The sequence below is a fragment of the Lactuca virosa genome, chromosome 5 (genome assembly GCF_052849685.1).
Source record: "Lactuca virosa cultivar CGN04683 chromosome 5, Lactuca_virosa_CGN04683_v6, whole genome shotgun sequence".
NCBI classification, from domain to species: Eukaryota; Viridiplantae; Streptophyta; class Magnoliopsida; order Asterales; family Asteraceae; genus Lactuca; species Lactuca virosa.
In genome coordinates, this window is record NC_136430.1 from 332,195,763 (window position 1) to 332,267,851 (window position 72,089).

Here is a 72,089-nt window from a genome sequence, read left to right on the forward strand (position 1 = left end):
TATTTTTTTAATTGAGTGGGTTGAGAAAGATAGGATTTCCGTGTGTTGTGGGTTGGAAAAGATGAAGAAAAATCAAAGAGAAAAGTTGATGTGGCAGTGGGTTCAGTGAGAACGACTCCCTCCTCCCTTATTGCAATCTAAGACCAACTCCCATGGTTAAACATTAAATTGATGTATTTTTAATATTAAAATGGTGATTGCATTTCAACCTAACAATGCAATAGTATTTTTTAATACCGAACTGTTTTGACCTTTATATTTGAAGTGTAAAATTATCCAACACATTAAGATGGTGTTTTTTAGTAGATGGTTGAAATAAAAAACGAATAACTGACACTATAAATACGTTTTTTAGATGATCATTGGAGTTGGTCTAATGAACTTTCCATAAAAAATTTTCACCAAAACTTTGGTCTTATTTGTGAATAAACCATGACTTTACTTTTTTGTATGAAAAAAAATGACAACTGTTTACATAAAATGACAAGAAACCGACAATCGTTTGTACATTTAGGATATTAGACAAAAAAATATTAGATTTTAACTGATAGTATACTATAAAAATCTTTATTGTGGATTTATTTACAATATAGTAATCGTTTTTTAACAATAAAAACAACAGAGCTTATTATAATCTCGTTGTATCTTTTTATATGACATATATATACTATCCTATTGTATTCTCTTTGTCTGATATATGATATTACATTATCGTAATGTATTTGTATGACAAACTGTATAAAATATATGATATTACATTGTCGTAATGTATTTGTATGACAAACTGTATAAAATACATGCTAAAGTCCAACATTATTGTCTCGTTGGCTTCCTGCCCCTTTTTGTAAATAATTGCATATTTTTTCCTTTTATGTTCCAAAATAAAAACACACCAATCATGGCTTCTTGGAAAATAAAACAAAAATTTTAGAACTTAAAGTTGGAGCAAATTGCAAGAAATAACAACTAAATTTAGAAAGATAGTGTATTTTTTCTATATTTACAATATATATATATATATATATATATATATATATATATATATATATATATATATATAGGCTTAGGTTATTGTATTCTAATTAATTATTGTGTGGATGTAGGGATGAATGTAGACCAATGATTTTAATTATTTTAAGTAATGATTTACCTATCTTTAAATTAGGAGTTACATGTTTAAATTCGGAAATACATGTTTAATTAATGAAAATTTCAGATTTTAAGGGATATTGATTCTCTTAATTTTGAATTCTGATTTTTTTAATTAATTCATTTTTAATTCTAAAATAATTTTTAATTTTACTCGATTTTATTCTTTTAGAATGCAATTCTGTTAGAACGATATTCTATGAAAATGCCAGAATATATTCTGATAGGTACATATTTTGATTGAAGTAACTTCTTGTAGAAAAACAACATTCTTGAACCTTCAGTTGAAATATAACATGATCCTTGTATATTCAACCATTGTAATGCAAATATAGATTCATACATATTCTTACTGAATAATAGTCTAAATAACATCATTAAATATATAATTACTGAACAAATATATTTGATTACTAAAATTAATTAATAGATAACACTAAAAATTTACCTTATTTAATTAACTCTAAAACTATATTGCCTAAATTAAAGGGATTAATTAAATATTTATTTAATTACTAAAATTAATTAATAGATAATATTAAAAATTTACCTTACTTAGGCTTTGAAATGATTGACTCACATTGATTCTTACATCCACACAATAATTAGTTAGAATACTTGAACCTAGCTCTCTCTCTCTCTCTCTCTCTCTCTCTCTATATATATATATATATATATATATATATATATATATATATATATATATATATATATATGTGTGTGTGTGTGTGTGTGTGTGTGTGTGTGTGTGTGAAGAGTTCACCACTTAGGAAGAGTTTGCGGACGTGAAGAGTTTACGGTCGTGAACTGGGTTTACGGTCTTTGAAGATGGGCCGTAAACGGGTTTACGGTCTTTGAAGATGGGTCGTAAACGGGTTTACGGTCTTTGAAGATGGGTCGTAAACTCAAGAACAAGAGTGCTGATTTCGAAGAGAAATGTGTTCCAGATGCCCCGAAATAACTCTAAACGGTGTTTCTCGATTTTTCCTCGAAGATTGGAGGCCTTCTAGGAGTTTACGGTCAAGAGTTTTAGAGAGAGAAAGAGAGTGTTTCCAGTCAAAGATGTTCAAATAAGGGTGGGGGTCTCATATTTATAGGGGTTTTGGGGTCGGTGGGTGGGGTCCACCCGACGCTGGCCGCAAACGAGTTTACGGCCGTAAACAGGTTTACGGCCGTGAACTCTAGTCAGGCCGTGAACATGATGATTTTCGAGGATAATTCGAGTTTCGCGCGGTTTTGGTTCTGACTTGCATATATAAGTTTAATTATATAATACCAGATGATTTTTCTAAATCAAAGGTTCGACGGAAGATTAATAAAATTCAAATTTCATTAACGGGAATTGCATAATGGAACAAAAAAAGTTTCGGGTTGCCACATCATCCCCCCGTTAGAGGAAATTTCATCCCGAAATTCAAGAATAGAGATACAATTATGGACTTGGAAAAAGATGAGGGTACTCCCGTTTCATTGAATCCTCACGCTCCCAAGTGAATTCAGGTCCCCGCTTGGCATTCCAGCGAACCTTCACTATCGGGATGCAACTTTGTTTTGTTCGTTTGATTTCCCGGCCCATGATTTCCACGGGTTCTTCCACGAAGTGCAGACTTTCGTCTAGTTCGATTTTATCGAGGGGAATGACAAGTGTCTCATCGGACAGACACTTCTTTAGGTTCGAGACGTGAAAGACAGGATGTACGTTGCTAAGTTCTCGAGGTAACTGGAGTTTGTATGCTACGGGACCGATCCTAGCGAGGATCTCGAATGGTCCGATGTATCTTGGATTCAGCTTTCCACGCTTTCCGAAGCGTATCATGCCCTTCCAGGGTGATACCTTCAAAAGAACACGGTCACCAACCTGGAACTCCAAGGGTTTTCGTCTCTTATCAGCGTAGCTCTTTTGTCTATCTCTTGAAGCTTTCAGTCGTTCTCGGATTTGTACGATCTTTTCAGTCGTCTCTCGGATGATCTCAGGACCAGTGAGAGTGCTGTCAGGGACTTGACCCTTGGCTAGCTGCGTGTCACCCACTTCACCCCAGTACAAAGGGGATCTGCACTTACGGCCATAGAGGGCTTCAAATGGCGCAGACTTGATGCTGGTATGGTAGCTGTTGTTGTAGGAAAATTCAACCAAGGGTAAATGGATGTCCCATGACATGCCGAAATCTATGACGCAGGCTCTCAACATATCTTCCAATGTTTGAATTGTTCTCTCACTCTAGCCATCTGTATGTGGATGATAAGTCGTGCTCATATCCAGCTTAGTTGCAAGAGCCTTCTGTAGCGATTGCCAAAATCTCGAGGTGAACCTGCTATCTCGGTCGGAGATAATGGATACAGGTAACCCATGAAGGCGGACAATCTCTCGAATGTAGATCCGTGTGAGTCTCTCCATCTTGAAGTTTTCTTTGATTGGCAGGAAGTGGGCGGATTTTGTCAACCGATCGACAATTACCCAGATGGCGTCGTGCCCACTCGGAGATCTGGGTAGCTTAGTGATAAAATCCATTGTTATCCTTTCCCACTTCCACTCAGGTATCTCTGGCTGCTGAAGTAGACCTAAGGGCTTTTGATATTCTACCTTCACCTTGGCGCAAGTCAAGCACTTGCCCACAAAGGTTGCAATTTCCGCTTTCATGTTTGGCCACCAGTATAGTTGTTTGAGATCCAGATACATCTTATTTGAACCTGGGTGAACGGAGTATTTCGTCTTGTGAGCCTCATGCATGACAACCTCTCTGTATCCGCCGAACTTTGGGGTCCAGATCCGGCTCATGAAATAGTACACTCCGTCTCCCTTGACCTCTAAGTTCTTATCCATTCCTCGCAATGCTTCATCCGCCACTTTCTCTGGTTTCAAGGCTTCCAGCTGAGCCTCTCTGATTTGCGCGGATAGATGGGAATGAATGGTCATTGTTAATGCTTTCACCTTTCGCCCTGAACACTCCTTTCGGCTGAGGGCATCTGCTACCACATTGGCATTGTCGGGATGGTAGCGAATGTCACACTCGTAGTCACTGAGTAGCTCAACCCATCGCCGTTGTCTCATGTTTAACTCCTTCTGATCAAAGATGTGTTGCAGGCTCTTATGGTCGGTGAAGATAGTGCACTTGGTTCCATAGAGATAGTGTCTCCAGATCTTTAATGCAAAGACCACTGCTCCCAACTCTAGATCGTGAGTTGTGTAATTGACCTCGTGTGTTTTCAGCTGCCTCGAGGCATAGGCGATAACCTTTCCTCGTTGCATGAGCACACAGCCTAGGCCCTGATTGGATGCATCACAGTAGACAACGAAGTCTTTCGTCCCTTCGGGCAAGGACAAGATAGGTGCACTGCATAGGGCCTGCTTCAATGTTTGAAACGCAGTGTCTTATTTGACTCCCCAACTAAAGGTTACACCTTTCTGTGTCAGGGTAGTTAAAGGCTTAGCGATTTTGGAGAAGTTCTGGATGAACCTGCGATAATAGCCTGCGAGACCCAAGAATTGCCGGATTTCTGTGGGTGTCTTTGGTGCAGACCAATTTTCAATCGCTATGATTTTGGAAGTGTCCACGTGTATGCCTTCCTCGCTAACCACGTGACCAAGGGAAGCTATCTTCCTGATCCAAAACTCACACTTTGAGAATTTTGCATATAGTTTCTCCGCCCTTAGTGTTTCAAGTATCTGCCTCAAGTGTTGTTTATGATCATCCTCGCTCCGCGAATAGACAAGTATGTCGTCAATGAACACGGTCACAAACTTGTCTAGGAAAGGGCGGCACACTCGATTCATCAGGTCCATGAATATTGTCGGTGCGTTGGTTAGACCAAAGGGCATTACTACAAACTCGTAGTGTCCGTAGCGAGTTCCGAATGCTGTCTTGGGCACATCATTCTCGTGAACTCGCAACTGATGGTACCCTGATCTCAGATCTATCTTCGAAAAGTAACTGGCTCCCTGAAGTTGATCGAAGAGGTCGTCGATTCTGGGTAGGGGATAACGGTTCTTGATGGTAAGCTTGTTCAACTCTCGGTAGTCGATGCACATCTGGAAGGATCCATATTTCTTCTTTACGAATAAAATCGGGGCTCCCCAGGGTGAGGAACTCGGTCTTATGAATCCTTTGCTGATCAGCTCATTGAGCTGGCTGGATAACTCTTGCATTTCTGCCGGCGCTAAGCGATAAGGAGATTTAGCTACGGGAGTGGCTCCGGGGATTAAGTCGATACGAAACTCGACTTGACGCTCGGGAGGAATTCCTGGAAGATCTTCGGGGAAGACATCAGGAAAGTTACAGACTTCGGGGATGCTCTCGAGGTCTTTAACTTTTTGTGTCTCGACGACAACATGAGCTAAGAATGCATGGCACTCCTTCCGTAGATACTTCTGGGCCTTGATGCATGAAACGATACGAAGGCTCGAACTGAGTTTATCACCGAAAATAGTGAGAGCTTCGCCAGAGGGAAGATTGAGACGGATAACCTTCTTGTAGCAAAGGATATCAGAACGATTGGGGCTCAACCAGTCCATGCCGAGAATGATATCGAAGCTCTTGATGGAAACGGGCATAAGGTCGATGGGAAAAGAATGACCGGCTAGGGTAAGAGTACAGCCTATGAATATATCGTTAGTGCTCTCATTCTTTCTGTTAGCCATCTCGACGGTAAATGTTTCGGTTAGAGGTTGGGATTTACATTTGATTAGATGCTTGAATGCATGACTAACAAAACTCCTCTCCGCACCAGAATCGAAAAGAATGCATGCATAAGAGTTGTCAAGGAGGAACTTACCCGAAACAACGGTAGGATCAACGACCGCTTCCTCCTGGCCCATCGCCAGAACCCTTCCTGTATTGCCACCAGTTGTTTCCTTTGGGCAGTTTCTCCTGAAGTGCCCAGCCTCTCCACATCCATAACAAGCTTGATCAGCACCCGTTCCCGGGGCCTGGTTGGTTGGTTGGGTTGGCACCTTGCAGTATCGAGCTGTGTGTCCCTTCCTTCCACAGCTGTTGCAACTCAACTCACGGCATGGCCCGTGATGATGAAAGTGATGGGTTTTTGAGCATTCTAACACTCCTATAGTGTACATGCAACCCTAGAAACCTTGGATCTATGTTTGACTAAGATACATGCAAATAATTATTTTTCCAAGGTTCTTATCCTAACTAGCATGGCATGGGGTACTTAAATCAAATAAAACTAGTAGAATTACTTACCTTGTAGTAGTAGTTGATTGCTTGGAGTTTGAGAGCCTAGCACCAATAATGTGGATGCCTCAAATGGAAGTCACAAATCACCACAAACTTGGAAACTTGAGAGAATAGTCACAAACTTCTTGAAATCGGCCCTCTTAGTTTTCACACATCAACTAGTGCAATTTCAAGAACCAAAGCCTCCTTTATATAGTGTGGTGGATTAGGGTTACATCCATGTAAACCCTAATACCCATGTCTTTTCATTTCCATGAGATCCATGGGTTAAAGCTCCATGGAGTATCCATGGACTTTCCATGCAAGCCTAGCCCATTCCAAATAAGCATTAGCCCACACTATATAAATACAAGAGCCCATATTTAATTAGTCATACTTTTGATCTCTAAATTAATCCTAGATTAATTATAGATCAATACTAATTAAATAATATGATTTTATATTAATATATTAGAACTTATAATATATTAATAAATCATAACTTATACTATTCTCAAAAGATTATCCATAAATTGTTCGGGTGAAGTGCAACCCAAATGGACCATGCCGGGTCGGGTCAAGTACATACCAAATATAGTTATGGACTTAGACACTATATCCAACAGTCTCCCACTTGGATAAGTCTAATAACTATAGTTGCAAGTATGACTTCAGGAACCGATCAGCAATCGTAGCTCTTTAAACTCTGTTGAACTATGAAGCGCCATTTTAGATAAGTGATCATATAATCCTCTGTTCTAGATATCAGCCGGACAAATACATGGAACATGGTCTTGCTTATTGTCCAACATTTGTTTCCCGATTTCCGATTTGTTTGACATAGAACTTAACTGAACACATCAATTTAGTTCTGACCGGGCCCGGTACATAGGTCAAAACAAAATCATCGAGGGGCCCAGATATCGCTTCTAATCCTAGAAGGAACAGATAAACTTCGACTCATATGTTTGCTCTACTACTTGTTGAATTACACACAAAAGCACGGTTTATAACATCGAGTTACCAATGCGTTTTCGTGCAATCAATGCATAACCAACTCATAGGCAACAAATCATATCTCTAGGTTTGAAGACTTATATGATATTACCGTCTCACGATCACTCGAGATAAATTCCATGAAGTGATACAAGTGAGCGTGGGTTGAATCCAATACTCAGAACTTATGAGCACTCATGAGTGTTGTAGCCCCGCTTTGTCTAACATCTTAGACCTCTACAAGCCAACCCATGACAGTCTTGATTCATATCTACTTCCAACATATGACCGACTGTGGAGAGTTTGAATAATATGATATAAACCATAACATAATTATTCTGGAAGTCAAAACATGCAAAAAGAAATAATAGTAAACGATTGACAAGAGATAGCAACACTTTACTCATAAATAACAGCTTTTATTTATCATCAAATGTCAATTAAATTTTACAAATTTCAAGATTATCTAACTACTAAAACTAATATCATCCTTCAGCCCTATGCTCCGAGCATGCTGGAGATGCTTAGCCCGAGTCAGTCCCTTCGTGAGGGGATCTGCTGGGTTCTCATCCGATGATACCCTCTTTGCCACGAGGATTCCTTCTTCTATTCGATGTCTAATGAAGTGATATTTTCTGTCAATGTGTCTGGATCTCCCATGATCTCTTGGTTCCTTGGCTAAGGCAACCGCACTATTGCTGTCACAGAAAATCTCCATTGGCTCCTTTATAGCTGGTACAACTCCAAGGTCTCCGATGAAGTTCTTTAGCCATATAGCCTCCTTTGCTGCCTCGCTTGCTGCTATATACTCTGATTCACAAGTGGAATCAGCCACTGTCTCCTGCTTGAAACTTTTCCAAGTAATTGCCCCTCCGTTTAGAGTAAAGACCCAGCCCGACTGAGAGCGGAAATTATCCCTGTCAGTCTGAAAGCTAGCATCACTGTACCCTACAACTCTCAAGTCCTCACTGCTACCGAGGGTAAGGACCCAGTCCTTAGTCCTTCGTAGGTACTTGAGGATATTCTTTACCGCAGTCCAGTGTGCCTTGCCAGGGTTCCCCTGATACCTGCTAACCATGCTAAAAGCAAAGGCTACATTAGGTCGAGTACACGTCATAGCATACATGATCGATCCTACAGCTGAAGCATAAGGTATTCGACTCATTTCTGCTATCTCAGCCTCAGTACTAGGGCTTTGTGTCTTACTCGATCTGGCGTTACTCTGGATGGGTAACTCTCCTTTCTTAGAGTTATGCATGTTGAACCTTTTCAACACTTTGTCCACATAGGTGCTTTGACTAAGTCCAATTAGTCTTTTACTCCTGTTTCTCAAAATCCTTATCCCTAGGATATAGGCAGCTTCTCCAAGGTTCTTCATAGCGAAACACTTCCCAAGCCAGGACTTTACTTCCTGCAGGGTTGGGATGTCATTTCCTATGAGTAGTATGTCATCCACATACAGTACCAAAAAGCTGACTATACTTCCACTAGCCTTGATATAGACACAAGATTCATCTTCACTCCTTGAAAAGCCAAATTCTTTGATTTTCTCATCAAAGCAAAGATTCCATCTGCGAGGTGCCTGTTTTAATCCATAAATGGATTTCTCGAGCTTACACACTCTACTGGGGTACTCTGTACTGACAAAACCCTCTGGCTGAACCATGTAAACATCTTCAGCCAACTTTCCATTAAGGAAAGCGGTTTTGACATCCATTTGCCATATTTCATAATCATGAAGTGCAACAATGGCTAACAGAACCCTAATAGACTTAATCTTGGCCACTGGTGAAAAGGTCTCATCATAATCAACTCCCGGAGTTTGAGAATAACCCTTTGCAACCAGTCGTGCCTTATAAGTGTGTACATTACCATCCATGTCGGTCTTCTTCTTGAAGATCCATTTGCACCCAACTATCTTACGATCAGGTACATTGTCAACCAAGTTCCAAACTTGATTGTCATACATGGACTGTATCTCGCTATCCATAGCCTCTTTCCATTTAGCAGCCTCAGGGCTTGTCATGGCTTCCGTGTAGCTGTTAGGCTCATCCAGATTTACCAGTGTGTTATCACTGATAAGTGTCTCACCTTCTGCAGTAATATGAAAACCATAATAATGCTCAGGTGCATTCCTAACTCTGGTGGAACGCCTCAGAGGTATAGATTCTTCAGTCGGCTCAACAGGAGTTTCCTCCTCAGGTTGAGGGCTAGGGTTTGAGGTTCCTTCACCACTTGACTCTTGAATTTCCTCAAGGTCAATTTGCCTCCCACTGTCTCCTTGGCTCATGAATTCTCTCTCTCGAAAGAATCCTCTTCTTGCTACAAAGACCACATTATCACTGGGTCTGTAGAAGATGTAACCAAAGGATTTCTGTGGGTAGCCGATGAAAATACACCTTTCGCTTCGGGGTTCGAGCTTATCGTGAGTCTCGCGTCTCACGAAAGCCTCGCAACCCCAAATCTTGATGTGGTCTAGATTGGGAACTTTTCCAGTCCACACCTCGTGAGGTGTTTTGGCAACCTTCTTTGTAGGGACTAGATTAAGGATATGGGCGGCAGTCTCTAAGCCATACCCCCAAAATGAGATTGGTAGCGAAGCTCGACTCATCATGGAACGAACCATGTCTAACAAGGTCCGATTGCGCCTCTCAGCTACACCATTCAACTGTGGTGTCCTAGGAGGTGTCAATTGTGAGACAATCCCACATTCCTTAAGATAGTCAAGGAACTCAGTACTAAGATACTCACCACCACGATCGGATCGAAGCATCTTAATGTTCCTGCCCAACTGATTCTCCACTTCTTTCTTAAACTCTTTGAATTTCTCAAAGGTTTCTGACTTATGCTTGATTAGGTAGACATATCCATATCTACTAAAATCATCAGTAAAAGTCACATAGAACCGATTAACATCTCTTGTGGCGGTTCTGAAGGGTCCACACACATCCGTGTGTATGAGGTCCAACATACCTTCACCCCTAGCACAAGTGCCAGTAAAAGGTGACTTTTTCATTTTACCAAGCAAACAAGATTCACAACTATCATCTGACTTTAGGTCAAATGACTCCAAGACTCCATCCTTTTGGAGTTGGCCTATGCGTTTCTTGCTTACATGTCCAAGACGACAATGCCATAAGGATGCTTTATCTAAGCTAGTGGAAGAGTTAATACACAATACATTATTTCCCAGATTATCTACAACAGATACAGTTTCATACACGCCATCACAAGGTAATGCTTTAAAATAAAGAACATTATTAAAGAAAGCATCAATACTACCATTATTATTATCAAAATAAAAGGTAAAACCTTGTTTATACAATGCATGAAAGGAAATAACATTTCTTGCCATTTCTGGCGAATAATAACATTTATTCAAATCTAATGTAAACCCACTATTTAGCACTAAGGAATGAACTCCTATCTTGGTGACAGGTGAAGCTTTCCTGTTTCCCATGATCAAGTTTATCTTTCCCTGCTCCATATTCTCACTTCTTTTTAGTCCCTGCAAATCACAACATATGTGAATACCACAACCTGTATCAAGGACCCAAGACTTAGAATGAGGTGAGTTATTAGACAATATAGTGTATATACCTGCATGGTTGGGTTTTACTTTCCCATCCTTCAAATCTTGCTGGTACTTTGGGCAGTTTCGCTTCCAGTGCGACTTTTCATGGAAATAAAAGCATTCAGCCTCATTAGGGTTAGCAGAAGGAGTGACAAAACGTTTCTTGGTTTTGCTTGAAGAGGAGCCTTCAAGGGTCTTACCCTTGGTACCCTTAGAAGGGTTCTTTCTCTTCTTCCCTTTGTCATGCCCGATTGCCAAGACATTGGCCGCAGTTGGAGTAGGAGTAGGAGTAGTAACAACCACCTTACCCTTTAGACCACTTTCGGCGGTCTTCAAGAGTCCTTGAAGTTTGCTGAGGGTGACTTCTTCCTTGTTCATGTGATATGTCATGCGGAATTGATCATAACACGATGGCAAGGAGTGCAAAATGATGTCTATTGCTAACTCCTCAGGGAAGTTCACATTCAGCTTCAGTAAACGGTCCACATACCTTTGCATTTTCTGCATGTGGCCCATGATGGGTTCACCATCCTTCATTCGGGTTGTTATCATGGAGGAGATTATTTCATATCGCTCTTGACGAGCACTTTGATGGTAGCGGTCCATCAAGTCCTGGTGCATCTCAAAAGGATAATAGTCCTCATAGGACTTTTGGAGCTCGGCTGTCATGGTGGCCATCATGATGCATGCCACTTTTGTAGCATCTCTTTCATGTACCTCATATTCAGCAAGCTCTTCAGGAGTAGCAGTTGGCTCGGGTACCTTCAGCTCCTTGTCGAGAACATATTCTTTGTTCTCATACCGAGTGACCATCCTGATGTTTCTGATCCAATCTGTAAAGTTGGACCCATCAAAGATGACTCTCCCACAAAGATTCATGAGAGAGAATGAGCTAGTAGGGTTTGAGCCAGAAGCATTGTTATTGGAAGACATCTGAAAAGTAGAGGGAATAGATTAGATTAGATATAGAGATAGTCCTTAACAAAACACCCAAATGTAATATTAAGGCTAGGACCCAACACAATATTTTATAACTTAGAAGAGGGATGCCGTAATCTAAGCTATAAGATATTTGAAGGTAGGTGAATGACGATTCACTAATTTCCACCATGAAAAACGAAATATTTAATTAGGTTTTAATTGGTTTAGAAACTCCTAGATTCTTTGAGATTCATTGAACTTTCTTCAATGGCATGTTTCAATCTCGAGTGTGCCCTTCAAGTTTTGTGACTGGGATGCCGAGGATCACAAAACAAGGTGTGAAGTAACCATGCAAATTACTTGGTACCCTTAATGTATTACCCCTCAATCGATGTGCCGGTTAACCACACACGCTCCATCGATACTATGATAAACATTAAGTCACCCTTTACCTACCTTGTTAAGTTCATGTTAGTGTGTCGGTTAACCACACACGCTCCACTAACGACTTAAACAAAGTGTAAAGTGTAATTTCATGGATTAGCACCTTATTCACATTTTCCTAAAATAACTAAGATTGGGAATTCAATAAAGTTTAGTTACTTTAGTATTATCATTATACTTTTAATGAGAATTTATAAGTCCTTGTCCTACCCGTTCGGCTAACGACCCTCCACCGATCAAGGAAGCGGTGGGTGAGAGTGGACACCCATTAAGTTGTCGTTTTATAGGCAACAACCTTATACCCCCCTTATAGATCGGCTTCGTGAATGAGGCGTACTAGCGGTAAGACGACTTGATCTTATACATATATAAATATTATTAAACTTATAATATTATAAAGTATAAGGGTTGAATTTTAACTTTTAAAATTCTAGGGGTTGGAACTAAAGTTTTTAATATGACTTTACATGTTCCAAAACTTGAGGGCAAGTTTTGTAAACTTTCAAAACTTTTCATTTCTCATAACTTATGAGTTAATGGTTATTAAAAATGAAGACTCTTCATTTTTTTGTAACCTATGAGTTCTTTTAATGGTTATTTATAAATGTGACTTTTGGTTATCCATAACTTAAGAACTAGTTATGGACTCCATTAAAACACATAAAGATCAAGAATTAATCTAATCAATTATTAGCACATAATTTCTATGATCTTCTAAACTAATATGTTTATGAATGTTCATATCAAAAATTTCAAGAATCGTAAGTACATATACAAAACTTGAAATTTTGATACGAGCTTTTGAAGTGCCCATAACTTAAGAACTAGTTATGGACTCCACCAGTTGTTTCCTTTGGGCAGTTTCTCCTGAAGTGCCCAGCCTCTCCACATCCATAACAAGCTTGATCAGCACCCGTTCCCGGGGCCTGGTTGGTTGGTTGGGTTGGCACCTTGCAGTATCGAGCTGTGTGTCCCTTCCTTCCACAGCTGTTGCAACTCAACTCACGGCAGGGCCCGTGATGATGAAAGTGATGGGTTTTTGAGCATTCTAACACTCCTATAGTGTACATGCAACCCTAGAAACCTTGGATCTATGTTTGACTAAGATACATGCAAATAATTATTTTTCCAAGGTTCTTATCCTAACTAGCATGGCATGGGGTACTTGAATCAAATAAAACTAGTAGAATTACTTACCTTGTAGTAGTAGTTGATTGCTTGGAGTTTGAGAGCCTAGCACCAATAATGTGGATGCCTCAAATGGAAGTCACAAATCACCACAAACTTGGAAACTTGAGAGAATAGTCACAAACTTCTTGAAATCGGCCCTCTTAGTTTTCACACATCAACTAGTGCAATTTCAAGAACCAAAGCCTCCTTTATATAGTGTGGTGGATTAGGGTTACATCCATGTAAACCCTAATACCCATGTCTTTTCATTTCCATGAGATCCATGGGTTAAAGCTCCATGGAGTATCCATGGACTTTCCATGCAAGCCTAGCCCATTCCAAATAAGCATTAGCCCACACTATATAAATACAAGAGCCCATATTTAATTAGTCATACTTTTGATCTCTAAATTAATCCTAGATTAATTATAGATCAATACTAATTAAATAATATGATTTTTTATTAATATATTAGAACTTATAATATATTAATAAATCATAACTTATACTATTCTCAAAAGATTATCCATAAATTGTTCGGGTGAAGTGCAACCCAAATGGACCATGCCGGGTCGGGTCAAGTACATACCAAATATAGTTATGGACTTAGAGACTATATCCAACAGAAAGTTACACTTTTTGCATAGAGGTAGCTTCCCTGCATAACCACCGGTAGGAGCTTGGGTGGTTGGAACGACAGTTGGAGTAGCAGTAGGAGTAGTAGCAGCATGAACTGCCACTATTTGTTGCTTCTTGGAGGGTTCCTGAGGAGACTGGCCCTTGCGTTTGTTCCAAAATTTCTTCTTCTTCTCGCCACTCTCTTTTTGTGGCTCGGCGACCACCGATGCCTCATCCAGATCAATCCCATGGTCGATCAGAGTCTGTGCCATATCCTTGGCGCTCTCAAATGTGACCGGTCTAGCAGCCAAGACATTTCCTTTGGTTGGTTGGGTCAGTCCCCATATGTACCTCTCGATTTTCTTGCTTTCCGGGGTGACCATTCCCGGACAGAGGAGAGCCAGATCATAGAATCTAGCGGTGTAGGCAGCGATGTCGGAACCCTTCATCTTCAAGTTCCAGAGTTCGTGCTCCAACTTTTGCACTTCGCCCCTCGAGTAGTATTCCGCAAGCATGAGTTCCTTCAATCTTTCCCAACCCATGGCATTAGCCACTGGCAGGGTTAGGGTTTTGACTCGACCATTCCACCAGGTCAAGGCCCTGTCGGTGAAGGTGCAGGCGGCGAACTTCACCTTGTTGGCTTCGGAACAGGCGCAAATTTCGAAGATGGATTCGATCTTCTCGAACCATCGAGTTAGAGCGATAACACCTCCATTCCCGTCGAAGGGCTTGGATTTTGCGGTCATGAAGTCATTGTAGGAACACTCCTTTTGATGTCCCTGACTTCCGTCTTGTCGCTGGGGGTCGGTTCCACCTCCAGCCCCACCAGAGTTCACTTGTGCCATTGTTGCGGTTACAGCGGCGGTAACTGCTGCCTGGAACATGACGGGGTCGAACTGAAGGGGCGGTGGTGGTGGTGGAGTGTCGTTGTTTCTTCTGATGGGTCTTGGTCGGAGAGGCATCTTGTTCTAGAAACAATCAGGAAGAACAGGATGGTAAGTCCTCGAGATATATAAAACAAGATATATCCCATCCTGATAATAAAAGTATACTACCGAGCGATAAGCACAGAAAGGTTATTAACGCAAGTAAGTTATCACTTGAGAAGAAAGTGGTATCGACACTTGGAATGAATCTGTATACTGAATTTGGCTCTAGCTAAAATACTCCTACAGTATTTTATGTAGGATGGTTTTGTTCTTGGTAAGTTTTAGGCTTGCTGTAACACCACAGTTACTCCCAAGCACATGTTGGTCATGTCTCGAATGAATATAGTTGATCGGGCTATATTGACCCTAGACATGATTACATAACTGCCCGGGTTTAACCGCAGTGTCCCAACATCCAAATACTTTTGTTTCATTCTATCTATGAATCTGGTTCTGTTATGTATGCATACTAGTATACTTGTTACAAAATACCTTATATTTCGAAAATATACTTTTAGTTTAGAGCACTTAGGCCCCTTAGTGTTTATAGTTGTATACCATGTAAGGTTCGGTATACTTAGTTCGCTATAAACAAGGGCTCTGATACCAATCTGTCACATCCCGAAACCAGAAGGGCGGAAACGTTCCGGGGTGGAAGACGTCATGTTTAGCATCACAACCAATGAATAATAGGAAACATAGCAACACAACCAGTACAATGGATACATAAAAAATGTTTACATCAGTTTGAAACTTGTCTTAATTACATCAAAGTATGTAAAAATATAAAAACAAGACTCTTATTGCTCCGACTTCTCTAAATCCAAGGTGTACCTGTCTACTGATTTCCTGAGAATACAAGCAGTTTGAAAGAATATCAGCATAAAGCTGATGAGTTCATAAGTGGTATTTTGTAATGAAAACTTGTTGATGAGCTTGTAAAGGTGTTCGTATAGTTTCAAGAAAATCCGATATTTTCTTTAGTGAAAATGTAGTGTTTTAAATCCTGTATAAAACCATGAATATTCGTTACTGAAAACTGTAGTGATATGCGTAAATAATACTTCATGTGACTAGTGAATGCTAATCATGATGTATAAGTATTTCGTACGTGAAACCATTGTATGATCGGTTCTGTTTGAAAACCCTGGAAATTCTCCAGTTGTAGTGTGTATTAGTTCTATTTAGTATAAATAAAACTGTTGAAGAGTGCCAACTTGCAAACTAAAGGTGATTTATACATATTGTAAGTCGTATAACCATACTTGAATGACTAGAGACCTTTATAACGTTCTTCAGGCGTTAAGCTAAATGACATTTGTTCACCCCAGGCGTGCCCGCCTAACTGTAGCTAGCAGTTCAGCTGTGGGATTGTCAGTCCCGAATAGATCTATTCACAAATCTCACGCTCTCCCTCCAGGAGACTCTGGTTATACTATGATAGGATTTATCCCTGTACACCTAAGGGTACAGTGTTGAAGTAGAGCCTCACAGTATCGTACAATCTAGTTTACATGTAGTGTTGTAGCGTTATACCGTAGTGATATTCGTATGTATACTGTATGTAGTGACAATTTCAGTTATGAATGCCATGATCATGTTGTGATGTAAACTATAACTAAATCTGTCATATATGCTTAGTAGTGACAGTTTCTGTACTTGTTATGTTTTCGAAAATCCCAAACTATACCGATTATAGTTTGCATGTATAGCGTAGTGAATATCGAGTCCGGAAAAATATGCAATTTAGTGATAAGTTGTAAAACTTCCCTTATGCTCAACATAGTACAAAAGGGTAAAAGTATGAGAATTGCATGAGTTTTATATTTGTTAAATGCTCTTTGTATTAATTTACAAAAGCATTTATGGTTTAGCTTGTATACTCCCCCTGAAAACGTTTTAAAACCAGTAAAAGTGTAGGGGTATGAACTCACTGTTGTTGTGTTAAAACGTTGACTGAAATGAAGATCCTCGAGTTGTTGTACGTGGCACTTAACGGAATCCTATTATCAAATAAATACATATATGTATCTAAATTAGCGATTTCGTTAGATAAAGTGTTGGAGAAACACTTGTTTTCGGTTAAGGAAAGTTACCGGAACCTGCTTGAATCGAGAAAACGAGCTTTCACCACTTAGGAAGAGTTTGCGGCCGTAAAGAGTTTACAGCCGTGAACTGGGTTTACGGTCTTTGAAGATGGGCCGTAAACGGGTTTACGGTCTTTGAAGATGGGCCGTAAACGGGTTTACGGTCTTTGAAGATGGGTCGTAACTGGGTTTACGGTCTTTGAAGATGGGCCGTAAACTCAAGAACAAGAGTGCTGATTTCGAAGAGAAATGTGTTCCAGATGCCCCGAAATAACTCTAAACGGTGTTTCTCGGTTTTTCCTCGAAGATTGGAGGCCTTCTAGGAGTTTACGGTCAATAGTTTTAGAGAGAGAAAGAGAGAGTTTCCGGTCAAAGGTGTTCAAATGAGGGTGGGGGTCTCATATTTATAGGGGTTTTGAGGTCGGTGGGTGGGGTCCACCCGACGCTGGCAGCAAACGAGTTTACGGCCGTAAACAGGTTTACAGCCGTGAACTCCAGTCAGGCCGTGAACATGATGATTTTCGAGGATAATTCGAGTTTCGCGCGATTTTGGTTCTGACTTGCATATATAAGTTTAATTATATAATACCAGATGATCTTTCTAAATCAAAGGTTCAACGGAAGATTAATAAAATTCAAATTTCATTAACGGAAATTGCATAATGGAAAGGAAAAAGTTTCGGGTTGCCACACGTGAACACCCTTTCATACAATCATATATGATTGTAACACTTCATTACAAGTGTTTCGTAGTATCTAAGGTTGTTCCCTTACATGATTAGTTGTTATATACACTAACTGTATACATATATGTGTCATTATATGCTTAGTAGGATCCGTTTGTACTCGAGACTTCACTTGGCATACTTAGCATCCTATATCGATCTTTCATTCGAATCACTCACTACAGGCGAGTTCATACCCCTAAACTTATCTTTTAATGTTTTTAAATGCTTTTATGGGGGAGGGGAATACAAGTAGAAAACAATATAGTTATAGTATCAATCACATGTGATTTATATCTATCAAACAAAAGGATTTCTTAGACTTCAAAACTGTGTTATCAAACAAACTGTTTCAAATCATTTTAGAAACTGACATCAAGTCATCAATAACCATTCAAATGGTTAAAACTCTTTTTATATGATAAACTATTTATCGTTTTACAAAACTCTTTTAAACTTATATATTGTCAAAATCATGTCTATATAGATATAGTTATATAAATAAGGTTGAAAGGGCTTAGGACTGATAACTCGCTTTATTTCCTGTTCCTTGTTTGGTTGTAGACTTAGGGTATCGGTTGTTTGTTCGAGTGTCGTTTAAATCTTAGTTATATATTATGTATATGTATGTAGATATAAAAGTTCTTCCAATCAGTTCGATACCTTTGGGTAGCAAAGGTGTACAAACATGATCAGTCATTCAAACAATAGTACTAGTAAACTATAATAGGTATAGTTTAGAGGATTACTACTTACTATTTCTAGAAAAGTGAAACTTACAAGAGTCAGTTCATACATGAGTCAGTTCAAACATACTATAACTAGAACAGAAGGAACATACTATAACTAGAACAGAAGGAACATACTATACTAATACAAGAACAAGATAACATTAATGTGAGCCACTACTTCATGACATTGGCAATATACTGTTGTGTCACGTTTTGTAACCAGAGTCTCCTAGAGGGAGAGCGTGAGTTTGTGTATAGATCTATACGGGATTGACCATCCTACACCTTGCTGCTAGCTATAGTGGGACCTGCAGGTCTACGGGTGACCAATGTCATACCATTTCGACGTCTTTTGATCGTCGTGTTTTATACTAGTCAATTAAGTATGGTTATAACATCATCACATTTTACCTTAATTAAGCATATTGGTTTTAAGGTAGTTAGTACATCTGTAGTTACTTTATACAATACTATTGTACATCTTCATTTTCCCATTTCATTCATATAGTGATCTTCTCACATAAAAGGTAATGTAAACTATTTTCTGGTAATGATAGTCATATCCTTGGGAAAACATTCATTTTTACAAAAGAACAAACATACAAAACAGTCGGGTTATGGTAGAAGGCTACTTTCCATTTTAGTAGAAAATATATGATTTTCTAGGAGGTATACAAACATTTACATCAAACACATACAAACATTTACATCAAACACTTACAAACATTTTCATCAAACTAATGCAAACAATTGACACAAAATTACTTATGAACTCACCAGCTTAAATGTTGATCTACTCTTTCAAAATAACTTGTATTCTCAGGTCACCAGTAGACAGGTACCGATGACCAGGTTTTGAGAAGACGGAGCATGTTCAAGACTCGTCTTTTATTTTGATTCATATTTTGGTGTCTTTCAAACTTTACACAAAACACACTTGTATTAAATTATATTATTAATGCAATGGATGATGTTGTTGCTTGTTTTACTATTGTGCATTGTTATGATACTGTACATGACGTCCTCCGCCTCCGAATGTTTCCGCCATTCTGGTTTGGGGGTGTGACAGATTGGTATCAGAGCTTTGTTTATAGTGAATTGAGTATATCAACCCATAAAAGATATACAACTATAAACACATCGGGATTAAAAACACTCTGACCAAGAATTGATACTTTTAAAATAATAAAATATTTTAGTAAAGTATTCATACAAGCATTCATACTAGGATCAGTGTTATACTAGAACAGAACAAAAGTATTGCGGTTGTTGGACATCACAAGTAGGCTTGGGGACATATAATCAGATCTGGGAGTGATATAGCCTGATCAACTATATCTTTCCGAGAAGTGATTAGCATGTGCCTAGGAATGGTTGTGGTGTTGCAGCAAGTCTAAAAACTTACCAACACTACTATAATGAAAACTTTAGAACATAACATAAACTTAAAATACTATAGGATAATTGTGTGTTACTATAATTACTTATGTGCAAACTAAAATGTCTTTACTAGTATGTCAATAGTTGCTGAGTGGATACGCTTAGGTTATATGTGACTAAGGTGTCATAGACTTAGAATCTGTGATCTTTGCTTTACTTCCCGTTCCTTGTTTGGTTGTGGACTTAGAGTTAGGGTCACTTATTCGAAGGTCTACTTTATTTTGGTTACATATGACTGGTATGCACTACGCAAGTATTGGAGTAACTAGTAAGGATTATCCTATAATTATCTTAAGTAATACGTCTATAATATGTTTCTTACACCCCTTTCTCGCTTAGATAACATGGCTGGATTTCATATCCCTGGCGACCCGTACTTTCCTGATCAAGGGCATGGTGGATGGCTTGATGCAGAGCCCAAAGAAGAAAACCCGGTGGTCCCAGCAGAAGAAGACCCCGAGGAGAATTCTGATGAAGAGAACGAGGAAGATTTCCAAGAAGACTCGGACTTAGACCCTGAGGTCTATAATCCACCCCAAGTTGTTGAAAATCCTAACCCTCGTTCGACTTTTCAAGGCCCGACGCTTCTATAGGCGGTGAACTTGGGCAGGTGGAGCCACGAACAGGGACAACCACTTCCCTACAACGAAGATCGGAGTTACTATAACTTGAACGAGGGAGGCTCAGCAGACAAAATCCTTCCTATCTTGGTGCAACGCGTTGCTCGCAATGTTGAGCAGGGAAGAGCAAACTTCGACCAAGTCATGGAGATCCGTGCAAACTCCGGAGTCAACACAGTTCGTCTACGTCATCTGACCGATGACCAGAACTTAGAAAGGACTTGCACTGATGCCTTACAGGTAGAGCTTAATGCCTGCCAATCTGAAGTTAGGGATCTTCGTCAGAACCAAGTGGTTCTGCAAAGGCGTGTATGGGAAACGAAACAGCAGTTGGCTGAATCTAGGGCTGGGTCAAGTACCAACCAAAACAACTCCCCTCGCGAGTAGAGCCTACTCTACTCTGTCTTTTGGATATAGCTTAGGTCTATGTATAGACTCTAGTATAAATTTCCTGTTTATGTTAAGACCTTGAACTTTCAGTCTGTTAGGTCTTTGTGCTGTCAAAATTTTCTAAATTTTGGTGTGATGTAAGACCTACTCCAAGGTCATTTTTCCCGAACTTATTACATCTTTAAATACCAGTGATATTGACAGACATCTAATATCAAGGGAAATCTTTATCCAAATGATATTATACAGATCCGCAAGCAAGATGGGCGAAGACCCATAATCCCACGACGGCTTGGGGCCAAATTTAGATCCGTTAGTATTTGTTTATATTATGCTGTCAAAACAGTAAAACTAATTGTAGGATACAACCTCGCTTTGAGCCACAACTAAGTTGAAAATTAAACAAGAAGCTCCTAGAATTCAAACCTAACATGTTTAACTTTAAGATAACCAACAATTAAAAATATACATTGTTACCGTTAAGAAATGAAAAATATTAATATATTTACCATTAAACATGAAAAACAAGTTGGGGCTAGCCATTTGGCTAACATGGAGGTTTAAACTAACAACTAACTAGGAGGTATTGGGTTCAATCCTAAGAAGATGAGAAAAATATATAATTATTTGCCGTTTAAAAACAAATTAAAACGTGAAAAATATTAAAATATTGATTTTCAAGCTGGGGATGCGTTCTAACTTCTAACACAAGAAAATTAAATAACGTTTATTGACTTTCAAACACTATTCTTTCTAGCACAAAATATTAAAGACCAAATAGGTGGCACTCCTGTAATTAAGGCTAGTGACATATTCATTAATATCTCCAACTCAAAAAGAAGGTTGTCCACATTTTTGTAGCTGTCACACACGACACTATTATTTTGTAGACAACAAGTCACACAAGTTAAATTATATTCTAATCAACGTCACATCCTCGAGTTTTAGATAATCTTTAAGGTAACATACAATTCAATAAAAATACTTAATTTTTAAAGTTAATTTTTTATCTAACAGGAATCCGTTATATTTTAATATAGAGGTATATATAAAATAAAGATAAAGAATCCCGATCTATCAGGAATTGAGATCCCCCAAATATAAGAGATAATTACATATAAAATATTTTTTTGTCTAATAAGGATAAACTTCTAATACATCCCATAATTTAAACAAGAGGTGGTTGACCGCTCAAATTCAATCTAAATTCTAGGAATAACAGACATGGTAGACATTTGGGCTTTGATGAGGATGTCACCACTCACCATATTGGTAGAAGGAAGCAAAATGTGGAGCACACGAACTTGATCAATAGCAATTTTTTTGGGAGCAAAATAGATGTTCAGTTCAATATTTTTTCTTAATTGGTGTTGAAGAGGGTTACTCGACACATGATAGATAAACATATATACCCATTGTCACAATAAACGAAGGTGGCCTAATCATGGAGAGCCATAGAGGGCTTCAACATCGGTTAGTTATTAACCCAACAAGTTTCCCCTAATGACGTTTGTGACTCCATGATATTCCGCCTTATTTCAGTATGGAGGTATATTATAGGACACTGATAAAGATTCTTGATCTAACATGAGATGAGACCTATCGAATATAGAGAGAGAATTACATATAATTATGATTTTTGTCTAATAAGAATAATGTACTTTTAATACTTTTTAACACAACAAAACTAAGACGAAAGATTAACAATCAATCTCATTCATTAATATATTGTAATAAATTTGCTAAGAGACAAATTAATTAATTCAACATCCAATTAAAGTTCCTAATGAAGAAAACATTATTATTTATTCGGGACAAGTGTAACATAAACAAATTAATTTGATATTTATAAGTATCATTTATTTTAGAGTTATCTGATCATGAATATGGAGGAATAATGAGATATTCTTGGCCGTTTCCACCATGTTCTATATAATATTATGTCACATCTTTATGTGTTGATATGTGTGTTGTGTGCGTTATACATACTTATGATGTCCATTCAAGGTTCGAAAAGCCATATTAAAGAAAATTGCAGTTACTTTGACGAGTGCCATATATTATAAATACTAAATAATACACGAAGCTTGCTTGTGTACATTCACATATATCTAGAGAGAGATATTTATAGGGACTAGGGAGAGATTGAGGACTTAAGTGAAATTAAGATGATGATGATGTAGAAACAAGATCAGGATGGTGATCATGATGCTGCTTCTGCTGATGATATAGAAAGATATAATGAAGATGATGATGATGTAGAAAGAAGAAGATGATGATGATGATGATTAAGAAAATGGAAATGTGTATGCAATTGGTGAAGCTGGCTTATGAGTTTCTGATGGCTGTCGTTGAAGCAGTGGACTATGTTATTCATCATACAAACCCATCGCAACCTGCAATTAGTTATTCTAACCCTTATCCCAACATCTACCTTGGCCTTCTTCCCTAGCTACTCTCCACCCTCTTCATCCATGCATATTAACTTCATGCCATTTTTTCGTTAACTCTGCGAGAGACGTATGGATATAGTTTTCGTACATAATGGCATTTCTTGTTTCATTCATTCACTTTCTGTCCATTAATATTTACAAGTACTTAATAAAAGTTTGCTTTTCTTTTAAAAATCGGATATTTTCTTTCGAGATTTATGTTCTAATTAAATTGGTCCCATGCCATTCCTTAAAATTAAATTCATCGGGTTCAAAACTTTATAATGATTAATTAGAAAGCTTTAAACCTTAATAAGTACCTAACTAAAAAAGTTATACTAAATAACATATATTCATCGATCCAATAAAAAAATTAAAGATATTTTATTCTGTTCCATAACTTATTTTTCTTATACATGAAAACGTCACATAGTATCTTTTTACTTATACAACAACATTCTCAATAAGAGAAACAATATTATCCTCTAATTCGGGTTTCTTAAAATGATAAATCTGTATATTTTCAACATCCAGTTTCTTAAAATTACTACGTTTTCTGGTGACAAAGAACTTGCCCCAGTTATAACTCTTATACTTTGCAGGGTTTCTTTCATCCGTCAGCTCAGCAAGCGGCGCCACCACCGTGTAATGTGCAGGATTCAAGAAAAATGGGATCGAAAATCTTTCTCTACCCGAGTTCACCTTCACCCTATGCTCTACACTCTCATACATATCATTGCTCCATACCTATACAACAATAACAACAACAAATCTTAAATAAGAAGAACTCAGATCAGATCGATATATACAGATCGGAGATATGTTGTTAATGATACCTGAATAATGTCCCCGACGTTGATGATGAAGGAATTTGGTGTTGGCTTAACAAAGATCCACTCTCCATCGGTTTTTCTCTTAACTTCTAAACCTCCGACTTCGTCTTGAGCCAAGATCGTCAAAGCACCGGCGTCCTTGTGTCGACCAACACCAAGGGCGAGGTCAGGAGCTGGGCACGGCGGGTAGTGGTTCAGTCGAACAAAACTGGTTTGATCCTTGGAGAAGAAGGGCTCAAACCGGTTTGCAGGAAGGTTTAAGCTCATGGATATCAATTCCAACAGTCTGTACGACAATTTCTCAACTTCTTTTACATATTCTTCCGATGCCTCCCTGAGTTTTCCGAAAACTGGATTAGGATCATGGTTAATTAGTTATTATTTATTAAGTCAAAAATTAAGTACCTTAATTCTGGAGGATGGTCAGGCCATTGATTAGAGTACTCCGCCGTCTGTTCATCGTCGGATTCATATGACGCCGGCATCAACGTCGGAACCTCCACCGTGAAATCGAAAACTTCTTTCCAGTCCCTCACATTTTTTGTGTGTTCGGTATCGTAATAACCAAATGGGTTCCCTTCGCCTCTCTTCACCTTCTTCTTCTCCTCCAATGGCTGATCGAAAAACTTCTTGGCTGCCGACTGTAGCTTTTCACGGACGTCGACGGGAACCCCGTGGTTGATTACTTGAAAGAATCCCCAGTTTTTGCATGCGTCACGGACCTGAGATATCAGGTCGTCTATCGCGACGGCGGACGGAGACGAGTTTATGAAAGGCGAGAGGTCAATTTGTGGGATTCCTTCGGCTTTGATTACTGCAAGTTTAGGTCTGTGTTCAGGTTCTTGGATGAAAGATGGATCAACTTCTCCCATGGCTGAAGATTGATGAATTCAAGATCGGAAAAGTGATGAGTTTAAAAGGTGGTGGTGACTGGTGGAGTGAAAGAAGCCTATCTGAATTTTGCTATGTGGCAAGTGAGCTTGGTGCTATGTATTTGGACCCTTTTTTGGGTATGATACATGGTGATGATTTCATGATGTAAGTTTTGATTAATTTATCTATGGATATGTTCATTCTTACGTTTTGTTTTTGGTAATAAATTAAGTTATAAAAAAATTGGAAGAGAAAGGAAACAAAGGGAGCAAACATAAGAACAAATGACCTGTTATATTTTAAAAAGTAAATTATTGAAATGTTCCACTTGATTTGGTAGAAACCATGGTTCTAAAAAGCTCGTCTGTTATGGCGCGTCATGGCTCCAAGGCTTGTATGTGCTGCCAAGCTTTACCAAAACATCGTCTTGACTCATATATGTATATAAAAATGAATAATAATAGAAAATACATATAAAAATATGAATTATATACAAAATTGTCGCCTTAAGTCATGTCTTACAAACAACGTGACTCGTCAAGGCTCGGAAAAGCTTGAGGTTTGACATTGCCGCCAAGTCACGCCTTACGTTATTTAGAACCTTGGTAGAAACCGTGTGGTATGGCTGTTATCTATATTTTTTGTTTCAAACTGTGTGTTATTGAAAAGTAAATTATTTTTCACGTTTTTCGTGAGTGTGAGTAAAAATAAGTTTTTCATAATTATTTTCATATCCTTAAATTTTTTTAAATAATATGTATATCCATATAAAACTCATAAACTCGTGCATATACCTAAGTATTTAATTTAAACTAAAAATATTATTTTTAAATTAGATTATAACTAAGTTACTAAAATACATTTTTGCAATCCTTCACATAATCGATATCCTTATTCACGATATATGGTTATTCACGACTTGATAATGTTTTTGCTAATCGATTAGGAATATGCAATCATCAAGTTTTGTTAATCGAATTTGCAATCATCAGGTTTTACTTCGGTTTTGCTAATTAAATATGTAATCACCAAGTTTGCAATCATCAGGTTTTGCCGTTACAATCAATTAGGAAAATTTAATCATCGGTTTTGCTAATTGATTATACAGAATGTGAAACGACAAAGAATCAAGTCATTAACAATCATATCATGAATAATGAGATCTATTATAGGAAGGGTTGTGGATTGGTATTTTGATCTATTATAGGAAGGATTGTGGATTGGTATTTTAGTTTTTTAGTTTTAATATAACTTAAAGATTATGTTTTAAAATTTTAAATAGATTAAATTAAGTATTTAGGTATATATATATATATATATATATATATATATATATATATATATATATATATATATATATATATATATATTCTCCTCTAATAAAAGAATCCTTAAGATGCCACATGTCAATTTTCTACATTTATATTTTGCCACATGGCACGTTTCTAAATCCTCACCAAATAATTTCCCGTCCATTCCTACATAATTATAAAAAAACGAATTTAAGTAATTATTGGTCATTCAAATTCATATTTCAAATGCAAAGAAACCAAAATGTTAGCCTAAATTTTCGTCAAATATCCTTAGATTCTAGGGTTTTATTTAGTATGATTTCACCTTCATCTATATCTCAGCCGCTCCCATGGCACCTTCCCTTATTTCTCATGATGCTTCTAGATCTTTCATTGATTTAATTGCTTTATTTAAATTTTATTAATCAAGAGTTTTGGGCAGATGAAGGTTTTTGTTGGAGATAGAACCACCATGTTCAGAGCTAGAGCTATTTCATTGGCGATACAAGTATGATGATCAACGTAGTTTTCCCTATCATGGTGCTTATGTTTCTTGTGTTGATTTTGGTATGTAGACTGTAAATAATCGAGATCTTTGAGCTATGAACGACTGAAACCTTAACCTCTGAAACCAATACCTGACATCTAACATTCCCATTCAAAGTCGGTACTTTATAGAACCCCATATAAGCATTATACTTTATATGTAGATTAGATCTTTGTTTTATGCATTTTCTTTTTTACACTTTATGTTTCTTGCTACCGCTTTCACTGGCATGGTGGATCTATTTTGATCAAATTTGGTTTTCTATGTTTCTTATTTGTTGAATCAGTTTAAATTATGCCAATTAGGGTTCTATCTGCTTAACTGTAATCACTTTCCCTAATCACAATTTAGTCGCATCTCTCTTCTTCTTTTTTCATCTACTTATACTCTTTGTCATGTGTTTTCTCTCAATCTGTTAGAGATTCAATTGTTGGTGGTGTTTGGCATTGCTGCTTGACAGCAAGTAACTTGAGGAATCTGGTGTACACAATTCAATGGTTATGTTGGATCTATATTGATCAAATTTGGTTTTTCTATGTGTGTTATTTGTTGAATCAGTTTAACTTATGCCAATTAGGGTTCTATGTGATTAACTGTAAGCACTTTCCCTAATCACTATTTAGTCACATCTCTCTTTTTCTTCTTTTTTTCATCTACTTATACTCTTTGTTGTGTGTTTTCTCTTAATCTGTTAGAGCTTAAATTGTTGGTGGTGTTTTGCATTGCTGCTTGACAGCAAGTAACTTGAGGAATCTGGTATACATAATATCAATGGTTATGTTACTTTGTCGACTAATAATTTTTTAATTCTCATAATTGCCAATTTAAACCAAGACCTGATCTCAAATCACTTAATATTTTCTTTTGATTCTACTTGTGACTTGTGAGGAAGGCTACATCTTTGTAATCTAAGAAAGGTATGTCTTTACAAAAACTCTTGAAATTAAGTTCTTATCATTGATGTTGTTTATGATTTATTTTATTATTTGATTTTTTGGATTTGGTAGTTAATTACATATGGAGAAAGTAAAGTGTTATCTCAAATAGATATTTGGGCAGGTATCATGTTTTCATTTTGTTGCATAAATGAGCTCATTTTTTCCTACGTTAAAAAATTCGAAGTTTGGTGATATAATTGGAGAGCATTATTTGTTTTGGATCGAAAGTAAGACAAATAGGAAACCTTGGATGTTTGGGCCAAATTATTCATTTTTAAGCGTAATATTGTACTTGATTTTAAAAGTATGATTTTTTTCTTAAAACAACTTGCACCACATTGATCATGTCCAAGTCTTTATCAACATCATCGAATTCAATGACTTCAAATGATAGAAGTTGATCAAGCAAATGCAAAAAATAATAAATAATAAAATAATAAATAATAAAAAAAATTGCAATTACAGTTAATAAGAGTCAAGGGCAGTCATTGTCGAAGGTTGGTTTGTTTTGCAAGGACCCTGTTTTTACATTTGACCAATTGTATGTTGCTTTATTATATAGTTCAAAGTAGAAAATGATTAAAATTGTTGATTTTATATAAAAATTGGTAGGCTAACAAATAAAACATGTAATATTGTGTATAAAGAAGATTTTAGAAATTTATAAATATTATGTACAATAGAGTCAGTATGCACATAAATCTCAGAGAATGTCATTTCCATTTATATTTTAAAGTATGTTCAAAATTTTAAGGTAATTTACAAAATCATAATTTTCTAATATATCTACAAGTATAAATTCTCGATCGGATATTCAAATCACTATGCTTTCGTAGTTTTAACCTATCATTATATCATCATGAACTATTATTATGAACTTACAGTCAAAACAACTATATTTATAAATTATTTAATTTTTTTTTATTGATCAATAATTACCTTAAAATTTTAATAAAATTATTTTTACTTTTCTCACCCGTAGTGTCCACGGGTTATAACCTAGTATATATATATGAGAGTTTATAGGTTTTATAAGGATATATACATATAATTTGAAGTTTTACAGTGATATAAGCATAATTATAAAAGTTGACAAGGATAAAGACGAAATTGTCTCAAATGTTATGGAAAACATTTAACACCTTATTGCAAATAAGTAACAAATGGAATCCATTTCTCCAAACAATAAACAAAAGATTTTACAAACAAATAATTTTATCCATGAAAGGGCACCAACAAATCTACCAAATTTTTGGGTCCATAAAGGTTGATATTTACATGAAAACAGACCATACATCTTTTATTTATATAACAATATTCTCAAGCCAAGAAACATTATCATCACCCTTTTAGCTCATCTGATTTTTTGAAATGATAAATTTGTATGTTTTCAACATCAAGTTTCTTAAAATTACTACGTTTTCGTGTAGCAAAGAATTTGCCCCAATTGTAACTATCATACTTGGCAGGGTTTTGTTCATCAGTCAACTCTACCAACGGCTCCACCACAGTGTAATATGAAGGGCACAAGAAAAATGGGATCGAAAACCTTTCTCTCGTCGAATTCACCATTACCCTATGCTCTACACTTTCATACTTGTCATTACTCCATACCTATACAACAAAAAATAATATAAATCTTTTAACTCAAACTACTTATAGTTACAGTCACGTATAAAAAGAACAAATACATAAGTAACTCGAACCTTTAAGATAGTAGATGATTATTTTGATTACCTGAATCATGTCCCCAACATTGATAATGAAGGTATTAGGTGTAGGCTTGACAAAGATCCACTCTCCATCGGTTTTTCGCTTAACTTCTAAACCTCCTACGTCATCTTGAGTCAATATAGTCAAAGCAATGGCATCCTTGTGTCGACCAACCCCAAGGGCTAGGTCGGGAGCAGGGCAAGGTGGATAGTGGTTAAGTCGAATGAAACTAGTTTGGCCCTTGGAGAAAAAAGGTTCAAATCGGTTTGCAGGAAGGTTCAAGCTAAGTGCAATAAGTTCCAACAATTTGTATGACAATTTCTGAACATCTTTAACGTATTCTTCACATGCCTCCCTATTTTTAAACAATTAAAATGAGTCGGTATCAATTATAAACAACATATATGTTTATATGTTCCTTGTTATAACACATTGTTATACACCTAATACCTTCATTATCAAACATAGACACAAAGTCTTAATTGGTAGTGTTCTTTGATTTACCCTCACATAATAATACGGATGTGATGGGGTCTATCAAGGATACATTTTACTGTTTTTTAATATTTATATTACTAACTATCTATCTTTTAACAATATATTTATTAAACATATAGTTGATCATTTGATTGTACTCATATGATCGTATTATTTCCATTCAAATTTACCAGGAAACAAAATTTGTAATCATAAAAAGTTAAAAGCATATAAATAAAGTTTACTATAGTACAATAGTACAACTAGCATCTACAACATTTTGTTAAAAAATATGAATTATTCAAGCTAAAACATGAGAGAGAAATGATAATTTTATATATAAGTAGGTGTGAGACCCATGTATTACATGAGTTTATTTTAATATATATATATATATATATATATATATATATATATATATATATATGAAATTTTAACAATTTGTGAAGTTTGAATTTATAAGAAAAATGAGAAAAAATTTAAATTATTAAAATTAATGAGACTTTAATACATTGAATATATTACATATATAAATCATTTCTAATAAATACTTTACATATATATTACCTTACATATTGAATTTGGAATTTTAATTTAATAAAATGAAAACTATAATAAAATGACAAGTGGAAAATAGAAAATTCAAAAATTCTAGAAAATGTCATGTATCCAAATGAAGGAGAAAATGACACGTGGCAAAAAAACATTCATTTATTAAGGAAGATCTGTTTAAAAAAAATAGATAAATATTATACCTTAATTCCGGAGGATGGTGAGGCCATTGGTTAAGATACTTTGTCCTCTGTTCATCGTCCGGCTCATGAGATGCCCACATCAACGTCGGAACGTCCACCGTCACATCAAAAACCTCCTTCCAGTCCCTCACATTTTTGGTATGTTCAGTGTCGTAGTAACCTAACGGATGCGCTTCGTCTCTGCTCACCTTCCTCTTCTCCTCCATCGGCTGATCGAAGAATCTCTTCGCCGCCGATATCAGCTTTCCACGGCTCTCCACGGGGATTCCGTGGTTGAAGACTTGGAAAAATCCCCAATTTTCGCACGCGTCACGTACCTGAGCCACAAGATCTGCATGAACGCTCGCCGGAGACGAGGTTAGCAAAGGTGAGAGGTCAATTTGTGGAATTCCTTGAGCTTCGATTACTTCAAGTTTAGGTCTGTGTTCTAGTTGTTGAATGAAGGTTGGATCTACTTCTCCCATGGCTGTTGATTGATGGATTGAGATCCGAAAGTTATGAATTTAAAACATGGTGGTGCAAATGCGCATTTGAATTGGCGACTATGAATTTGGATGGGTTTTTGTGCATGATGCATGGAGATCGTTTTCAACTTTCTACAGTTTTTCTTATTTTATGTGCCGATCAACGGATTGCTTGCAAAAGAAACGAGACAAAATTGAAAACGTTGCGTTGATAAATGAAAAGGAATGATAGTAAAGTTTGCCGTTTAGTTTGATACTAGATTACTAGCTAGCTACTATTAAACAAAAAATAAATAAGGATATTTGATAAACTGAAATATGGCACTTCTTTAAGAAAATTAAGGTAGAATTTATAAGCTTTGGTGGCCATTTAATATATAATTATATATTACATATATTAACTTTTGTTTCTTAGGTTAGTTTACGTAAAATGTCAACATAACTTGTTATCAACAACTTTTCAGTCACTTAAACATGTATCAAGGATTTTTTAAATTTTCTTAAGAAATGAAATAAACTCTTAAAATCTTCACAGTAAACTCTTAAAAATTTAAGTGATTTAAATAAATGTTTCAATAAATATATTAAAGTTTGTTTTATTGATTTGCATAATACGTACTTCTTTTTAATGATTTGCATAATACCATATAGATAAAAGGTGCTCCTATATATATGTACACGATTCAATCGTGTAAAAGTAATGAATGAATTTGATAAATTAAAATTAACCATTTGCAATAAACTAAAGTAAATTCCCATCAAACCAACTCGTCTAGATCAGTTGGCCACCAGGGTTGCCTGGGCGGTTTTCCTTTGGGAGGTCCCGGGTTCAAGACTTTTTGGAAGCTTTTCCATAGGTGAAGCGGATAAAAAGGGTAATGGGGTAACTCCCCATGGGAGAAGGTTCGGAAAATGCATACTGCCCGCTTGAATGTCACTGCACGACTTGAACCACTAACATATATAATCTAACTCTGCCGTTCTAAATAAATAAATAAAAAAAAGTAAATTCCCATCATGAAACTCTTCTAGGTTTACATTAAGACCATCTCCAAGCTGATTCAAAAGAATTAAAAGTTAACTTACCAATAAACTATCTAAAGATAGTCTATCAATAAGTTTGTTTATAAGCTACTTTATAAAATACGATTAACTACTTTTATTATTTTACTTAATGTTAAATTAAAATAAGTTATCGTATAAACTAACTTGTTTTTGTCAAACAGGTGCTAAATATCTTTATAGTTAGATTAATTTTTATTTTAAAAAATTCAGATTATATCTTTAAAAAAAATTAGTATATAACTTTTATTTTGCTTTTTAACCCTCTATGATAAATTTTCAAATCATACGTATAATAATGCCCTTACACCTATATCAATTTTCAAATCAACCCTTTTACTTTTTAGATATAAGTTTATATTTTAAATAATATATATAAACACAATGTAAATATATCATATTGAACCATCTTATTTTATGTGTCAAAATCAATAAACTGCTTGTGTTCATTAAACATTCATTTGTGTCAAATTAACCCATTTGTTGTTAATTTGTTGAATAAGAACTATGAATATGAAACATTAACATAACTAGAAGGGGTAAAAATGAACGTTCGGTTTAATGTGTTTATGTATATAGAAGATTTAGATTTTCGGTTCCATTTGTTATACTGAAACACTTTCATCTTTATTATGAAAATGTCATTAAAAACATAAGGTATTTGTGATAAATAGATGTTTAACTAAAGGGCAAGTTAGAAAGAATGGATGGGTGAAACATTCATTGTTCTTTGGATTGTTTTATTAAATGTAACCTTTTTCTATGTGTTTTGTTTAGAACGATGATATTCACCAAATGGACACAAAAGAAGGGGTTGAAAATAAAAGCTTAAATATTATTTCGTCGATGACACATCATCATTCAAAAACGGATACATTATAAAATCATTAGTACATTGTTACAGTAAGGTTAGTATCGAATAGATTTTTATTTATTAATAATATTCAAGTTTTCAATTTTTGTCAAGAATTAACAGATCCGATGCAAAATATATGTACTTTAGGTTACGTCATTACTATAAAAAAATTTAGACGTAACTATAATGTTGTATTTTAATGTAATTGTAGAGGTGAATATAGAAATTCACAAATATATGATCTGTAACTTACATTCAAAATAAAAGGGTATTTATTGAAATGTGATATTCTGAAAGAGTTAAACATCAACCGTTATCTAAATAATAAAATCAGTATATATATATATATATATATATATATATATATATATATATATATATATATATATATATATATATATATATATTATTTTCATGATTATGAGATAAACAGTAAAACGTCACATATGTCTATGTCATGTAGATAGATATTCATTTGTTCAATTAGAAGTGTGTTACCATCCAATTATTCATACACCTCAACTCACATAAAAAATAAAAAATAAAAACACACACTGTTACCCACTCACAGTGAGTTGTACAATAAATGCAACTAGTAAATATGGGTGAATCAATAGAATCACACTATTAAAATTAGGGATAAACATAGGGTATCCACCTATTTTAGCTGGAATCGGAACCGTTCCCGGAACCGGCGGTTCTTAAGTTATTGGAAACAGAACCGGAACCGCTTACACCGGTTCCTAGAAAATTGGAACCGCTCCCGGAACCGGTTCCGATTCCGGGTACCCGGCTTCTTAAATATAAAACTTTTTATTTATAAATTATAGAGTACATGACATGGATATTAACGTTTACAAATATCAGAAGTAGAAGATATGAAAATAAAACAATTATAAAAACTTGATCTTTTACATAACCACCTATTAAAATTTAAAAACACTTCCCACAATTAAAAAACATCATAGAAAACGTTTCCCATCAAGTGAAATTTAACAAGTAGAGATGACAAAAATAACAAATTACAAACAATAAACATAAAACAACAAGAAGAAAAAACAACATAGCCTTGAATTGGATCCATTGATCTTGTCAGCTTATCTGTCAAGAACGGTATATTGCATGCATATGCCATTGCAATCTTTAAGTTATACCATTTGAGTAGCAAAAACCTAAAATTTAGGGGCAATGTTTTGGAAGAACGGAGGAATTAAGGGCATTAGTAAAAGAAGTAAAAAAAAATATTAGTAAAAGAAGTAAAAAATAACATAAGATATTGAGACTGACTTCAGAAGAAAGTTTGCACATGCAGGTGAGGTGGAAGTTTAACATGATAAAATATAATCTCAAAGTTTGCACAAACTTACATGACAGAGGTCATAACTTATTTCATGTAGTGTCCTTTTTGGCTTTTGTTGGGTACCCGTCGGTACCGGTTTCGGGTACCCGGTATTGGAACCGAAACCGGCGGGTATCCAGTGGGTATCGGTTTCGTAAAAATGAGAATTGGAACCGGAACCGCCTTGCGGTTCCGAGACTTTAGGAACTGGAACCGGAAATGTCGTAGGCGGTTCCGGTTCCAAAACTGGCAGTTCCGAGACGGTTCCGGTTCTGAAAGCAGATACCCGCTTCCGTTGCTCATCTCTAATTAAAATCACCCTAAATAAATTGGCATCATGTTATTAAGGCAACAAGTCACAACTTGCCTTTCTTTTCTTCAAAATAAATTGGACACATCATTGTCATGTCATTAAGGTAACAAGTCGCATCTTACCTTTCTATTGTTCCACATAAATCAAACAAAACTAAAATTTGAACAATAAAACCTCTTAATACGGTTTGAAATACATTTTTAGAACAAACCTGAAGCTTGGTTATTATTTGATAACATTAATCCAAAACTAATTTCATCAAAAGCAAGCATATACACAATCAAAATAGAAGTATATAAAGGTGTTGTTTTATAACCTACAAACCAATTAGAATTCAACATGTTTGATACAACCCCTGAACGAAACAAAATCCTTCGAACAATTAATAGACCCTACTTTCTCTGAACCATTAAGCACTAAATGGCTCAGTTTTATCAAAAATCCCCTAAACTAAGACAGGTATGGTAATAAAGACTTGAAAAAGTATACAACAAATTACAAGTTGGAATATGGGAGTAGTATGAATTATGATAGATCCTAGAAGTAGATTCACAATCCCAAAACTAAAAGCAACAACTAGTCTATAATCTATATATACAACACCAAAATCTCCGAATAATCTAAAAAAAAAAAAAAAAAGGTTTTACTTTTAAGATCTCCTAAGCAGCAGTAGGCATGGAAGTGGAAAGAATGACATAAGCCAGAAAATGTAAGCCATCCTGGATTTTAGCCACAGCTGTGGTCCGATTCACACGAAGATCTTCAGAAAATGACTTCACTTTTTCTTCAATTACTTTCTCTGGTAAAACTTCTGTAGCAGATTTTATGGCTGCTGCATAAGCTTCTGCTACATCCGATATGCCTGTAATGTTTGTTCATTACAAGGGTAAAATGGTCATTTAGTCTGTTAATTCCAATACTCAATGATTTACTACACATACCTGTCACAAAACTGATGGCAACTGCCTCCACAAATCCAGTCATTGATTGTGTCTTTGTTCTAATTGTTTTAGCTTTTTCAATACAATCCTCTGGCCAATCGATTTTTGCCACATCATCATCATCATCCTTATTTGCATTCTTCACAACTGATTTCCCAAGAGCTACAAGTTGAGAAACCGCAATGCAACACATCTCTGAAAGCCTCTGCATACACATAATATTATTATTATTTACTTTGATTGTTGCCTGATATTCAAAAAAAAATAATAATAAAGAGATAATTTATTTATTTACATGAATGCCCTCAGAGTGAAGAGAATCTAGCCTCCCACCAGTTCTTAGAGCAATATCACTTGAGGAAAGTCCAGCTAACGCATTAGCAAATCTGCAAAATATAACAGTGATTAAATTAATATTGTATAAAGATTAGTTTTGGATTGAATTTGGGTAATGTTAAAACTTAAAAAGACGAGATTACCCTGTAGCCATTTCTGCAGCCTTGCTGACACTCGAACCATGAAAACTCTTGATCTCATCATAACTTCCATCAGATGAATTCTCAACATTCTTTCCCTTTTCAGATTCTGCATTCTTTCCATCACTTTCAGTGTCTAAACTTAGAAGCTGTTGAACCTCTTTAAGCTTCACATCATATGCAGATTTTTCATCAGTTGACAGCTTTGCTTTTCTTCGATTAAATAAAAGGGCATAATGGTTTGACAATGCCTCAAGTTCCTGGAACTCAACATTATAAGAAACTTTGATATGCTAAAATGAATTTGATAATAAAAAAAAAGATGAAAGAATTACTACCTCCAGATGCTCTGGACCTCCATAGATGTAAAAGCATCTGTCAAATGTTACTTCCTCCAATAACTGATCCTCTTCAGTTCCATGCCCACCTTCACCACCATTTTTGTCAACTTCCATTCCTGACTCTGCAATCAAAAGATCAACAGTTTCTTTTCCAACATACTCAAGAACTTGCAGCCCCTTAGCAGTAAAAGCTCTTCCAGTCTGTTGAATTAATCAGTTAAACACAAAGAAACAATCACAAACATGAATTTTTAGTAGTAGCAGATACAAACAAGAAAGGGTTTGTGCTGACCTCTAAAAGAGATGGTGCAACAGAGCCTGCTGCAGGTATACCACCTTGCTGGATAGAATCTTCCAGTCTGAAGAACATAAACAATTATAAAGATTCATTGATTGCTTTCACAAAAGAAAAATAGATGCCAATAAGTTGACCTACTTCTGAACAAAACTGGAACCCCCTTTCCATGCATTACCAAGAGCCTGCCAAGCTCCTGAAGCAAAGTTCTCCACAGAACTGTCAATAGCCTTTATCCCCTGTAGGATAAAAAATCAAAGATTTAGAATAGAATCAAAGTAATCAAAACAAGTTAGTTATTCAATTATCATTTAGAACTTGCTTGGCCAAGGATTGTGTCTTCACTGGCTTTCTCAAGTCTTTCAAGAGCAGCCTTGCGCTTCTTATCATCTTCATCTTCACTTTCTTGATCTTTATCAGATGCTTCTTGATGATCTTGATCCTCTTTAGAAGATTCTGAGCCTTCAAGCTCGTTTTGCAACTCAGAGATGCTATTTGCAGCTGTCTTAGCAACCTCAGCAGCCTGTGAACAAAAAAAACAGTGATCAGAAGAAACTAAAAATGTTGCTTTTGAAAAATTATTTCCTAAAAAAGATATCAGACTAAAAGTAAGTTTGTTTTAGGTGCAAATTTGCAACAAAAGTTCATCCGAACACTACTAGGTTTGGAATCAAAGTTCAAAAATGCAACTCCTTCCACGAAACATTCAGAAGGGGTTTAATAATAAAACTTGATAACAGTCGTTAGGAAATCCAATGTTCGTGTTTGTTTTGTAAGAAAATCCTATCAGATACTTTGTATTTGTATTTGAGATGTAATGTATTTGACGTCAAAAATCGAAGTATCGATTCGTATTCATTTCTGTCGAGCAGGAGAGACTAATTACCAAGAAATTTAAGCATACTAATACAAAGACTTGCGATCATTGACTAAAAGAAAAACCTAGATCGGGCAAGAGTGAGTGAGAGTGAAAGTGAGGTAGTAAAACCCTAATTCCATAGGCAGCAAAGTATTTCAAAATGCGATACAAAAGGAATGGAACGAAATACAATTTCCAAAGAAATTAGCATTACATTGCGAGAGATCTCCTCAGCAGCCTTTTGAAGATCTGAAAGAACAGAAAACGCAGAGAATCCCCAGCCCCATCCACCGCCGGCGTTTTGGTCTTCTTTGGGCTGCTCCACCGCTGGTTTCTCTTCGACTGGCTCTATCTCATCCTTTGATGACGATTTTATGGTGGTGTTGGGTTCCATTTTTAGAAGTTTTGCGATTTGGGAATCTAGAAAAGTAATGGTTTTTGATGAAGCAAAGAGTTTGGTTGAATCGCGTGTTTGTTGGGTCTGGAATGAAACTAACGAAAGGCACTGCGGATCTGGAAGACTTCTACTTCACTACTCGTCTAATTCAACTTGCGTACGGTACGCTTTGTCCGCCTGTCTCTCCTTTCCAGATCTCTTTGTTTTACATGAAAATATAACAGTTAATTTTAGTTAAAAAGAAAATTGTGATTATATAAAACTATATTGGGAAATTCACAAAAATAACAAATATGTAGATCCTAGAAAATGATCCAATTTAGGCGTTTTCCAAAATGATAATTAGCACTCGGTCGTGGTGAGGCTAGGTAAGCAACAAAAAGCTTCTTAATCTCCGCCATTTTTATTTTGGTGGTGTTCCCTTAAGAAACGGAGTTGAGGTGAAGACAAAGTTGAGTAAGAAGGAGAGAAATAAAAGAGAAAATGGTGTTGCAGCTCATTGTCATGGCCACTAACGACCACATAACGGGAAGGGGGCGGTGTTCCCTCGGTGGTAACGTCGTTACCGGTTGGCATATTGACAAAAACGCCCACAATGTTGCCCACACCGGATATTCTTATGTCTGAAATGATATGTTGCAGACCATTGAAAATGTATATCGATGGGACGTAAAGTGTTCCGGACTTGGATATTTTGGGCTACTTTTATTAAAATACATTTTGAATGTGTTTTATCTGATATGATTCATTTTTGGACAAGATTTCAAAGTGTATAATTTTTTTCCCGAACTTGTATGCATTAAGGTTTTGAAAAATGTAAATTAAGCACCACCAATACACTTTATCTCTAAAAACGATTGTTGATAGAAATGAATTCATCAAACCGAATCCATTAAGAAAGTTTTTCAGTCCTCCATGTTTGTTGTTACAATCTAGAATAAACAAAACCTAGAACAACTACTCATATCGACAAAGATGATTTTAATTTGTTTGAGTTCTTACTTGTCGACGTCGGTTGCATGGTAAGATTCATTTTTAATAGAAGACTAGTTTGCAGTTTCAATTTGATTAAGGAATAATGACTTGAAAGTGTAACAGACTTTCATCTTTGTTCACATTTAGTCATTAAAATTTTTTCGTACTTGATTTACCCCTGAATTATTTGAAATTATTCACATTTTACCCTTATGACCAGTTACAACCGGTCATAAGGGTAAAATATGAATAATTTCAAATATTTTAAGGGTAAATCAAGCACAAAAAAGTTCAATAACTAAATATGAACAAAATTAAAAGTTCATTGCCCTTTCAAGTAATCATCCCATAAAGGCTAGTGGGTGTGGTGTCACACTTGTCACGATCCACGTAGGCGCCACATCACACTTGTCACATTTTTACCAAAACTTGTCATTTGGTAGCCATGGGTTGTCACACTTGTCATGCTACCTTTTTTTTTTAAATATACAAAATAAATATTTCAAACATAGCATTTTTTAAAAACTAAAAATTCATTAAACTTAAAATAAAAACATAAAAATTCAAAAAAAACAACAAACACACCAAAAAAATAGAATTTAAAATTAAAAACATACAAATAAAATTACCAAACCTAGATTGACCTAAAGAATATCTTCATCGGAAAATTGACCTTCCAAATCGTTGACCGGTTCCGTGTTAAGATCGATGTGGTTGACGTTTCAAATATATTCTATCAAGTCCCTTCGAAGAACATGATGCATCTCGACATCATGAACTAATGCCCTCCTCGACATGTACCCCGCGCTTCCAACCTCAAAAGCTTGTGTTGGTGGATCGATCTCGTTTTCATTATACTCACATCTTGCATTTCCTTCGTCTTCGAGAATCATATTATGCAATATGATACAAGTATACATCACCTCGCTCATTTTCTTCTCCTCCATATACGGCACGGGATAATTAAGAATATGTCAACGTTTTTTCAAAGCTCCAAATGCCCGTTCAACATCCTTTCCCGGTCGCTCTTGAGCTCTCTTAAACTTCAACCTTTTCCGATCATTTGGACAAGAACAATGACTTCACAAAACAATCACGCTCCGGATAGATCCCATCCACCAGATAATACCCGTTCCTATACGATGTTCCAACTACTTGAAAAGAGGAGTCGGGTGCAGTCCCGTTGTATATGTCGTCAAGTAACGGAGACATGTTAATAACATTGATGTCATTAAGGGAGCCAGTTGAGCCAAAGAATGCATGTAATATCCACATATCCCGTGAGGCCACCGCTTCAAGTATAACGGTTGGATAACCATGATCGCCTCGGGTGTATTGCCCTTTATGGACATTCGGACAAGAACCCCATGCCCAGTGGAGGCAATCTAGGCTTCCTAACATTCCAGGAAAGTCGTGCACGTTTGACTGATGAGCATACAATGTTAGATGTCACTACAAGTAGGTTTGCGCAGACATCGTGGACCATATAATCTCATGACATACTTGCAAAATTTGTGAAGGTTAGGTTGTGCAACACGTCCAAACATCCTAAGGTTCTCCTCTAGTGCATCGGGGCAAGTTGCATATGCTAATTGACGAAGTTCAGCGGTGCATTTTTGTATAGGAGTAAAACCAACTATATCTCTAGCATCTCGACGTTGTTGAAAAAATGGACAGTTGTCGTGACATCGTTGACTATACGCAAAAACTAAGATTTATGCATACGGAACCGGCGACGAAAATAATATCCTATAAAGTTGGTGTCATCCACAAAGTAATCTTGCATGAGTCGATCATTAGCCGCCTCACAAAATCTTTGTATGTATCTTCTCTTCTTCCAGCGTGCATTCTCCGCATTTTCTTCTTGTAGTTGCTCAATCATCTGCTCGCCTCCTGAATAACCTCTATAGTCGTTTCAAGCAAGGCATCAAACATGCCTGATGAAGACGACGAAGACGACATTTTAAGAGAGTGTATATGAGTTGTAAGTTGATGTTGATGAGTTAAAATGGTTTAAGGTTGTAGTATATATAAGAGGTTTTTTTTAAAAAAAAAAATAAAGAAAAAGAAAATTTTAATGGAAATAGTTGTTGCCAGCTACCCCACTTTCCCATTGGTCAACATAACTCGACAGATATTAACCGAGAAACCGAGTCGAGCTCGGCAAGCCGAGCGGTCGGCCCGGTGTTTGCCGAGCTAAGCCGAGTCCACGCCGTCTAACCTAAATAAATTCTTTTACCTTAATTTTGGGGTTGTTCTTTAAACTTTGGTGAATCTTGAGGAAGGAAGGAGTCCATTTTGGTGCACTGAAGCAAAGAACAAGTTTGGAGTAACCCACACTTAGGTGTTGTTTGTTTTTTCAGAGGCAAAATGTCTGCAGTCTGCGGATCACATCTGTAGACCTCTGCAGTAGAAGATGTGGACCAAACGTCTGCGGTTTGAAAAAAGAAGACTGTTTGTTTTTTTAACATCTGCGGGCTACTAAAATAAACTGAAATCTAAATAAACTGATTTTTTTAAACTTCAAAGTGTTTTTTTAATATTTTTATGACTTTGTTATAAATAATTAACAAATCTATATCAACTTTTATGTATTATTGTATAAAAAATAAAACTAAAAATAAAAATGGTATGAATTAACGTATATATTTGATAAAAACCAACAACTTTGGTTGCAAAGTTATAACTAAACATTATAATTAAGGATCAAAGAATTTGATACATAAATGGATGGAAATAAACTTCGATTTTTTCAATTAAATCCATTAAAAACGTAGTATAAATATTTTCTCGAGAAATTGACGATAGTGTATTAAATAATGTTTTACAAAATTTAGCAAAAAAATATAAGAATATATTATGATTTTTTTCGTATTTATATAAACAACTTCAACGACTATTATTATAATAAATATTTATTTATAAATTTGTCAAAAATATCATGTTTGTATCGTCGAACGTTTTTTTTTTTGAAGTTTTGTAATTTTTTTTTTCAAATTGTTTATCATTAATAAAGTTGGAAAAATATAAATTAAAAAAAAACTTAAAAAAAAGATAGATATATGTGTTTTTTTAGGCTAGAAGATGTCTGAAGATGTTAGCAGACTCTGGTCCACATCTGCGCCAAGAAGATGGCGCGCAGACATTTTTAGGTCTGCAGTTTTCAAAAAAACAAACAGTCTGCGAAGACTAATGTCTGCGCGTGGTCTGCGCCGCGCAGACAAAAGAGGCCACGCAGATCTGCAGACAAAAAACAAACACCACCTTACATATAAAGTGCATAGAATTTATAACAAATCACTCCAAGAACTCAAAAAATCATAAAAAGGTGGCTATGGTTTCAAAGTGACTTTGTGGGAGGGTAAAGGTTGATCATAGAAGGATCCCAAGAAGTTAGAGCCTTAAAATAAGGCTACGCTCGGCCTAACCTAACCTACGCATAATGTATGTCATTAAACCCTCGTCCAATATTCTCTTTCCTACGCTCGATGTAAGGGACTATCCTACGCTCAACATAGGGCATAATTTCCCAAATCTAAACTTAAGCACAAAAAATTTCAAAGAATAATACCTAAAGAATTCAGATGTTACAATAATTCACCAATTAAGTACAAGTGTTAATATTTATTAATGATAAAAATTACTCAAATAAATAATTAGTAGTAAATTGCTATAAGGTGTGACCATATATGATCATATGTCATTAGCAAATATCATTCTATATTGACTATTAGACATAAAGATCTTTCAAACTCTCTCGTCCTTATATCTCTTGTTATAGCTTGAAACAAATGTTTTGTATATAATGCGCACAAATAGTGTTGTAGTCTTGTTTTCACGACACTTCATTGTAAATAGCATAATAGTTTGTAATATACATAAAGTACATGAATTAATGTAACATCTGGTTGGATAAAGGATGTCTCATTATAACCTATAAAATTGTAATTATAAATAGAAGAATAAAACATGGAATGAAATAAACTAAAGAATGATTAAAAAAAACGGATAATGATTTGACATGGTAACAAACTTTTAATTTTGTTCACATTTAGTCATTGAACTTTTTTTCGTTTTATTTGAAATTGTTCGCATTTTACCCTTATGACTGATTGTAACTGATCATAAGGGTAAAATGTGAACAATATAAATAATTTAGCGGTAAATCAAGCGCGAAAAGTAGTTTAGTGACTAAATGTGAACAAAGTTGAAAGTTCGTTACCCTCCAAGTCATTATCCCTTTGATTAATTGTTGGCATTGGTGGTCCAATAATTTAATTTACAGATTCAGATGTTTTGAAACTGTTTGTTGAAACATCCCCCGTATGAGATGTAATTATTTTGATTATCTTTTGAAAATATTTAAACTTATAAAATAATTGTTGCAGAAATTTCGTCCCAAATGATCAAAGTCATGATGTTTAAAGTAACTTGAAGATGTATTTTTGTAAACCACACAACGACTACAATCACTATAATTGTGGTTGGATATACAAAAGAAGGGAAGGACAAGAAGTTTGTTAGGGCTCTTCATCATTAACATTGGGGTTAACCACTAGCAACATTACCATCGATGTGTGCTTTACAGAATGAGGACATGGCTCTTTAGCATCGACATGTTCTTTACAAAATGGGGCCATGGGTCTTCAGCATTGGTGACAATGTGCGCGTCAATCATCTCCAATATCGTACTTTTCATCATCGTTTAAGGTACTGGTTTCATCTTCAATAAAAAACCAATTAGAAGAGTGATTTCAACACCGTTTGTGAGACGAAATCAAGGAGGAGAAAATATGGGGACTAGGATATCGGAGTTGGTTGCATCGGAGACGACGGCCATTAAGAAGGGGTTATAGGGTTAGGTTAGTATATTTATATAATGAATATTAATACAAATCAAAACTAATTAACAAAAAATCTAATCATGAGTAAAATAGTTACTTCATATCAAATTTGTAACAAAATGACAAAATGAAACCACAAGTACAAACCACACGAACCACACAAGAAATGAAACCATAAGTATCAACTAAACAAGAAATGAAACCATTGGGGCCATCCACATCAACAAAAAAGTTTGAGGACAAAAAATGCAAATGTGAGAAACTATAAGGACGATTTATGTAATTTTGTCTTTCTTTTAGGAGATTACCGAACAATTGTATGCCATAGAAACACAATTTTTTAGGTCTGGAAATCCTTGCTAACTCCCCAAATTCGATCTGTTTATCATATCACGAAACATGTCATGCTGATAAGATTCTACATATGTTGCTTCATTTTACCCAAGCAATTCACCTATAAAACCATAGCACGATGTTATTCCCAGAGTTTGGTACTTTGGTAGCATAGGTAAACAGTGTAATCAACTTTGTATAATATTTATTGAATAATCAAAACTAAACCCAACATCGACTTTATCTTTATATCTGTAAACTATAATATCAACTACACTTTACTAAATTATAATTTATATCTATAAAATCATCTTCATCGTGTCACATTCTGGATCTGTGACAAAAGAAAGGAATAACGTGGGTTCTATGTCCAGTAAACACAGATGACGCAATCTATATACTCCAATTCTAAGAATACAAACATAAATTTTTGTAATAAAATAACAGCAAGCTGTCTATTAGGATGATTCCAAAGATTCAGGTGAAAACATCCATGCACATCACTCAAATTCATCATCAACCAATGGCTGCTCTGGAATCTCCAAACCTCTCACTCACAAACAATGAAGAACCTCGATCACTCATGCCAGTTCTTCTTACTCCTCATAATGTTCCTCATCTGTACTCTCCACAGAGCCATAACCTTCGTCTCAACCAAACTCACCAAACCCACCACCACCCAACTCACAAACCAAACCCCAATCTCCTTACAAGTCAAAATCACACTTCCCACCAAAATCATCTTCGGAGACCATGAAACCATCACAGCATTCAACCCCTCCGATATCATTCAACTCCCCAAGAACAGGCTCGGCGAGGGCTCCATAGGCACACTTTACAAAGTCGTCCTCGACTCCGGCTCCATTATCACAATAAGAAAGATCTGTAAAAACGTCACCCATGGCGGCAATTTCGAGCACTGGGTTAAGTTTTTCGGCGGCCTTAGTGGCAACCGGTGGTTGTTGCCGCTCCGATTTGGTTTTTGGTACGGCGGGGAAGCTTTCGTTATTCATGACTACTTATGTTTAGGCAGCTTGGAGGAGCTCCTACATGGTAAGCAATCCCATAACCAAAAACTAGGGTTTCTAATTTTTTACCTTTAATCGATTTTAATTTCGCAGGAAGCGAAGGCGTTCAATTTACGCCGTTAAACTGGGAAATCAGACAGCAAATAGTGCTCGGAGCAGCGAAAGCAGTATCGTCGATTCACAGTCGAGGTCTTCTCTGCGGGGTGATAAAATCATCTAACTTTCTGATACAAAGCGACTTCTCACCTCGTCTTTCTAGCTATGAAACGCCGTATCTTATCTCTGCTTCCACGATTATCAGAAGAAACTGTGGACGAATGGCGCCTGAATTAACACGAACACGAAGTATCTCGAAGTCGTTTAGTCAAGCATCCGATGTTTACAGTTTTGGGATTTTGATGTTGGAGATAATTACAGGAAAGAAACCTTCGGTGACTAATTTAGGGCAATATGTAATGGAGAAAAAAAAGAGAGAAGGGTTGAAAGGTGTTCCCGATAGACGAATGTCTGGTGTTGAAGAAAATGTTTCCGCCTCCAGCATGATTATGATCGCGGAGGTGTGCCTTTTGTCTGACCCCAAACAACGCCCTTCCATGGGAACTGTAGTGGAGATGATTCAAGCAGCTATTCACTAGCTTTATAGCTAATAATATTATTATATGTATAATAACCAGAAAATTGTCAGAGATGAATGAAATGTGAAATGTAAAACTTTTCTCATTAGTTGTTTAATACAAGTTAGTCTACAAAGAGTTGTTTTCTACCAAAAAAAAAAAATAAGTGTTCTAATAACATCTAGTGTCCTCGGACCACTGGTGGTGGCTTGGTGGTTTGTTTTGGTGGTTGTGGGACAGGTGTTGGTGGCGGATGAACCTTTTGTGGTGGTGGTTTCATTTTATGTGGTGTTATTTTCCGATTTCCAGGTTCAACAACACTGTTTTGTGGTGTACTACAGCCTACATTTTTGCAATCAACTTGAGTGTCGATCATTTGAGAACAAATTTTTTCGGATTTTTGATGGGGTCTTTTAGGGAAGCAATTGTCTTTCTCCTTCATAGAAAGCAGCTTTTCATCCACAAGCTTATCACATTCTCCACTAATCTCGTGAAAGTAGTTCCTATAGATTCTAAAATCCAAAAGTGCAGGCATACTGCAAATACTTTTAGGAATCGTTCCGGTCAACCGGTTGTTTGAAAAGTCAAACCTCTCGACTCTTTTCAACGTGTGTAAAACTTTCGGAAGTTTCCCGATGAATTTGTTGTTACTCACATCAAACAATATCAACCCCTGAAGATTCACAATCTCTTCCGGTATACAACCAGTTAGAAGGTTATTGGAAAAAGAAACTTGTTCTAAACGTGGCATGTTTCCAAAGCTTTTAGGTATGCAACCTGTGAACTTATTGTTTGCAAGAACAAGCATGGAAACGAGTGAATTCCCGATGTTTTCTGGAATGGTGGAATGGAATCGGTTGTTGTTGATAACAATGGCATCGAGGCGTTTGTCAAATAATTCAGGAGGTAATTTGCCTTCGAATTCGTTATATCTTATATCAAGAAACCTCAAATGAGGCATGTCCAATACAACTTTAGGGAAAGGGCCCACGAAACGATTGTTACTGACATCGAATTCAAACAGGAGGTTGAGTTTTGAGAAGGTTTCAGGGATAATCCCACAGAATCTGTTGGAATTAATATGGAATACACCGAGGTCGCTTAATAATGCAATATGAGGAGCAAGCTGTCCAGCAATGTCTCCATAGTTGAGATCAATAAGAGCAACTGTTAGAATGTTTGGATCATCTAAAGCATGAGCGCAAAACACCCCTTCGTATGAACACACATTTGGGCCTACCCAGTTTCCTGTGAGGTTTTGTGGATCTGAGTAGATTGCTTTCTTCCATTCTTGTAAGGCGCAATAAGCTTTCATAAGCCTAGGGTTTTCGAAATGTAAACTGGGATCGACCTTTAATTTGAAATCTTCTAGTTGAAGGTCGGTTTGTTTTAAAGCTGTGAGGTGTTGACTGTTTGATGAAAGGGAGGGTTGTTTTAAAGTTGTGAGGTGTAGACCGGTTGATGCAAGGGAGGATGAAGATACGTAGAAGATGAAAAGCAGGCCACCGATGAAGAAGAAGGTTTGCATTTTGAAAGGGTTTAGGAGAATTGTGTATAGGATTAGGAGCTTCCATAAGAAGGGTGGTATACGAGGCTGTGAATTGGGAGGATGGCGTTGGATGTTGTTGTTGAATGGCGAATGGTGAATCTATCTTTACCACCATTTATCTCTCCACACCACAGATCTAAAGGGAAATCGCTACAATCTCTCGTTCATTTAATGAAATAAAATCTAAGAGTATTTTTCCCAAATTGGATGGACAACGCTAAATATTTAATCGAGCTTAATTAAAACATATCTACATTCAAAAGCAAAATCATAAGAAACGAAGTAAATCGAATTTGCAGAAATTAATCGGTTTCTGATCAGGAACAGAGGAATACCAGGCGGGGAACGTGAATTTGGAGCGAAGCAATCGAGTGAAGGAGGAGTCCGGTATTCTCTCCTCGCTGTTTCAGTTGATGCTACTTTATTTGAATTTGAATTAGTTGATTTCGATTGTTGATGCGGTTGGTTTCGTGTATTGTGAAATTAGGAGATTCCATGTGAGGATCCTATCAGCGATAGGAGTCCTCCTGATTCTGGTATCAGTTTATCAACTTCTTCCTTTGGCGCTTCTGTTCAAAACCAGAAGATAGAACTTAGAACAACACAACTACACAACCTTAGATTCGATGGAAACAAAGTGTTGATGTAAGTACATAAACTTACTTTCAGTTCTTTCAGCTCGAGATTGGTTCTCCAGCAGCTGTTGTAGGATGAATCTCTTTTTAGTGTTAGAACAGTAATCTGATAATCAACAAGATAAACCGGCCAAACGGTGTGGGTTTGGGATGCCGGCGGCAAATACTGCGCGGGATGTTCAAATCTCTGCCCATTAGAATTTGAAATTTAATGTATTTTTTTTTTACATTACCATTATATTTATACAGGGATCTTTCATCATTTTACCATTCAAGATGTCTTCACACAGCTCCACAAACAACCCAAGTGCTTCTAAGCCTTCAAAAAGAATCAAAATTTCTTCGTAGTCAAGCTCACAACAAATGTCATCAAATGTTTACATCGGTGTCAACCTTAATGATGACAATGAAGTAATACAACCGCCTCCTCGTCTCATGGGAAGGGACAAAACGAAAAGAAAAGGAAAAACAACATCTTCAAATTTGTCGACAGGCACCAGACGGTCAAACCGATTCGATGAAATAGTGTCGCAAATGGCACAATTAAATGCAACTTTGGAGAAGTATATGGTTGAAACCATCGAACTCACGGAAATGACATTGTTAATGCAAGATGTGGCTAGCCTTAACGCCGAAGATCGAGCAGTGGCTTTGGCCATCAAAGCAACAATTAGGGCTAAATATAATTTGTAGATTTTTAATTTACAAATTTATGTCTTTTTAAGTTTTTATTTATATAATTTTTATTTCATGTTATTTTCTATTTTTGGTTTTTGTTTATGTAATTTTCAATGTTGTGGTTAATGAAAATTATAAATTTTGTTTTACTTAATATTTATGTTATATATATATATATATATATATATATATATATATATATATATATATATATATGCGGTGCAGTTTGACCCAAATTTTTATTACTATAAACCACAAACTGCACCGCATAGTGCGGTTTACGAAAATTACAAACCGCAACGTGAAAGTCTAAAACCGTAATGTGCGGTGCGGTGTGAGCAGTTTTTGCAGTTTATGCGGTTTGATGCACACCCCTACATGCAAGTCTAAAAATAAATCATAAACAAACACACACTAACTTGGGACACGTCGACTACTGTCGATCCCCCTTGCTTAATACGTCGAGCCCTCCTATATTGCTAAGTACATCGAACCAATATCATACACGTATTCCTCAGTACCTTGAGCGAATATCGTATGCATATTTCTCAATATGTCAAACCAATATCGTACACCTACTAGACAATAACATAGTCTAGTAATACCCACATACTTCACAAGATTTAAAGTAAAGGACGTATAACATCAATATTATGTAGTGAGGAACTCACCTCAAAACGCAGCGTAGACTCCAAGTGATACCCCATAAATCCAACAAGATCGGTACATGTCACATCCCTCCTATAAATAGCATTTAAGAATGTAAATAGCTAACCCTTAGCCCTCGTTAAGTATTTAAGTTATTAGGCTTATTTTCCGAGAATATTACCCAAAACAACAGTCTATTCAAGACCATTTTAGCCCCTCTAAAACCCCTCAATACTGCGATATTATTTCATATTCATAACTTTAGTCTTTTACCTTTCCAGGGACTATTTACACAAGTCCATATGATTTTTCTACTATTTGTTATGAATTTTTGAAGACATCATGACATAGCAACACAAATCGGACCAATCATTAAAAATTACACTTTTCACCCTCAATAGAGCCATTTCCATGCTTAGGTCAAAAATAATGAAATATATTAGACTCAATTTCTAAACTTTGGTAATCGGTTTCAGGTTCAAACGAATTTTAGTTATGATTTTTACAAAAACATGACAAAATAATGGCTTTCCACATGAAATCTTAACTTAGCATTTGGGTTAATTTAGCATCTTAACCCATTATGTCCTTAGTAAAACGACCTCAAAGCTGGAGAATAAGGACTTAACAACAGTTATGAGGTGTGATAACATAATAGTCATTTGGCGGTCAAACCACAACTCAAAGTACAATGCACAAAAGAGAACAGTAATGCACTTTTACTTATGAAGTAATAAATGGGTTAAGGAGATTTCGAAAATCACAACCCTAACTCTATTGTTTCACTATTTTTATGACCTGCAGATTCTGAGCTCAAAAATCAAGTTTTCCTCCGTCTTGCCTCTCTTTTTCATGCTAGGAATTAAAAGGGTGATTATACTTGATCCCTTCTTCCTCTTTTTCTTCGCTTTCCCGCATTTCCCCCCCTCCCCACCCCTCTGCGGTCTCTTCCTTGATTGGCATACACTCACAAATGGGACGAAGATCTGTAAGTAGCAGTCACATTCACCAGAGTTCTAAAAATTTCACTTTAGGTCCCTCAAGTTTTCCATAATGACATTTTGGTCCCAATCACCAAGATCTTCACATTATAAGCTTTCAAAATCCCCCTTTAGTCCCTCTAAGACTATTTTGTTTCTTTTAAGGTCACTCATTTACTTTTATTTATCTAGCATATACTTATTTTATTACTTTAAATAATATATAAATCTCTTTTATATTTTACATAACTCCATTTATTTATTTATTTTACTTATTTATCCATTATATGTTGATTAAAACCTATGATTGCCCTTTATTATTTTACTACCGATATTATTATCATTTTAAATAGAAAATGGAAAGGGTTAAAATTTTGAGAAAGTGACTATGATAAACATTTTCTAAAACTTTTTACCATTAATTAGCCCCAAAAAATGAAAAATGACTCAAATAACCATAATCTTCGCAGATAACCATCTACGAAAATGTTGGTCTTAATTTTTTTCTTTTTTGCCAAAATGATGTTTTGAACATGGTGACTATGAAAATGTCTCAATTGACTGTGGAAAATGACGTCATCTTTGATTTTGTTTTTTTTTTTAAAATCATATATTTGCTTGTCAATTTGACTGCGAAAATACTTACATTTTAGCGGATGTTACCTTATAAGAGATTGTTTTGTAAAAACAAATTATCAAACCAATTGTTTGATTTTTGGAGCAAAATTTTCACTGCGTTTTTTGTTTTGATTTCCCTATCAATTTTTTCAACCTACCCTTTTTGTTAATGTTGAGATTTGAACTTAATTCAAACCATTGTTTTGATTTCCCTATCAATTTTTTCAACCTACCCTTTTTGTTAATGTTGAGATTTGAACTTAATTCAAACCATTCTGAGTATTTTATTGTTGTTTGTGTTGGTGGTTCATGTCAATCATAAAATGAGGAATTGATATACATTAAACCATCAATTAGGAACTTTGGTGTTGAAATTTTTGTAGATACAAATTTTCCAAATTTATACAAATTGATCGAAGAGATTGCATGTCTATCACAACAAACCTTCAAACTCAACTTTTTGAGGTTTCCTAATATCATATTAAAATCGAAATGAAGGAATATGATCATGAAATAAATCACAAAAGACAAGTGGAAGAGATGTCATAATTTTTTTTTTCAAATTTAAATTATATTTGGAAGTTAACAAAAAACACAGATAACTAAAATATCGACATGCCTTTGCCACACAGATACCATGCCAATACAATTTTAATATGGCTAGCCGATAACCCGGGACCCTATATACTTTTGTAACTATTTAACAAAAAAGAAATGACTTAACGTGAAACATATAAAACAACATATAGATATTCTATCATCTTTAAACCCTTTATGAAGAAGATATTCTTGAGACTTTTATGAAGTATGAAGTTGTCGCTTTTATATAAACACAAAAGAAGTTTAGGACATATAGAGAGTTCTATAATATGTAAAGTCAACATTGCATTTTAAATGGTAGAAAATGATTTTAGAGACATCCATGGAAGAATATTCAATTTCAAAACGACTCCGAAAGCTAGTGAAGCAACAGACATAATTACAAAACTGAGCTCAAAAAGGTACTTTCAAACCATAATAGATAGGTTGTATAATATCTACTCTTCAAAGACTATGCACACACTACTAACTTAACACCTTTTGTACAGTTATAGCCAAATCAGAGAAAAATAAACATCAACCAACATATCCAAAACTCAAAAGGCAAAAACCGAGAAAAATTCAGTGGAATCATGGAATAATCTACACTCATGTTGCTTCCTTCTTATGAACATCTGTTACGATATCATGCAGCTCTGGGAAAACCGTTATGATCACAAGTTCGAGTAATCCATACGCAAGTTGCTTCAAACAGACAGCAGACTGCAGTACCAAAGGGTATTTTAGACATTTCACATTTAACAATCAAAACACAATCGAAAGGGTATTTGTTTTACCTGGAGAAAATAATACACGTCTTTCGCACAACGCTTGTATTGGTTATGACCGATCAAGCTCACCAATGTGGAAGGCGCTCCGTCTGAAAAAGAAGAAAAGGGTATTTTAGACATTTGACAAACAAACGTTTTTATCAAGAGAAAAAAAAAAAAGATGAACTCTTTCTTACTAAAAATCATCTTTTTGACATCACTAGCCCTTCGGGCAGCCTCCAGTTGCTCCTCAAACGACCCTTGTTTATAGACCTTACTGCCCGATGAATGAGTTGCTGTTTTTGGAGTATCTTGATCAGAATGATAAGAACCCGTTTGATTTTGAGTAGTTAATCTTGTAAAAAATATGCCTTCAGGCCATAAAACCTAACAAAAAAAAATCCATTATTGTTATTATTAATATCATTAATATTATTTTGTTAAAAAAAAAAAAAGAATTACATCTTGTATCCAACGTATCCCATGAGCAACAATGTCGTCTCTTCTAAGCCAATGTATTTGCCTTAAAAGCCAATCATCAATAGCATCTTCCATCATCAACTGTAAAATTTGCTTTGATATCCAAAACACCTGTCGTCTGCATAAAAACAAACCCTTACATTTAACATATGTGGCTAAATTAAAGAGGATTCATGTATCATGTATGTTACCATGGTTAACTAACCTTAACCACCCTCTTCGATTAAGTTGAAATATATTGTCCACTAAATTTAGCAAAGGAACACTCACATTAGGTGGTGTCCACTGCAATAAAACATACAAGAATAAAACATTTACACAAATAAAAAATGTCAAGGGATATAAATTAAAAAGATTATAATATAAATAGAAAAAGAACCTCTGCTGGGACACCGAGTGGATCTTCCATGGAATCAGAAGTTGAAGGAAAATTTGCAGCAAGATTGAGTATTTCAGCTCTTTTCTCATGATCTAAGCTTCTTAAAAGATCATCATGTTTGACAACTCTTGGTGGGAATCCTTTTGAGTTTAACTCGTTGTCTGAATGCCACCCGTTAGGTTGTGCAGTGGGAATGGAATCAACGACTCCATTCTCCTCGTTATCGGAAAGACTATTTGCTGATTCCGATGTTGCTTGCCTTGTGTAGGAGTAGGAATTACTGAGTTCATCTGCTTTCCATGTTAAACTTTTGCTCATGGGCTCAACAGTGAAAGATGGGCCCACAACTTTCCTAATCAAACCATCTGAAACACCTTTAAACTGACGGACAATATCATCCACAGCATCATCCACATTCACTGTAAGAGAAATATAAATAAATAAGGGCAAATCTGTCAAAACATTATAAACATGTGAAAACAAAAGGACACACCTGCTAAGGTTCTCATTACTGAAGAAGACTTTCCAAAAGAGTAATTCTGCAGTGATGAGTGATGACATAAAATAATAAGTTTATAAGTTAAATTGTAGAAAATCTAAAGAGAAAGAGAGATAGTTACATACCCTTGATGAGATACTCAAAAAGTCCCACACTTCATGTTGCTCTGCAACATTAGCTATTGATAAAAGTTCCTATACATAACAAAATCCATTCAATACCTTTATGCATGACAAACATAGTATAAGAAGTAAGAGCCATACTTGTAAATATTTGTCAAGATGAATGCAACGTTGATGAACAAATGCATCTTCTGTACTTGAAGAAAATATCCTTTTAGGAGGCAAATGTAAAGTATAGTTTGGAATGTCCTTTAGCTGGCGATGCAATCTCTCAAAATTCCTGTATCTGCTCGCAAAAAAAAATACAAATAATTTATCTCCAGAAACCATAAAAGATTGTGTATTTATTTAAAAATTCAAGAACAAGACCTTCTTTTAACAAACCAAGTGTTGTTTTCAGCATCCGTAACTGCAATTGAATAAACTGCAAAAGATTTTGACCCAAGTTTCTCAAAATAAGCTCCTAGAACCTGTAGCATATACATATTTATACACAGTTACAGTCAAAATCAAAGTCAAAGTCAAAGTCAATCAGCAAAAGAGAATGGTCTTACTCTTACCCTGCACTTAAGCTTTGGGACACATCCTTCAATGCGTAATACTTTATCAGAAGCAACATTAACACTATGTACATCTTTTTTGCCAACATTTGCAGTATAAAACTCTGAGATAATCGACCCACTGACTTGATCCGGATACCCGGTTTCAATCTGGGTTTCCTTGATCAAATCAGATGTGCTGTTAGATTTCCTAAACTTAATTATACTAGAACTCTCTTCAGCTCCCCCATCAAGACTCAAAGTATTCCTCTGATCAACATCATGAGGCCTTGGTGGAAACTTTTCAGAACTCGAACTCTCAAGCTTATCTTTCTTGATATTACTATTTTGCCCTCGAGTAGCATGCTTCTGAGCTTTCTTCTTGTAGTTTCTTCCTTTTGTCCACATATTTTCAAGATTCTCAGGCTGAAGAACCTCTGTCCTTCTTTGGGTTGCAGCCTCAAGAACCCGAGCCCAATCAGCAGCTGGTAAACTCTTTGTTTTTTCTTGATTTAAATCAGTATCGATTTTGCGAGATGCATCGAAGGGATGTTCTATATTTGCATCATGTTTAGCTATTGTCATGTCATTCTTTTGACTATTAGAAAGATCGGAACTTTTTGTGCTTGTGGATTGATCTTGTTTATGATCTTTAACATTTGGTGATTGATCTTCACCTCCATTGTTAGTGGAGGTTAAGAAAATAAGCTCCAGCAACTCATTGATGTATCCAGGGCTTGCAAATCTCATTACAGGTTCCATAACCAAACATGTTAAAAGCTCTCTACAAATGCATCGAACTAAAGGGGATTGAGCTTCCCGTGGTTTTAGCACTACAGCTAAGACAGCCCCCATAATCCGCTTCAAAAACTACAAAAAATTAAGAAGCATCAGATACTGTCAGCATGACATGACAGAACAGGTTGTACTGTGTTTGACATGCATTGGACTGTGGGACTGATCACTGATGCCAATGGGACAAAATTATCCAAAAAGGTGAAAATTTACTTTTTGTCCCATTCATTCAATGCACACGAAACATAGTACAGCATGTTTTGTTCTTTGCAACAAAAGGAGCCTTAAATCTTAATGATCATAGAAATTATTTTACATCAAAACACTCCACTCACACCTTGTACTCACTCTCGGGAGATAATAGAGCAGGATGAAGCTCTTTAGAAGCCATGAGATGATGTTTCAACCTTTCATCTCTTTCTTCTGAAGACAATGTTACCATAACCTCTACTCCAATTGCAGCTTGGTTTTTTCTAAAAAGCTCTAGGTGGACCCCAACTAGATCAACCACATCCCTAAAACAAACAGAAATAACCAGAATCAGATAATCAGTTGCTGATAACCAGTATAAACAAGTCCTATATTCTAGACATACCCACCTCGTTAACAAGTCAACAAGATTTGTGTTCTTGACTCTTGCAGATATTTCTGCAAGAACATCCATAATAATTGCCCGAATCAGCTCAGGTGCTTCCTTGTCTTGTGTAATATCTGAATACCATAGATCAACAACAAAATCTTGCAAAAGCTTGTTAATGAAATCCTCCATGGCAGCCTCCACCATTGGAGAATCGACTTTCCTCTTCCATTTAGGCGGGGGAGGCAAGGTGGAAAGCCGTGAATCGTTCACAGATAATTGCTTCTTTTCTAAGTGCGATAAGTATGTTAGTGGCCGGTTTTTTCTGGTCTTCCAACGGAATTCAACTTCGTTTAACAAAATTCGTGAACCCGATACCATGAGTATTGCTATAGGAACATTCATCCACATTGATTTACTTGTGTCTGTAAGAATACAACAAAAACCCATAAAGAATATGCAAACAACGATCAAATCAATATACACACACCCAACCCATCAGAAAGCAAAGAACTTACGTGCTAAGAAGTAAGAGACAGCGAAGATACAAAGAGCCCACCACACAGTACGAAGCTTTGCTTCTTCGATCAGATCCTGTAAAGTCTCCATGGCCTTCATTGACTCTAAACCCTAGTTCTGGGCTGCTAAATCAAGCATCAAACGGAATGAACTAGAGTCGATTATGATGAATCAGAATCTGTCTTGAGCTCAAACAAGGGTAAGCACGATAGATTCGATTCGAGGTGTGATTGAACTGCTAATCTCTAAATAAAAGATGGAATTTAGGATCAAGGAAACAAGAAGTTGCGTTTGCCTTTTGGTTTGGTATTAGGAGAGCGCGGAGAAGAGGTGAAATCGTCTTCAGTGGTTTGATAAACAGAACATGGTATGGGGAGCTGTACTAATTAATAGAATAATAACTATATGATCGCCTGGTTGTCTTGTTTGATCGACTCCGTTATCTTTGAGCAGGCTGACCTGGGATTTTGATGTTCCTAATTTTTCTGATGTTGAACCACTTGCCAAAGATATAGAATGAGGAATCTACACGAATTAGAATCTCAATCTTTTGAGAAAAAATTGTTTGATTGGTTATAAAAAGAACTTAGAATGTTAATTAATAAATTATGATAGAGATAAAATAACTATTTTTTATTGCTTTTTTTATATAGATATACAAGAGTTATTCGCAAAGGTTGGATCATATATTTAGGTAACCATTCGAAATTTACTCTTTACACAACTACTTTTATGTAATAGGTTACATACAAGGCTCACAAAAGTTATGGTTAATGGTTCATGGTATTCATATTTAGGTAATCATTATGTTTATAAATGATGTCTTTTGATATTGCATATATTATGGATTATATCTAAGTAAGTTGATAAATGGTCTTCGGTTTTGTATTGTTTCGTTGAATCGATAATAACCTAGCTCACTTGTTTTTTTAGAACAACTTACACATGCACTTACTATTCTATTCCTAAATCTGCACATTTAGTCCACGACGAGACTTAAACCTCAACATTTGGTTGATGGACGAATATTCGTAAACTTCTGATACCGCTAGACCAAAATCCATTTGGTCTCGCTTGTTTTGTATTGTTTTAATGTAGTTGTAAAGAAGACAACCAATCAACTTAAAAGACCCCAACATGCAGGCAATTATTGGTAATTTTAGTGATTAACTCGCTATAAATCTGTTTTGTTTTGTGAGAAGGCAAACAATCAACTTATGATAATTAATTTACATGTATTTTTCATGTTGGTTAGCATGTATAAAAGGCCCATATGTCATGCATATGATCTTTAATGAGCATACATTTGTCTCTTAATACGAAACCAAGTGAACAACTACAGAAACATGTGTAGAAATTTTTCTTATGTTTTCGGTATTTAATATGTCACAATTTGTTCTCTAGTAAGTATGATACCATCTCTAGTTAGGCTATGTTTTTTATAACATATTTTGTTTGGTTTGTTGGATTTTTGAAGTAACAATTGTAATGTAATCAATATAATGTACTATAAATATTTTATCAGTTGTTCTTTATTATTATTAATGAATGTAATGTCCTAGTTTAAATAAATAAGTTATGAGTATTGTATATAAGTATGTATGTATATGTGGGATAATTATGAAGCATAATGTGCTATTAAGAACATAATTGTTAAGAATGACATTTTGGTCATTTAATAGGATTCGTAAGTTAAATTTTTTGTTGAAAATATAAATTATGTCTTTATGTTTAAAGATGATGATATAAAAGTTAAAGAGGAGGAGAAAGGATCAATAGTTATGACTAAAAGGGTAGAGAGGGGTAAAAAAGGAATAAAAAAGAACAGATTCTGAAGTCTCAGAAACCACGATGTGGTGTTCTGGAACCACGACGTGGTGGAGGTGGTGCAACGACGCAGGAAGCGATGATTTAATTGACGTAAAAACGAGGGCAATATACTTTGGAAAGAACCACAACGTTGCAGAATATACCACGGCGTGGTGAAAGTAGGGTGTTAAAGATTTTAGTGATGAAAATCTTTTGTGATGGGTGGAAAGTGTCACGATAACCCTTAAAACATGACGAAAGACTTATCCCGTCACCACGACGTGCTCATGATACCACCACGACATGCCGTATGTATCAAAAAGAAAATAAAAGATGGAAACTCATCCTTTAAGCTCAAATCACACCACAACAGTACATAGCCGATACTTAGCGATATTTTAGCTATTTCTTAACTAGAGTGTCTAATCTTGAGGAAGGATCGAAGGGATTAACAACCATGCTTCAAATTTGTATGTAGATTAAATGTAAGGGGTTCAATCTCTTGAAATCCTCCTAAAATTATATGAAATTTGATTGGGGCTAAGAACCCTAATCCAAAATTAGTTGTGAAATGTGTGAAATTAAAGTCTAAACATGTCACTAAGGATGTATCTACTTTAATTATATGTGTGTGAATGGATTAACATAACTTAATCTTTGAATTGGGGATTTTTCCCTATGAACCCTAATTGTGAATAGTTAAGGTTTAGATGTATGATGTTTATTGAAGTAAGAATGAGTATACAAAGAGTGTTATTGTATGATTACTATGATCGAATTCATGAATTAAAAGTTGATTGCTATAAACTGGATGGTGAAAAATGATGAATTGAATATATTAAGCATATAGCTTAATGAACTAGAGTTTGATAACAATTAATTGTTAGAATTAATGTAAATTTGTTTGTTGGAATTATGAAATATATATTTTTAATTGAATTGAACCACTTGGTATGAATGAGAGTGGTATATATCTAAATGACATAAGAGTGTATGAATGATTTGATTCTTGTAACAGCCCCGAGAGTTAAAGTTGAGGATAAAGATTCAGGTGTTGGGATATCAAGCAATCAACAACAGGTGATAAGGTGAGTAAAACTTGTTTTACTTACAAACTTGAATTTATGTATTTAACATATTGTGTTATTATGTACATATTGTTATATATGTTGTGATAAAAGGTTGAATTAGCAAATCTTGATGATGGAATGTTAAAGTTATAAGTGGATGGAAATTGGGATAGTCTTAGTGACTGTAATATCCTAGATGTGAAATTGTTATCGTGGTAGTCTTGGTAATCAAAATACCACAAAGTGAGAATGAATTGAATTGGTAGTCTTTGTGACGATAATACCAATGAAAAGGGTAATAGTATTAGTCTTGGTGATGATAATACTATTGTTAAAAGATGTAAGGAATACTTAAGAAATGTGAAAATTTATATTTTTATTATGAAATGATTTTGATAGTTATGTTTCAAGTTTATGAAAAATGGTTTTGTTCGCTAAGCATATATCTTATTATAGATGTTATTCATGTGTTTTACAGGAACTAAAGGGGTTTATAATCAAAGTCTTTTGGAGGCGAGGAAGTGGTAGAAGTCACTTTTATGTATATAAAATATATAGTTTAGTATTTGTAACAACCCAATGTGATCATTGGGATATCTTTTGTATACTTATTAGAGTTGAAACTTAATGTTTAATATGTATGAAACCTTTGTTGTATAATATTTTATATAAAGGAAAACAAATTGGGTGTAAATTTATGCTTAAAATTTTGGGTGTTACAGTGAAAATTATAAACTTCTGAATAATCATCTTATGGCAAAACCATAAGAAGTATTTTAACAAACAAAACAAATATTGCACCAAAGAGTTATGATAACAACTAACGTTGTTGTTACAACAACCTTAAGTAATATAACATTGGTATACTCTATTTTTCATACTTCAAGCTAATGTTTTCGTTCTGCTTTTTCAACCATAATTGCATTTCCTTAAGTTCCCTTAGTTCCAACATTTGATCCTCAATCTTCATATTATCGTTTATTTTGCTCTTTAACTCGAATTGCGTTTTCTTTTGTTCTAGTTGTGTATACTTCATATTGTTGTGTATTTAAGTAGCAGATCTTTATAACGTTGTATGTTTAGTTCCTCAACAATCCATTTGAAATATTTATAATATTTCCTCTCATATTGTAACAATACAACAAACCTATAAGCCCATTGCACTTCACTTTATACAAGGATATTAGTTACATACCTTGAAATTAAGACATTCATAAAAACCTTGTACCTGAGTTCAAGGAAATCCATGATCTAAACAATTGAGCTTTCCCATCACAATAACCCATTTGGATTCATTTCGTATGAACCCCCTTCCCATTCCCACAGAAGCTTTATAGAGAATATAATGAAGCTTTTGAGAAGAATCAAGAAGTTGGTCATGCTCGTATTATATTAAAGTGGAAAAACAACCATCTTAACGATTTGTGGACATGACTTCTCAAAGGTCACTACTTAATGAGATTTTAGGATATCACACTCACTAATTGATAATGATATATGCATGTTATTTATGGAATTATTATTTCCCATGCAACTATTGATGTGCAACACGGAACATTCATGATTCTCGAGAATCATGTTTAATAGATGCAACGTTTCCCATGAAACTATTAACATTTATGGAAGTGAAATTTCCCATGCAACTACTAAAGTTTAATGTCAAAAGTTCGCAATGTACACGAAATTGATTAGATAGATGGAGAGTGTCCCATACAAAGTGTCTCATTATATCTCGTTCTTAACATACAATGTGAATAATCGGTGATAGATTAGTGATGCCAATTGTTTGTGTATATATAAACTTAATAAGGATATGGGTTTGAAATCTAACTTACTTGAGAATTTTAGTCTGTATTAAGACCAGAAACGATGGTGCGTACGCTAAAAACTATTAGCAACTACGAACGGTGGAATATGTCAAAAGAAAACACCTTCAGGCCGCCTTCTCCTATTATGATTTCTCGTAATTCCTCTTCGTCAAGTACATTTACTCCTTCATGCCTAATTTATGATTCAAACAAGATTAATCTACTACCGCTTCTATTCTTTAAATCCTAACCCTAATAGATATTTGAAATGATCCAAATTGAAACCATAGTTCTCAAAATAACCATTTTGCATCATCTACTGTTAGAGTCAGTGCACACACAAAAAAGTACCTCCTTCAGACGAGACAGGTACCTCTTTCTCACAAAATAGAGAATGCAATGAAACACATATCAATGAATAAATATTTGGTTTTAAAACTTGTGTTATTTGTTGGTGGATGCAAACATTATTATTAAATGTGAACTAGTTGTTGACGGATGTCTAGGGTTAAGAAAATTTGTCATAAAATTTTTTCACAAGTTATTCATTTAGATGTTATGATCCTCAAATTTTTTTGGGTTGATAAAACTTTAAGGGGTCACAACATCCAAATGAACAATTACCGTAAAGAAGAGAGAAGACAGCGGTGCGGGAAAGGAGGCTAAGACTAAGAATATAATTGTGTTGTGTTTATCGCAAATGACGTCCAATTTCACTATTCCTTACTGATACACATTTATGTATGCATCGTTTTAAGCTTCATGGGAAACGTCCAAAACATAAATACTCGCAAAGATATTTGTTCATGAACGATAAATTTTGAATATTTAATACATGTGATACAAATTTAAAGATGATATGTAATAGACAAATTAACACAATTACATGAAACATAAACAAATTACACCAACAAACAAAATAAACCGCCACTCGCAAGCATCTCTTTATTTGCTAAATATTATTATATCAAAACGGACACAAATAACTCTACAACCTTAGTGATGTTTTATTCTCTATAAAATTGGATATCAAATAAAGGCTAGGTTTCATGTTTGCCTTCTTCTACGTCAGCTAAGAATCACATTATAAACATTATATTAGGATGTACATGTAGATGGATAGGATTAAAGATACATGCCCTCATATCAAATTAAACAGGATCCTCACAAGTCTTTAGCGATATATATTTATGATTGCATGTATGCATGGTTGAACAGTATGTTAGGAACAAGCATATTATTAAGATTTTCAAAGCAAAAGTATATCACAAATGGTTGTCAAGACCTATTAGTTAAGGACCGGAGAAACTATTTTAATTTGTATACATGGAGATTTACATAATATTGCTAAAGATTATCGATTTGCTTTATGTCAACTATCTTAAATTGTATACACGAAGATTTATATGATATTGCTAAAGATTATCGATTTGCTTTATGTCATTTTAGGATCCTTGCCAGTTCGCAAGCAACTATTCGCAGAACATATGGTCATATTTATTTGCGCTCGTGGATCATCATTTGAGAAACATGAATGTATTGCAAGTAAGTAATCAATAAACCTTTGTTTTTTAGAACATTTAACCATTGTAAATGTTACTAAAAATTATGAGGAGTAGGTTTTAGCCTTTTAGGTTATTTTGTTTTGTTATTGTGGTTAGATAAGCCTAGAATACCATTTCATTGGCTGAAATTGAAGAAGCATCAACTAAAATTGAAGTAATGTTAACTGAAGTGATCCATCGTGAACATAATGATGGTGTGTTTTGGTTTCAAGGTGGAAGATGTGAGCTACATTGGACATGCAAAGTTTTGCCTTATCTCCGGTTTAAAGTTTGGTAATGGTACATGGGTGATGAATGCTAATGTGTCATGGGGTGGATATTTTTTACCATATTTTTTTAGGGCGAATGTCATAAGAACCCTTACCTTTGCAAGTTTTTTTCGGTTTTACTTAAAGTTGTATTTTAGGTCCATTAATGTCTCAATATATATATATATATATATATATATATATATATATATATATATATATATATATATATATATATATATATGTTGCAAAATTGAGACATTAATGGACCTAAAATACAACTTTGGGTAAACCGAAAAAAACTTGCAAAGGTAAGGGTTCTTATATATATATATATATATATATATATATATATATATATATATATATATATATATATATATATATATATATATATATATATATATACACACACACACACACATTACAGTCACATCTAAGCTTAGAAACTAAACCTCTAAATTATGGCGTTTTAAATTAGTAAATATACCCGGTTCGGTTTTCACTTGGTAAATATATCATCACCGGTAACATTTCTTTCTTCCATTATCATTTAACCATCTCTGTTTTTTTTTCTCCATTATCGTTTATTTTTTCATTTTGTACCAACAATGAATAAGGAGAAGAAAATCTTTTGGGAAAAAAAATTGTTTCCAAGAAATCACGAAGTGTTTTAGAAAGGATACGATTTGTTAGGAAATCACATAATATTTTTTTTCTCTAGGAAAATCCTTAGCTAATTAAACGACGTAGTTTGAGGTTTAGTACCTATACTTAGGTGAGACTGTAATGTATATTCACTTTTCCATATATATATATATATATATATATATATATATATATATATATATATATATATATATATATATATATATATATATATATATATATATAGAAAAGTTTGGCAGAAATTTTTAGTTTTATCGAATAAATTTGCAAAAATGGCCAAATTAATATATATATATATATATATATATATATATATATATATATATATATATATATATCAATTTTGCCATTTTTGCAAATTTATTCAATGAAACTAAAAATTTATGTCAAACTTAAGGGCTTTAATGAACCGGAAAACCAAACTTACGAGCTTTTATGAACCAGAAAAATGGTTATTTTCATAAAAGACCTTATATTTTGACTTTTTTTCTTTTTAGACCTAGAACTTTTTTATTTTCCGAAAAAGACCCAATTTTTACCTATTACTTGTTGTTTTAGACCCTAGCAGGTCACCAACAGGTAAATTAGGTATTTTTTTTTTCATAAAAGACCCTATATTTTATAGTTTTTTCCATTTTAGACCTAAAATGTTTTTTTTAAATAAACTCAACTTTAAAATTGGTTATAATCTTCAAGACCAAATATATAAGGTACTTGTTGACTACACCGAAAAAAGAAAGTATATATGTATAAACTAAAAAATGTTATCTAATCTATTATATTTTGAGCGAATATAACCTAGAAGAATTGCAAAATTTTATTTTTGTGTAAAAGATATAATTAAACTTTATCTTGGATATATATTATATCATTAAACCTGATATATTGTTTATAAAAAATGTTATTATTACCGCTAATAAAAAGTTTGATGTTAATTTGATATTTTTTGGTAACATGGATAATACATGGCTAGGAAGATTCTTTTAGCATAATAACAACTTTTTTTATTTGTAGAAAAAAATGCATACCACGTAATTTAACAAACTGTATACAAAATAAATTTTTTTAGTTTGTCTATTATACTTATTTGGTGAGTTTAGACATATTTCCCTCTCTCCCATTTCTATATTATTTTTTTAGTCGAATTTCTTAATCATTTTTTTAAAAAACAGTTAACAAATGCACTCACTATCATACTCCTAAAGCAAAGTCATTTAATATTTTGTAGCATTAGCCCATTATTCAGAGGGGGGGGGGGGGGGCGTTGAGGGGGGCAAAGTGGGCAGCTGCACATGACCCAATTTTTTATTATTATATATATTATATATATACATTTATTTAAAAATAAAAAACTTATAATAACGATAGGAGCCATTTTTCCTTGACTCGTCCTGGGCATTTGAGGATATATACATCTCCAGGACCGGCCCTGCCATTATTGAATAATATTTTATAATTATATCAAATACATACATAAAAATATTAATCCTAAACATTCGTAATAGTTTTGTTTAGATATATCATATTCAAGTTTAAGACATTCTTAAAAAATGTTAACATCACATATAAATACATAAAACTATATTATGGGATTGAAACCATTTGAGCATAAATTGATGCAAAAGTTAAAAATCGTTGTATGTGTAATAGTTTAAAAAAAAATGTTTCATGCGTAAATAAATACGATGCCAAAAGATGCAAAAGTTAAATCGTTGTCTATTATTTAAACTAAAAGAATATAATTATGTTTTTTATGCTCTGACGAAATTAAGCTACATGAACTTGGTGTAATGAAGAAATAGCTTTTACAACTACTTTTTTTTAAAATATACGTGGACAAAGAATTGTCCAATCATAAATAAATGTATGCATAATAATTACATTGTTTAAATCGATGTCTATGTTTAAATTAAAAGGATATAATCATGTTTTTATACAACTAGTCTTGAAATAAAAAACATTTTAGGTCTAAACTGGAAAAAAATACAAAATATAGGGTCTTTTTGTGAAATAAAAATACTTAATTTCCCTTTTGGTGACCTATTAGGGTCTAAAATAACAAGTAACATGTAAAAGTTGGGTCTTTTTCGGAAAAGAAAAAAGTTTTAGGTCTAAAAAGAAAAAAAAGTCAAAATATAGGGTCTTTTATGAAAATAACCCCCAGAAAAAAAGGTAAAACCAAATATTTCTATCAAACATAAGAGCTTTAATAAATCAAAGGGTAAAATTGAAAAAAAAAAGTTGCAAATATCTAGTTTTAATGGACCTAAAATTCACAAAAGGGTAGACCGATAAAAACTTGCAAACTTAAGGGTTTTTATGTCAGCTAATTTTTTTATGATGATACATTTTTTAATACTCTTTGCATGGATGATAGTAAATAAGTTGGGATAAGTGCATGCATGGAAGCAAAAGTCTTCCTCGATGATATGTTTAGTGAATAAGTGTATGTTATATTTGCAATAAAGGTGTTTTAATACTTTAATGCAGGTTGAGATGAATCTGGATTCTGACAAGAAAAAAATCAAAAGAAAATGAGAATGTTGATCATAGGGTTGAAGATGAGAATGTTGATAAGGTTAAGGATGAAGATGTTGGTAGCACATTAAAATTTTTAGGGAAAATGACTTAAAAAGGTAACGAAGTTTTTAAAATGTTCAAAAAATATAATTGTTGTTTTTTTTAATACAAAAAATATCATATAAAGTACATATGTGTTCAACTAAAATCTTTTGGTAACGGTTACCTTAGGTAAACGGAAAAATAACCAAAAAGTGTAATAAAGTTTCCAAAATATTCAAAAAATATAATTGTTTTTTTTAATACAAAAAATGTCATTGAAGTATACCATTTGTACATAGAATACCATTGTGTATTAAAAAAAAAACAATGATCTTTTTTTATACATTTTGGAAACTTCTTTATATTTTTAAGTCATTTTCCCAAAAAATTATTATACCGTTTAATGCATTAGTAGGTTGGCATGCAAGTTGGGTCAAATAAGGAAGTCACAAGGAAATGTTGATAAGGTTGAAGACGAAGAGGTCGATAAGGTTGAGGATGGGAAGAAGGTAGGTATCAGTGTATCACATACACTAATTTAATATACTATTATGTTGACATGCATGTTAGGCCAAATAAGGAAGGTGACAATAACCAGTCAGAAGCAAATGATGAATATGTTGAGGATGCAAAAGGTTGATCTCATCATATGGAAATGTAGAATGAAATATTCGCAAACCCATGATCCATCAATTCATGTGTATGTCTTGTAGCAAAATAGCATGTGATCCTTCTCTTCTTGAATGACTAAAGAGTTTCATCAAATAAAATCTTCTTAAAAGTGATTGTGACACTTCTTAAACAAGGATACCTTAAAAAAAGTAACCACCAGTCATTTTAAGTAAAAAGCACAATGAGAAAATTTATTAAACAAGATAATAGAGACTACATGTCAAATACAATCAAAGATCATTTTCAAGAAACTTATCAACACTTTCCATCCCTTCAATCAAAGAAATAATGGTACTATCATCAGGGGTAATACCTTTACTAACCATTTCTTTATAAAGCTTTTCTGCATGATGTCCCTCATTTTTTTTACATAATCCTTGAATAAGAGCAGTGTAGGTTAGGAATGTGGGATTAAAACCTTTACTTACCATATCATCCCTAATCTTTAAAGCCTCCTTCATATCACCTCTCCTACTATACCCACTAATCAGAGTATTAAAACTAATATAATCTCCCTCAATCCCTCTTCTCTTCATTTCCTCAAAAACCGTAATAGCTTCTTCAACTCTTCCCTCCCTACAATGCCCCTGCATTAAAGTATTGTAGGTCACTTCATCAGGACAAACTTTCACCCTATCCATTTCCTTTAAATAAAAAACAGCCCTTTCCATGTTTTTATTAGCACAGTGTCCATCAATCAATGAATTAAACATCATAACATCTGGTAAAACACCTCTCTCGATAATCTTGGAAAATAAATTATCAGCTTCTGTCATTCTGTTTCGTTTGTTTAATACTTTTATAAGAGAAGTGTAGGTCACATGTGTGGGGTTTATACCTTTAGTTATCATCTCATCATGGAGAGCAAAAGCCTTTTGTGCATTCCCAGATCTACTATATCCATTGATCAATATGTTGTAAGTAATCGCATCTGGGATTAATTTTTCAATTCTCATTTCTTCCATCATATCTTCAGCTTCTGACTCTTTACCTTCAAACAGCAATGCATGAATCAATGAATTGTATGTAGATACAGATGGTTGTATTCCCTTTTTCACCATTTCATCTTTATAATGAAATGCCATTTCAAGATTCTCTTTATTGCAATACCCATCTATCAATGTGTTGTAAGTTATTGCAGTTGGCACTAAACCGATTTCCTCCATTTTACTCATAAGTTCAGATGCATCATTGAATCTTTCTTCTTTACACATACAGCTTATAAGTGCTCCATAACTATATGTGTCTGGCTGAATGCCTTTAGCTTTCATCCTGTTGAATACCCTCTTAGCACCATCAAGATCCTTTTTTGCACAATACCCATTGATTATTGTGTTATAGGTAACCACATTTGGTTTCAACCCTAAGGTTTCCATGTTTGCAATGAACTCCTTTGCCTTCTTTATCTTCCCTTCTTTACACAACAAGTTAACCATTATGTTATAAGTGTACACAGTCGGATTAATCTTCAATCTGAACATCTCAGCAAACAAAACCCATGTAGAATGTGTATGGTTTGATCTAATAAACAAGCTTAGCATGTTGTTACAAGTTTCAATCTTTGGTAATACCCCTTTACGTTTCATCAAGTAAAAGCACTTGAACGCCTCATCAGCTCTCTTCAATTCACAAAAACCCTTGATCCACAAATCAAAGACTATCGTACTCGATATACCTAGCCTTTCACGGGCGGCAACTAACCCGTTAAAGACATCGTTATAGCTAAACCTACGAGAACTGATTAGAGTTTTGATAAATTGTAAAGATGATTTAGGTGAGGGGAGCTGACAGATAATGGCGATAGATAGACAATAGCATTCGATATCTGTATTATTTGGGTTAAGATACTCGGTGAATTGAAGGACGAGGGTGGGAGATGTGCGGAGGTTGTAGAGGGCGGTGGAGATTGTGGTGGGTGTAAGGGTGTCTGATATCTGTTCGATGAAATGCCACTGAGAAGAAGAGATAGATTTCTGAAGAGACTGCGGGGTTACAGGTGGGATGTGTGTTGTTTTAGTGATCGGAGATTTGGTTTGACAGATAGAAAGTGAAGAGAAGGGGAAGGCGTACTGACCTTGAGTAGTGCCGAAAATGGTGGTCGAATTGAGGTGTTTTAATACTATGAGATCAAAAGACTTGCAGGGTTTCATGACGTGACGCCGGAAGCTTTCTTCTCATGTGCAAAGAGAGGGCGAAGGGAGATTTTGTGAAGGGTGGTAACTGTTAAGCATCTGGTGTTCTTCTGCTGCGGCGGCTTCAATGTCGCCGACGAAGAAAACTGTGTTTAAACCCCAAAAACTAAGGTTATACCAACTTACCCCTTGCAGTTTGTGTTTTTATGCAAATAACCTGTATATACGATTGTATTTTATAGCTAGCAAGATAATAAAGATATTAGGAAAAAATAACGATTACAAAAGGATAGTTAGGGTCGGATTTTGAATCTATAGAACCCAACCTACTTTTAGTCTCTGGCCTCTAATAGGCAGGGGTGAGCATGATGCGGTTTTTGGCCAAAACTGAACCGAAAACCGCAACTTCGGTTTTTTTAAATTTAGAAACCGCACTGTTCGGTTTTTATGCGGTTCGGTTTTTGCGGTTTTTTTTCGGTTTTTTGCGGTTTGGTTTTTTGTTTGCGGTTTTTTGTCAATTTTTTTATTTGGTTTTTGTTTTGCCTTTTTACTAAAACTCAGGTAACTCAACGAGTTACTTTGATTCGAATGAGAAGTGTTAATCATTTTTTGAGAAACTTTATGTAGAGATGAGATAGGTTTATATATTTATAAAAAATTTAATTGTCATGGTTCTTCGTTCTTATAAATATCAACACTTAATATATATATATATATATATATATATATATATATATATATATATATATATATATATATATATATATATATATATATATATATATACGGTGCGGTTCGGTTGTTTGCGGTTTTTGCAAGACTAGAAACCGCACCGCACCGAACATTTTCGGTTTTTGCAAAACTAAAAACCGCACCGTCGGTTTTCATTTCGGTTTCGGTTTTTCGGTTTCGGTTTATGCGGTTTTTTCGGTTTTCTCGGTTTGCGGTTCGGTTTTTGCTCACCCCTATAATAGGTCACCCGAACAAGTTCCTGAATTTCCAAATACTCCACCATGTTTTAAGAATGGCATCCAACACCACATGTTTATTAGAAGAAAGAGTAACATTTTTAGCCAAACAACAAAATCACTTATCCGATCAAAAGCAAGAAAAACTCAAGTCACACCAACGAACAATTTTCTCCAATAATTGAGTCACCACTTCACATTCCAAGAAAATGCGATCAACTTCATCCCAACGATTGTTACATATTGATCATAGAGTAAACGAGAGATCAACACAAGATGTGATCAACTTCCTACAAGTGATTGTTACATATCGACCATATAGTAAACGAGAGATCAACAGTTCAACACCTACCTTTAATCACCAAATTTTGTCTAGATGGAATTCGATCCAATAATATCCCCATTTGAGAATATTTACTTTCTTCGACACAAACTTGTTCCATATTGTCATGAAATAGCCATTAGGTAGAGCAATGTTATCTATAAAACCTCATAGCACTAACCGTCAGAGTTATCAATATCCACAACCACATATGCTATCGAGGGAAGCAAGCCCCGACTCCAACACAGTCAAAGAGTCGATAATTGATCCATCTCGGCCCTATCCATTAGATCTGGACACTAGTTCTAAACCCACTTTTCATTGTCTCGCATGTCGAAAACCAAATAGTCTTTATGTCGTTCAAGTTGAAATATTCTAGGAAATGAAATTATTAATGGTTTATCCCCCGGTCCCAACCTCCTCCAAAATTACGTTGTTAATCTATCCCCCACTTGTTTCTTCAAAGTTGAATGCAGGATAATTTATTTCTCATGTAATTGGTTTATAGATCCTAAAATTTTCGCCGACACTCCAATAATTTTGATCCTATCCCACATCGATCCCATGCCTCGAGAACTTTGATGAATCGTTTTTATGACGTTTACCAACAAATGTTGTGGATTTTGAATGGACCTCCATCTCGAAGTTTGTAATAGAGCCCCATTGAAAGTCGCAAGACTACCAATGCCAACGTCTTTTTTTTCTTAGAAGTCGTAAATGTTCTTGTCATTGATCATTAGAAACCAAAAAAAAATTAGATCTCAAAGATTCTAAGATATTCAAAACTTTAATCGACACTTGAATAAAGATATTCCTATAAATCGCAATACCAATTTCATCAAAGTAGACCAACCAATTCACTTTCCACCGCAACCTCTAATAGGTCACCATGATTAGGCCTGGTAATTGGGTTGGATTCGGTTGGCGGGTCACAGGTTGGCGTGTTAGAATACATTGACCAACCCAACCTATATAATATATGGGTTGGCAAGTCATGGGTTGGAAACATCAATCCAACCTCACCCACATAATCCATTTAAGTATATGGATTCGCGGGTTCTTGGGTCGATTTATGTAACGTCCCGATTTTCATAACAAAATTTTTCATTTTTATAAAACAACATTTCATTTATTCATGACAAATACCAATGTTTTACATTCAAAAGTCATTTATCTGATTTCAGAGTATATGCAGAAACAGGTTGCCAATGCGTGTGTACACTCGAGCTTCGTCCTTCTTATTCTCTGATGGAGTATCTGAAAAACATTTATATTCAACTGGGTTGAAATGTCCCAAAAATAAGACCCGAAAATTTTCATTTTTAAAGTAATAAAACAGTAAACCATATCATTGTCATAAAACCAAGGTAATCGAATTTTATCAATATATCATCATCATCAGAGTAAATCACAAAATGCTGAAACGAATGGTGTGTGCTCTTCAATTATCCGGGGCTCTTTTGAAACCAGAAGTGCCTGAAACATAAACTGAAAACTATAAGCACAAAGCTTAGTGAGTTCCCCAAACTACCCCATAACATACATAATAAATCATATACTGGCCCTCCCACCCTCCATCGGGCCCCGCCCGGTATCGAGTCTCACTCGGCTTCGGGCCCCGCCTGGCATCGAGCCCCGCTCGATATACAGATCTGTTATTCATAGGCCCCGCCTGACATCGGGCCCCGCCCACTATACACATAAACATATATCACATAATCATGCTAACACATACAATGATCATAAAATAATATCATATGATTCAGTCATCGGGCCTCGCCCGACATCGAGCCCCGCCTGGTATACATAGCAGCACATAACACATGCAAGGGTCATGCAGACTCCTAGCATCCTAACATAAACAATAAAGGGCCGAAATTGGTGTCTTAGACCCGCTAAACCCAGTGAGGAAACTTACCTCAATCCACTGATAATCAA

At 35.1% G+C, this 72,089-nt stretch overlaps 6 protein-coding genes and 2 long non-coding RNA genes across 9 annotated transcripts; 2 read left to right on the forward strand and 6 right to left on the reverse strand.

Annotated features, from left to right (window-relative positions):
* Window positions 1–23,759: 23,759 nt before the first annotated feature.
* LOC145115585 (protein LATERAL BRANCHING OXIDOREDUCTASE 1-like) lies at window positions 23,760–25,209 on the reverse strand. Its single transcript, XM_079051894.1, has 3 exons — window positions 24,633–25,209; window positions 24,231–24,561; window positions 23,760–24,141 (listed from the first exon to the last, which is right to left on the reverse strand). Exons 1-3 carry the CDS (start codon window positions 25,097–25,099, stop codon window positions 23,839–23,841), a joined length of 1,101 nt encoding a protein of 366 aa, XP_078908020.1. The 5' UTR covers window positions 25,100–25,209; the 3' UTR covers window positions 23,760–23,838.
* LOC145115586 (uncharacterized) lies at window positions 25,136–27,154 on the forward strand. The gene is made up of 2 exons (XR_013711617.1): window positions 25,136–25,265; window positions 26,835–27,154. It is a non-coding gene; the product is annotated as an uncharacterized LOC145115586 (long non-coding RNA).
* Window positions 27,155–29,020: 1,866 nt separating this feature from the next.
* On the reverse strand, window positions 29,021–31,472 carry LOC145115549 (protein DMR6-LIKE OXYGENASE 2-like). The gene is made up of 3 exons (XM_079051852.1): window positions 30,823–31,472; window positions 29,615–29,945; window positions 29,021–29,491 (listed from the first exon to the last, which is right to left on the reverse strand). Exons 1-3 carry the CDS (start codon window positions 31,284–31,286, stop codon window positions 29,219–29,221), a joined length of 1,068 nt encoding a protein of 355 aa, XP_078907978.1. The 5' UTR covers window positions 31,287–31,472; the 3' UTR covers window positions 29,021–29,218.
* Window positions 31,473–35,148: 3,676 nt separating this feature from the next.
* LOC145116029 (BAT2 domain protein) lies at window positions 35,149–38,381 on the reverse strand. The gene is made up of 9 exons (XM_079052393.1): window positions 37,983–38,381; window positions 37,232–37,432; window positions 37,051–37,148; window positions 36,907–36,973; window positions 36,612–36,815; window positions 36,277–36,533; window positions 36,093–36,183; window positions 35,798–36,002; window positions 35,149–35,718 (listed from the first exon to the last, which is right to left on the reverse strand). Exons 1-9 carry the CDS (start codon window positions 38,160–38,162, stop codon window positions 35,516–35,518), a joined length of 1,506 nt encoding a protein of 501 aa, XP_078908519.1. The 5' UTR covers window positions 38,163–38,381; the 3' UTR covers window positions 35,149–35,515.
* Window positions 38,382–44,124: 5,743 nt separating this feature from the next.
* Window positions 44,125–48,302, reverse strand: LOC145116563 (uncharacterized). Its single transcript, XR_013712182.1, has 3 exons — window positions 48,172–48,302; window positions 47,844–48,077; window positions 44,125–44,438 (listed from the first exon to the last, which is right to left on the reverse strand). It is a non-coding gene; the product is annotated as an uncharacterized LOC145116563 (long non-coding RNA).
* LOC145116562 (putative inactive receptor kinase RLK902) lies at window positions 44,670–46,203 on the forward strand. Its single transcript, XM_079052898.1, has 2 exons — window positions 44,670–45,370; window positions 45,439–46,203. Exons 1-2 carry the CDS (start codon window positions 44,881–44,883, stop codon window positions 45,978–45,980), a joined length of 1,032 nt encoding a protein of 343 aa, XP_078909024.1. The 5' UTR covers window positions 44,670–44,880; the 3' UTR covers window positions 45,981–46,203.
* Window positions 48,303–52,046: 3,744 nt separating the features above from the next.
* Window positions 52,047–56,863, reverse strand: LOC145115587 (phox domain-containing protein). Of its 2 annotated transcripts, XM_079051896.1 has the most exons (14): window positions 56,326–56,862; window positions 55,830–56,232; window positions 55,568–55,745; window positions 54,457–55,305; window positions 54,266–54,366; window positions 54,038–54,182; window positions 53,900–53,968; window positions 53,769–53,814; window positions 53,276–53,694; window positions 53,102–53,181; window positions 52,879–53,014; window positions 52,614–52,803; window positions 52,444–52,526; window positions 52,047–52,369 (listed from the first exon to the last, which is right to left on the reverse strand). In XM_079051896.1, exons 1-14 carry the CDS (start codon window positions 56,423–56,425, stop codon window positions 52,256–52,258), a joined length of 2,913 nt encoding a protein of 970 aa, XP_078908022.1. In that variant the 5' UTR covers window positions 56,426–56,862; the 3' UTR covers window positions 52,047–52,255. The 2 variants fall into 2 exon arrangements, with proteins under 2 accessions (XP_078908022.1, XP_078908021.1); XM_079051895.1 differs by having other exon boundaries at window positions 55,568–56,232; window positions 56,326–56,863.
* A 10,029-nt stretch (window positions 56,864–66,892) lies between these two features.
* LOC145117100 (Pentatricopeptide repeat (PPR) superfamily protein) lies at window positions 66,893–69,048 on the reverse strand. Its single transcript, XM_079053406.1, has one exon. It carries the CDS (start codon window positions 68,877–68,879, stop codon window positions 66,960–66,962), a length of 1,920 nt encoding a protein of 639 aa, XP_078909532.1. The 5' UTR covers window positions 68,880–69,048; the 3' UTR covers window positions 66,893–66,959.
* Window positions 69,049–72,089: the final 3,041 nt, after the last annotated feature.

Bases quoted from the DNA above. Each gene is read 5' to 3' on its own strand.
- LOC145117100 (XM_079053406.1), bottom strand. From the start codon at position 68,879: ATGAAACCCTGCAAGTCTTTTGATCTCATAGTATTAAAACACCTCAAT.
- LOC145115585 (XM_079051894.1), bottom strand. From the start codon at position 25,099: ATGGGAGAAGTTGATCCATCTTTCATCCAAGAACCTGAACACAGACCT. The intron at 24,562-24,632 runs GTACTTAATTTT...CGGAAAACTCAG, and splicing joins GACCATCCTCCAGAATTAAG to GGAGGCATCGGAAGAATATG. The intron at 24,142-24,230 runs GTATCATTAACA...ATTGTTGTATAG, and splicing joins ACGTCGGGGACATTATTCAG to GTATGGAGCAATGATATGTA.
- LOC145116562 (XM_079052898.1), top strand. From the start codon at position 44,881: ATGAAGAACCTCGATCACTCATGCCAGTTCTTCTTACTCCTCATAATG. The intron at 45,371-45,438 runs GTAAGCAATCCC...TTAATTTCGCAG, and splicing joins CTTGGAGGAGCTCCTACATG to GAAGCGAAGGCGTTCAATTT.
- LOC145115549 (XM_079051852.1), bottom strand. From the start codon at position 31,286: ATGGGAGAAGTAGATCCAACCTTCATTCAACAACTAGAACACAGACCT. The intron at 29,946-30,822 runs GTATAATATTTA...GTTTAAAAATAG, and splicing joins CACCATCCTCCGGAATTAAG to GGAGGCATGTGAAGAATACG. The intron at 29,492-29,614 runs GTAATCAAAATA...TTTGTTGTATAG, and splicing joins ATGTTGGGGACATGATTCAG to GTATGGAGTAATGACAAGTA.
- LOC145116029 (XM_079052393.1), bottom strand. From the start codon at position 38,162: ATGGAACCCAACACCACCATAAAATCGTCATCAAAGGATGAGATAGAG. The intron at 37,149-37,231 runs GCAAGTTCTAAA...TTTATCCTACAG, and splicing joins AAGACACAATCCTTGGCCAA to GGGATAAAGGCTATTGACAG. The intron at 36,534-36,611 runs GTAGTAATTCTT...GTTGAGTTCCAG, and splicing joins GAGGTCCAGAGCATCTGGAG to GAACTTGAGGCATTGTCAAA.
- LOC145115587 (XM_079051895.1), bottom strand. From the start codon at position 56,425: ATGAAGGCCATGGAGACTTTACAGGATCTGATCGAAGAAGCAAAGCTT. The intron at 55,306-55,567 runs GTGTGAGTGGAG...AATTTTTTGTAG, and splicing joins CTCCCGAGAGTGAGTACAAG to TTTTTGAAGCGGATTATGGG. The intron at 52,527-52,613 runs GTAAGAAAGAGT...CTTCTTTTTCAG, and splicing joins TGTCAAAAAGATGATTTTTA to ACGGAGCGCCTTCCACATTG.